Source organism: Haemaphysalis longicornis, unplaced genomic scaffold (genome assembly GCF_048455015.1).
Source record: "Haemaphysalis longicornis isolate Haplotype H1 unplaced genomic scaffold, Haemaphysalis longicornis Haplotype H1 scaffold_105, whole genome shotgun sequence".
NCBI lineage: Eukaryota > Metazoa > Arthropoda > Arachnida > Ixodida > Ixodidae > Haemaphysalis > Haemaphysalis longicornis.
In genome coordinates, this window is record NW_027526208.1 from 221,318 (window position 1) to 293,190 (window position 71,873).

Genomic DNA, 71,873 nt, shown 5'->3' on the forward strand with positions numbered 1-71,873 from the left:
GGATGTCTCTGTAAATGTATTCCAGTTAGCTCGTGCTTCATTGAACCTATTATGGGAAGATGGACTGCATGGGCCTTTACCTATGTATGTGAGTGAGGTGGGGAAGTGGTCACTACCGTATGGGTCAGTGCCCACAGCCCACTCTAGGAGAGGAAAGAGAACTGCGGAGCCAATCGCCAAGTCAAGACATGAGTATGTGTTGTGTCCTATGCTATGGTATGTAGGCTGTTTATTGTTGAAAAGGCATGCTCCTGAAGATGTAAGGAATTTCTCTATAAGGCGACCTCGGGCATCCGTGCGAGAAGAGCCCCAAAGAGTATTGTGAGCATTAAGGTCGCCTGTCAGGATGTATGGTTCGGGCAGCTGGTCAACCAGCGCCTCGAAGTCAGAACTTAAAAGTGAAACATCAGGAGGAATGTATATGGAGCATACCGTTATCAACCTATTAAATATTATCAAGCGTATTGCTACAGCCTCAAGGATTGTGTTCAAGGTGACAGGGTGGCATGCTAAGGATTTGCGGGCGATTATGGCCACACCGCCAGAAGAGTGTGTGCAGCCAACCCTGTCCTTTCTGTATACCAGGTAACTATTCAAGAAATTTGTGTTCTTGGAATTCAGGTGTGTTTCCTGAACACACATTACACTTGGCTGATTAGCATGCAGGATCTCATAGACGTCGTCAAGATTACTTAGAAGGCCTCTGCAGTTCCATTGAACGATATTTTCTCTTCCCATTATTATGTATTAGAGCTACTGGAGTGTGACTATTTATGTAGGGTCTTTCGGGGCTTGGACTCTTGGACGGGGTTTCTTTACCTCCTCTGGAGGTTTAGATGGAGGGACGCGTTCCTTCCGCTGCGAAGCAGACAGGAAGGGTCCCACATCCAAGTCATCATCTGATTTGGAAGGGGTACCCGGCGTACCGGACCCCCCGGACCTGGCACCCTTTGCGGTGCCCTTCGTTCTGGCCGCGACCGCCGAGGGCGTCAGGAGCGCCCCAGGTGGCACAGGCGGTGCGCCGGAGGTGGGAACTGCTGCGGTTTCCTCCAGCTCCATCTCCTCCGGGCCCTCGCATGTGCTTCGGGCCGGTGGAGAGGAGGAAACAGAGGGTGCAGCAGCATCCCCAACGGACGTGGATGCCACCACAGCCGCTGCTGACTTAGCAGGCGGTGCGGTGGCGGGTTGGGTCGCCAGAGGCAACCCAGGGGGGGGCGGAGGCGGGACCAAGTCCGACTCGTGGTACTGGGTCCCCGCCGAAACAAGACGCCGCTCCGCCCCCCGGCGAGCTGCGTCGGCGTACCTCCCCAAGGGGAAAGAGGCGAACCTCTTTCGCGCCTCGGGGAAGGAGATGTTCTCAGTTACTTTCACGTGGATGATCTTTTTTTCTTGGTGAAACTTTTCACAGCTGCGGGACCATGCTGCGTGCGGCCCCTGACAGTTTGCACAGGTGAAGGTAGTGGAGTTACAGTTTTCAGTAGGGTGGTCATGTGCGGCGCATTTCGCGCAGGTCGTTTTGCCGCGACAAGAAGTTGTAGCGTGCCCGAATCGCTGGCACTTGTAGCAGCGGCGCGGGTTAGGTATGTACGGTCGTACACCACACCTAATGAAGCCAGCATTGATGTGTTCAGGAAGTTTTGATTTGTTGAATGTCAAGATTATATGCTTTGTGGGGATTTCCTTATTGTCTCGTCTGATGGTGATACGCCTCACTGCAGTTACACCCTGATCTTTTAGCCCTTCCAACAGATCAGCTTCGGTCTCATTCAACAAATCGGTCTCCGAGATCACACCCTCAGAGCTGTTGAGGCTACGATGGGGAGTGACTGTGATGGGCAGATCTGCCATGCAGGTTTGCGAAAGGAGGTTAGTGGCTTGTTGCTGCGTCTTGACATTGACTAGGACTTCACCGGTACGGAGTTTCTTAGCATCGAACGATTTTCCGATGATGCCTTCCAGGAACTTAGTGATCAAGAATACGGACATGGATGAAACAGGGTTTGTTTTGTCAACTGCCTCGATAACCAAGAATCGAGGATAGTTGTCAGGCTTCGGACTGTGGATTGTTGGAAGGGATGGAAAGGAAACTTCGGTGCGGCCCCTTTTCGGGGGCCGATCACGTCTGGGGGGGGGGGTTTTGATTTATCCATATGGCATAGGAAAAAGCAGGGAGACGGGGGTACTTTCTTCTTTGACCTTACCCTGGTAGCCAAAGAGGTCCCGGAGCTCCCTGCCTGGTGAACAGACAGGGAGCCCATCCGCCGGAGCTTGACCTGGGCTCCGACGGCCACCGTTCGTGGTTTCTAACCCTCCACCTATTAACACATCGCCACGGTTGGATCCAGCTTATGTTTGGGGGCTCGGGGTCCGCGGTATCGCCAGTACCGTCACCAAGATTGCTCAAGGTGCCCCGTGCGGGGCCTTCCACGTATTTGGCAACCCATTCCAAATATGAATGCACAAAATCACATTAATTACAAGCGGTGGAAGAATGCTTACGCAGTAGAGGGAAATTCTTTGAATTTCTGAATATTTTTCGGTGTTCGAAACGTAAGGCTGCAGTACAAGAAAGGCCTTTTTTTAGTTCCTTGTTTTTTTTATAACATGGCACTAGAATATAATTTTTATATTTTGGACCCAGCGCATCCATTGAAGGTGTTTTAACAAATAAACGTGTTATCTTCGCCAATTATTCATTTACGTACGGAGGCAGGGTGGCATGAGGTTGGTATGTATGGCGGGCTTTTTTTAACTTTGGGAGGGCCGTATGTTCAATAGTCGATTTGTATTACGTTAGCGTATATTTAGTTTTGTTGCCTTTTTTAAGATTTATATTTTTAAAATTTTTCTTACAGCAATATTTGATATTTGCTGTATTATAAACATGAAACATAATAATTTCATTACAGTGAAACCCCGATAATACGACTTTCAAGGGACCGCGAGAAAGCGTCGTATGACCGGGGTGTCGTACGACGGGGGTATGGGTAAATGCCAACCTAGTTGACGGTCTCACGCGAAAGGTGGGCCAAGAACTCACTTAAATAAGTATTTAGTACGTTATCGCGTAATTCGCGAGACTGTATTTGAAATCCCAAGCTTTTAAAAAAAAGAAACGCCTATGATGTGCCCCCCTCCCCTGCACGGCGTCCGAGCTTGCCCGCCAGCCCCTCGCCTTGGACGATCGTGGTCGAGAAAATTGATAGAGAAAAAGCGAGTGTGAAACTGCCAAGCCTAAGTGAAGCGAAGTATGGTACAAGGCGGAAATGAAAAAAAAAACGGACTTCCCGTACAGCGTGGAACAACCTCTGAACGGTCCCCACAGTCGCTATTAGGTCAAAGTGCGAAATAGATGAGATGACTCAAACTTCGTGAGTAAACCGTGTTCTGGCGAAAACTATAGCGCAGTCTTGCCACAGTGACTTTCTGCGGCGTCCAGCGAGTGACCCAAAACGGCGGTGCCAACGCATGCATGTCTCCACCCTTGCGCGGACGCGCGTAAATGTAGGCACCACAGCAAAGAAAGCAGCGGAGTGACAATGCCGCCAACACTGCTTTGAAAGACACTAATAAGCAGAGAGCTGAGAGAGGGGAAGAGAGCGTGGTGAAAGGAAGAACCTTGGATCGAGAGTGCGAGGAAAGCGGGTGTTCAGTCATCGCCCTTGCGTTGCGTCGTAGTCGTAGTAGTGTTTTCGCATTCGTCGGCGGCTCGATGGGAGCTTCAAATCACGGTCCGCCAGCCACCTGAACTCTGAACTATTGGTTCTCACGGTTGGCGCCTTGGCCTACTGCTGCCGCGTAGGGCTATTTATGGTCAACTTCCGCTCACGAGTTCCCTCCTGCTTGCTTGTTCTGTTCAGCAAGTCGTCTCGCCTTCGTGTGGAACTTTGCACATAAAGCAGCATCAAACGGGGGTTAAGAATGGAGGTTGCGACGAGGTGGCGAAGTGGCGTAAAATAAAGAAAGAACGCCGGTTTATCTGCGCCAGGAACCATCGTATGAAGCGGACCGCGTACACCGGAGCGTCATATCATTGGGGGTTTTTAATGCATTGATTCTATGGGGAGTTTGCCGGGACCGCGTTGATCCGTCGTAAGAAGCGGGCCGTCACAAGTCCGGCGGACGTAAAAGCGGGGTTCCAGTGTAATATGCATCTTTGTGCAGATGGAAGGTGTCGCTCTGTTGGTTCGGTCTGTTACGGGGCACGAAATGCCTACGAAATAAAAAAAACAAAGTATATAAGGAAACCAGTTGTGAAAGATTTCGGAAAACGACACTCCCCCCGCGCAGAAGATATTGCAAGCGACTTAGGATGATGTCGGGGCCCAACATGGCACCGTCAAAGCACCACATTCATTCGGCAAGTGCCGATTGACGTTTCTATAATACCACCGGGCTCATGATACTCGCAGGTTTCTTAGTTGCTTTGAGTCGCTGTTTCGAAGGGAAATGAAATGCACATTGAAACAGACTATCACCTCTTTCGCTTATTGCAAACAAATGGCGTTCATCCTGGCATTCTGGCTGTACTGTGCGACAATTGAAATTTTGGTTAGTATACAGGGTTTGGTTCCTCATACAAAACAGAAAACTAATGGCCACAAAATCGTCCTTGTGATGTTCTGAGTTTAATTTTCTAGTGCAGGTACTTGCACGAAGAGAGAGGGGCAGCAGGACGTCAACTTCTAGGTCATCAGTTCTCTACCCTACGCCTTTGCTTCTTGAGTCGTCCCAAGCAATAACAATTTCCGGCGTACGTCATAACAAGGCGTCGGGTTGTAGTTGTCACCGAGGTTTGGCCAGGACGTCGGTTTACTTGCTCGGGCGTCCGCAATCCTGCCTACCCCACCAGAAGAGCCATTTGTGGTCGCTCTCTCCTCACCTGCCACACTTCATTCTCCCCGTTTTTAGCGAATTTTGCTTTCCTTTCCTTCGCATTCGCCCAGAAGGAGGTATATCGACGGGGCCGGGGCCGTGCGGTGCGCCCGACCAACTGATTTCGGGGAAGGCGATGCCAGCGGTCCCGGAAAGTGGAGGACCCCTGTCTGTCGGCGCAGCCGCTCGTCGGCGGGACACTGGGTTTGTTGGGGAAATGTCTTTTAAGGAAGAGCGAGGAGCGCGTGGCAGTCTCTGGGAGTCCGCTCGAGGTGCATTATCCACATGCTGAGTGCGACGGGGGAGGGGGGGGGAGCATGAGAAGCTTTTTAGCTGAAGTTCGTCTGTAGGCTGCGGCGGCTGGACCAGCACCTCATGTCCGGGATCAAGTTCGCGTCGTCGTCGTGAGCCCAAAGGCCGTCCAGACTTCAAACCTTGTTCCCCGAAAGCGTAACTGGCTGCCCGGAGAAGCCGACATTGCTTTGCGCATATTTGTTGTTGGACGCAGTTGTAAATCTATCTACGCAGAGGCTTAGCGAGTAGTCCATTTCTTGGATTAGAATGCGTGTCGTTCGAAGTGCTTTATAGTTGTTCCCAGGCTCCGCAGGGGGTATTGCCTCTATTTCCTCGTAAAGCAGTGTTTTGTCGTCCCCCATTTGTGTATGTTGAGTTTTTTGCGTGTGTTAGTCGTTAGTCGCCTCTCGCGCATGTGCTGTTTTTGTATCGCGTCTCATGTTTGGTGCCTGCATGCACTGGGTCCTATATTCGCAAAAGAGCTTTTCTGTAAGTGTTGCCTGCCATTCCTTAGGCCTTGATTGATTGATTGATTGATTGATTCATTGATTGATTGATTGATTGATTGATTGAGGCGCGCCATAGTGGAGGGCTCCGGATTACTTTTGACCACCTGGGGATCTTTAACGTGCGCCGAAATCTCGAACACACGGACGTTTTTGCTTTCCGCCTCCATCCGAAAAGCTGCTGCTGCGGCCGAGAATCGAACCCGCGACCTCGTGCTCAGCAGCGCAACGCCTTAGCCACTGAGCCACCGCGGCGGGTAAATGTTCGGGATGAACCTAAGACTCTGCTAAATACGGGAAAACAAACACTCGCTTCTGCAAAACCAGGTCATAACCAAGGATATGCTCAGAAGTGAACAAGTCGAACTTTACGTTGAGACTATGGTCGCTGTGCAATGCCACCCCGCTACAAAGGGCAAGTCGCTCAGCATCATCATCATTGTGATTGCCTGGTGTGGTGGGTCCTTAAGGGGCGGGGTCAGTGTTTCCCGTTCGGGTGGGTCCACGCACAGTTGAGAGGAAAAGACACAGATATGAACGGGTATCAACAGATAACAGTTAAGTTTCATCAATTAGGGTTTAAACGGTGCCGGCTCCTTCACTGGTCTCAATGGCGGGGTAGCATTTGCGTTCGTCCGGTTTTTGGTCAGGTAGAAGCATGTCAGGCTGGTGGGAAGAGTCGGGCCATGCAGGCGAGATCCTTCGCTCTCGCGCCGAGGTGCACGGGAGGCGCACGGTTACTGCGAGATCGGGGCTTGAGCTCTCTAGCCGGGGAACGCATACTCCGCTGGGTTGTGACGGGTGACGTCGGAGTGCAGCTGCGGCAACGCTTGTCAGTGTTGGCAGAAAGTGCAGGGAACGGCGTTCTTCCCCGTATCGTTCTCGGGCTTGAATGCAGGAGCGCGCTATTCGACTTCTCCTACGGTGGCTTCCTCTGGCGGAATCGCTTGTTGTCGGGTGGAGAAGGGGTCCCCAGGGGGCTAGTCTCGACGCCTTCTTAAACCCTCCGCGGGTTGCGATGAGAGAAGGGATGACACTCTGGAGAACAAAGGAGGTCCGGCCGGTCATTCTTCGCTCCGCGCGCGTACGTGACGCCTCCAGCAGTGTTGCGGGTGCTTCAAGGTCGGCTTGGGCTCGTCTCCGCGAGGGACGGCATTTTACGCACGCGGAGTGGCATGAACGTGGCGCCGGTGGCAACGTCGGAACTTTAGACCGGATAATCAAAATTTGGGCGCTATTTTGTCAAAATATGTCTTGTTCATATACATTCTTCCTTTGATACAACTGGCAGTTCCTCGGGAAATCACTTTTCATCGAACTATCGAGTGTTCTGATGGTTAGAGTTGTGTCAATCTGTTTGCTGTCAATACTTCTTATTTATGTTTCTTTCGTGGAAATAAGCCCTTGTTTGTCTACCCAGAAGGCCTTCTATTGTTTTCAAGGCAGTTTCTGGCTGCCAAAATACATCTGTCACATCAGGTAGATTCACACTGGCGAAAGCATATTGAACCCAAACAGTCACCCTTACGAAAGAGTTGTCATATTACGTATTTTTGTTTATGCAGCTTCCAATACTGTGTTATTTTTGTATCCAACTTTACCCAATCCCGAAATGAAAACATTGCACCCTGGTATAAATCGTTTTTATTTTATACCTCCTGGCAGCTTCTATTTTATCAGTGGGCTGTGCTAGCGGCCGTACAATTGGCGCCGTCGACAGGTAGATGAAACTGCGCATGCGCAACACAGCCGAGAACATGCTTTGATCCTAATAAAGATTAACGGCTGAACAGGTTTATAGCTTTGACTGTAAAGGAGCTACATTTATTGCAACAATGTTTGGTAAAATTGTCTGATTTTGCTGAGGAAACATGATATTCTCCTGTGTCGATTGTGTGAAGTATATTTGTCTCTCGGCAAAAAAATTATCTGAAATTTTGTGGCTGGTTCAGCAAGTGCAAGAAACGCAGGCATATTTGGCGATGATGCCAGTGGAAGCAATGCGACCGCACGGACTTGCACAGTACACGCTGTTCACGGAGAACTAAGTCAGGAAACAGCGACGTAAACAGGGGCCATTCTTCCTGTCGCAGTATTTTCCGCCGGAAGCCTAATGAACGCAAAGAAAGGGACACACGGGAACGGGGTGTAGCAGGAATTTTTTTTATAAGTATGCGGAGGAGAAGCCATAATGCTGTCACCTTTAACACGAGTAAGTAGATTCACGTATGCCAAGACTTTGTTACAGCAACGCTGTGTACGTCTACCCCCTAACGGTGTCATCTGCGGGGCAAATACATCATGGTGCCAAGGCCTAAAACGCCGAGTGCATGCGTCAGGCTAATCGGCCATACAACACAGAGCATAGGATACATTTAAGAAAGCCAAAAAACAAGCATCGAAACCGCATTATTCTGCTTAAGCAGAATACCCATGACTTAGGTATTGTTTTGCGGAAGCTGCTTATGTCGATGGCCTTCATCGCCGGTCACATTTTAGTAGCGTGGGTACTGATTAAGAAGTAATTAGATGCATATTTCAATAGTTCTGGCCATAGCTGCACTGCGAACTTCAACGTGTTTGCTATTGAAAGATTTTAAAGAACGGGGTCGCACAACGAGACAAGCGCATGCTTAAAAAGTTCTGCTCAGAATGTGAAGTTGTGAATATCCAGCATAGGATCTGCCCAGGGATACACTTGCTTGTGTGGCAGTTGTTATATCAGTTGATTGGTCTTGTGTTCGTGTGCTCCTTGCACCGCTGAGGGTCCTGCCACCCACATGAGACAAAAGCTCTCTCTATCGCCTTTAACGTGCACTTCGCCCTATGCCGCTTGTGCAGAGACTGGTACACCCTGACACGTCACATGGTCGTACGTAGCGAACCGCAAACTGCTACCAATACGCACCCCTTCATGACGAGCAGTGGGAGGGAGTGCGGTTGAGCTGCGACCTCAAAGACAGCTTGTTGCCGTCGCAGCCGGCAAACCTCAAGGAGTATTGGACTAAAGGCCCCACCCCTCTGTGCTTATTGTAATAACGTTTATCTTCTCTCGCTTTCTCTGCTCTGTCTATGGCTGTAGCCACGCCGAAAGTGTATGACCAGTGCAAACACACCTAATAAAGTTTATGTATAAGTAATTACGTTTACTTATAACGTGGCTAAACTGCCTCAAAAGTGGGGTAGTGTGGACGGAAAGTATAGTAGGGCAGGCAAAACTGTTTTGAGCTTCCAAACAGGCGTTGCTGCATCCGCAATGCTTCAATTCACGTTATAGCAATACCGTCACTGGCACAAAATACCACTGTTCAGGTCTGTGGAACTTAAACAGCGCACGTGTAGTTTGATATAGCAGAATGATTAACTTTTCCAGTGTGCCCTTAACTGTATATTACGGCATCACGTACCTAAGCATTTCTAAACAGCTGAATGGTTTAAGCGGCAATTGTGTGCCCTGGGGACCATATAAATCTAATTTAATAAAAATTCCCGATCTGTACATCAATATATAAAGGGGCCATGCAGACAAATGGAAGTTTGTTTCTTTGGAAAGAGTTTGTGTTTTATAATGCCCCGGGCACTTTTCCTGCAGCAAGTAACGCCTTCTTGACTGAGGAATTAATAAATTTAGGTCTAAACTTTGATTCTCGTGCCAACTCATGTGTTTTGATGACGTCTGCCTCGGCGTCATATGTACGGGTCTTCAACTGGAACTTAAGAATTCAGGTGCGCTGTTCAGTCAGCAACGAAATAAGAAACCTCGTTTACTCTCAGTCCTCCTAGACGGCACAACCATACTGCTCCGCCTCGCTTTTCTCATTTGCACTGTTTTTATGACGTCATTATTTCTGGTTTGTACAGGGGAATTTCCGACCTTGCGACAGAAATGGGGGAATTTATGGTGGAGGGGGAGAAGGGTCGCTGTCCACGCCTTCGAAGTGGGGTGGTCCCGACGTCAGCTCTGCAAAGAAACGGCCGGATCCTCTCTCGTCTTTAAAATATTGAAGAACACCCTGCAAGAGCCGGAGTGCGTCCGATGGTCCAGCGTGCGACGGTGGATCTATGCACTCCTTGAAGGTTCCAGGTCGGCGTACGCCGAGAGACTCAAGTGCAGTCTCCCGAACCGCGGTAAAGGCAGGGCAATGCCACAAAATATGTTCAGTCGTGCCTCTTGCGGGGCATAACGGGCACTGTGGGGTCACGTATGAGTGCGGGTTGATGAGGTGTAGCCGCGCTGGGGACAGAAGTTGGGTAGTCTGGGCTCGGCGAAGAATTACCGCCACTCTCCTTCGAAGATTGCTGGGTGGTCGCCGATATTTTTCCTCGGGGTTCGCGAAGTGCCAGAGAACGCTGCGGCGATAGCATTGAGCACGATGCCATGTCTCGGCCTTATTCATTAGAGGCGACGGTGGGTGTGCAACGTTGGCAATGGCTGAAAAAGTGGGAACGACAGCGCATCTAGGCAAAGGGGCGGAAAGAGCTGCAGCGCGCGCTGCCTGGTGTGCGTTTTCGTTTCGAGTAATTCCCTCATGCGCAGGAATCCATTTGATGACTATGTTGTAGCCTTCCTCCCGTAGGCGACGGGCTTCTTTCCGAATTGTGTTAAGAACGGAGTAGTCCGCTCCCCCTGCACGGCAGGCGGTGTACGCTGCTTGCGAGTCGGTTTAAATATAATAGGTGCGAGATGACGAATCCCGTCTTTCCACTATTCGAGTAATGGCAAGGCGTGTGGCGATGAGCTCAAGATTGGTGACCGTGTGTTCCTCAGTGAGCCGTTGAACTACAGTCGTGTCTGTTTCATAATTATGGCAAGCTATTGCGGCGCCGTTCTGGAACTGGGCGGCATTCATGTATAGTTGGACGGTCCCTTCTAGGGATTGCTTGTGTGACATCTTCATGTGTGTATAGCGGCAGCTTTGTGCCTTTGTGGATTAGCTGAACTCATGTTCTTTGGTAATGGTATACCATCCACTAAGTCGATGAGTTCCCATGGTGGGGCAGGAGACGAGAGCGATTCCAGGTTGTCGACGTCGTATCCCAATGCCCGCAAGTTGTGACGGCCAGCCACCGTTGTGGAAACACGGACGCGCTGGGCTTGCGATTGCTGCTCTGCCACATCCTGCAGGGCATTGATTTTGCTGCATGTGTGCAGGTCCACTACTGGGCAGTACTGCGGTAGCCCACTGACCAAGCTTCCCGCTTTGCGATTTATTCTCTCAAGCTGAAGCCGGTGGTTCGCGTGAAGTCTTATGTACGAATATGCGTACATGCGTTTTGACGTTATGAGGGCTAGGGTGATCTGTCGGAGCCCCGCTTCTTTGATTGCCCATCCACGGGCGGAGACGCGACGCATAAGGTGTAAGGCCTAATGGCAAGTATTCATCGTGCTATGAAGCCAGCCTTTAGATCCTCCGTCCTCGCCAATGAGCATGCCGAGTATACGAATTGTTGGTTTCCGGCTAATGACCGAGCTCTTTAAACGAAGGGAAACAAGGTTTCGTTCGGTCTCTGATCGGAGTCACGGACTGTTCATGACAGCCACATATTCCGTTTTTTCTGAAGAGGTTTTCATGCCGCACTACTGGATGTAGTCATGAACGACATTCAGGCCTGCCTGCAGGGCTAGATCTTGCTGTCCATAGGACCCCGAATGGGTCCAAAGGGTTATGTCGTGTGCGTACACGGTAAAATTAAGACCGGGTATCGACATCACCATTGGTGGTAGACCTGACATGACAATGTTAATTAGAGCCGGGGATATGACAGCGCCTCGTGGGACGCCTGTTTGATTGCTCTGCCATTCACCCTGAGTATCCCCAACCATTACTGAGAAAGTTCTGTCTGCAAGGAAGGCTTTCACGAAGTGGTATAGGTTTCCGCCTACCCCTATGGCCTGGAGCCGGTTAAGTATGGTAGAGTGGGGCACGGAGTCGACCGCCTTTTTTACGTCTACACCAACTACCACTCGGAGATGTGCGCTGATAGGGTACGGGAGAACATCGTTATGAAGCGTCCTGAGAATATCTTGCGCACAGAGCCCACGACGAAAACCTACTTGCATAGGAGACAGAACGTTGTACTTGTATAAGTACCTCTCTAGTCTTCTCAGAAACATGCGTTCCATGACCTTACAGAGGTTGGATGTTAGGGATATCGGCCTGAGGTCTTGTAATGTTTGATTCGGCCTACCAGGTTTAGGTATTGGTATCACTACACAAAATTTTCTTCCAGGCAGAGGGAAGATCACCGTTGTTCCAATACTCGTTAATCACTTTCAACAAGGCAAGTTTATTTGATTTGGGAAGGTTCAAAAGGGTTGAATATCACAAACCATCCGGCTCCGGGACACTTTTAGTGTTTGAATAATACAAGGAAGCCTCCAGTTTGTCTAATGTAAAGGAAACGTCGTATTACTTTGCATCTGATGGCAGGTCCACTGGCAAGGCGTCCACATTCTCAGGTTGAGGATAAAAGATCTCCACTGCTTGTATGGCTAGCTGTTCTGGAGAGATGTTCAATTTCATGGCCATGCTTTGAGAAGGGGAAATAGGCCTCTTGCGTCCAAGAACAGCTCGAAAAATATGCCAGGTCCTCGACAAGTTGGCGGCTTCGTTGAGGGAGTGGCACGGCAGCTGCCAATCTTGCCTCGCGAGGTTCATCGTATACTGCTCAACGTCTTGAGAAATACGCTTGAGAGCGCGCCTCCAAAGGGATGTCCGGCCAGAGCGGCGATAGGCCTTGAGAGCACGAAGCCTACAATTCCACCACCCCAAATGGTGGGAGTCCGACTTCGGAGCATCGAATTTGACTGAAAGCTTTGTTGTAGCTTTTTTCTTGGCATCGTTGATCTCAGCGATCAGCTCGTCTAATCTCGTGGGGACGTCCACCTCACTGAGCGTCGTACGGAAATCATCCCAGGAAACGTGTTCTCTAGCCGATGGTACTGGGGCGACTGCAATAACTTTCGCACTCGAGGGGCCCACGACAACACCACACGATAGTGATCACTGCCTGTGACATCATCGACCCTTGATCATTGGAACTCTCTGTGATGAGCAACAAGTGTCAAGTCTGGAAAGGTGTCCTGTTGACCTCTGTGCTGACCAAATCGAGTGGGTAGGGCCAGCGGGTTGACGATCGTGAGTTTGGCTTTGACAATTTGTTGCCACAGGTGTCTTCCCCTACCATCTGATCGTTGATATCCCCAGCAAGCGTGCATGGCGTTAAAATCTCCCCCAACAATAACGCGATCCTGGGGATATATTCTTAAGAAGTGTTCCAGAAAAGACATATGCACTCGATATGTAGTAGTACCGAATGATCTGGCATAAACTGAAAAGACCAAGGCTCGTTGGTCACCATCTAATGTAAGGCGCACTCCGGCTACCTCCTGCTTCTGTGTGCACCAAGCGGAAGTATCGAGCTCGGTGTGGGCCGCCCGAGAGAGAACAAGGACGCATGCCTGCCCATTAGCTACTGGATCCATGTAGTCCAGGGTTCGACGGAAGTCTGTCTGGTCAGGTGGTAAGTTCATAATAAAATTGCGGTCACTGACCAAGTCAAAAGAATACAATTGACGTTTCGGATCCCCTACGGAATCCTTGTTCACAATGAGGCGAGGCAAGACGTCGTCGCGGTTTTTATGCTGTCAAGATGCGTCGTAATGATCGTGCGTAGATACCGGGCATATTGCCCTCTGTCCGGTTGATGGTATCTGCCGTTGTTTGAATAAAAAGTGATTCAACGAGGAGCCTGGTTGTTGCGTTTCTTTCTTTGGCGATGATTGTGGCACTGTCCCAGTCAATTTGGTGATTATGGGCTTCCGCGTGTTCTGCGAGAGCATTCGCAGTGACGTTCTTTTTGTTTACGTCACGCTGGTGTTCTTTGAGGCGTCTCGGGAACTTTCCAGTTTCACCAACGTATACGCAGTCGCAGTCGCCACACGGGATCTTGTAAATGACACCAGGGTACTTTTCTTTCGGGAGCTTGTCCTTCACGTTCGCTAGCTTGCCACGAAGTTTGGCGCAGGGCACGTGGGCAACCCGCAAGTCATAATTGGGAAATACCCTGGAAAGGGCTTCGCTGACGCCGGCGACGTAAGGGATTGCCGCCCTGGAGTGGAATGTTCGCCTCGGTGTATCTTCGGCAGGATGCAAAATTCGCCCGACGCCGGCTAGAGCACCTGATACCTGAGGAGGTCTGTGACGTACAGCTACACGCTAACTTCAGCTCTACTTGTAGGAAGCGCGCTACACGCTAACTTCAGCTCTACTTGTAGGGAGCGCGGATGCAAGAGTTCGCAGCAGAGGAAGCTGGGAGCGTTGCGCCCAAAGGCCATGGAAGGGGGACGGCGCAACGTCGTGAACCTCTCCTCGTACGAGCCTACCTCAGCCGAGTCGTCCGTCGTACAGCGAGGCCTCAACTTCAACACGGACACTGCACCAGACCCAATGAAGGTAATCAGCGCGGTGGAAAAAGCCGTCTGTCAACTCCCGCCAAGCGTGCGGGATGAGGCCCGCACTCGGGCAATTGGAGTGCTCTCGAAATGGCGAAAACGAAGGTGGTCCCGCACAGGATTCCAAGCTGCCGAAAAGCGTGCCATAGGAAGCCTTCAGGACAACAGCGATGTGGTAGTCCTTCCAGCCGACAAAGGGAACGCCACCGTACTTCTAAACAGGAGTGACTACAATACGAAAATGATGTCTCTACTGAACGAAGGCCCGACGTACGTGGGTTTGCCCAAGGACCCGACAACAAGCGTGCAAATTAAGCTTCAAGGGCTTCTTGCTGAACTTTTCCAGCTAGTGCCTCCTGAACAAAAGAAGCTCTGTTACCGACTTCTATGCACCAACGGTTCAGCCCCCGCCATTTATGGCGTACCTAAGATACACAAGCAAGGATGTCCTCTCCGCCAAATAGTAGACTTTACAAGGTCGCCACTGTACCGCCTTTCTGGATACCTGCACCAAGTGCTGAGTCCCGTAGCGGGTAAAACATCGACGCACATCCAAAACGGATCCGACTTTGTTGAGAGAGTGCGACATGTGACCTTGAGTCCCGACGACGCTATGGTGTCCTTTGACGTGACATCCCTCTTTACCAGCGTCCCTGTCGACCTTGCTGTGACCGCTTGCCGGGATGTTTTGAACCGTGACAGCACACTCGCCGACCGCACCCCCTTTGACGTGCCTGAGCTCTGCAAGCTGCTCGACTTCTGTTTGAGCAACACGTATTTCACGTATTGCAACAAATTCTACAAGCAGGCCCGCGGCACCGCGATGGGAGCTTCAATATCGGTAACTACAGCTAACCTTGTGATGGAGGCCATAGAAGAAAAAGCTCTGAGTTCTTTCACGCCCGCCCCAAAAGTTTTCTACCGTTACGTGGACGATTGCTTTTGTTTTCTCGGCAAGGATGACGTTACAAGATTTCAGCAATGCTTGAATTCCGTGGAACCCAGTATCCAGTTCACTGTTGAACAAGAAAAAAATGGATGCCTGCCCTTTCTTGACGTTCTCGTGAGGCGCACAGATAATGGACTCGCCTTTTCTGTGCACAGGAAGGCGACCCACACAGGCCAGTACCTCAACTTTGCCTCCTGCCACCCCGTTGGCCACAAGACATCTGTTGTTTCCTCCTTGGTAACCCGCGCCAAGCGCATTTGCACCGGGGAGAAGCAACTAGATAGAGAACTAAAGAAGATTCAACAAGAACTATCTCAGAACGGGTACCCGCGGAAATTCATCAAGCAAATCGAACAGCGAATTTTGCATCCTGCCGAAGATACACCGAGGCGAACATTCCACTCCAGGGCGGCAATCCCTTACGTCGCCAGCGTCACCGAAGCCCTTTCCATGGTATTTTCCAATTATGACTTGCGGGTTGCCCACGTGCCCTGCGCCAAACTTCGTGGCAAGCTAGCGAACGTGAAGGACAAGCTCCCGAAAGAAAAGTACCCTGGTGTCATTTACAAGATCCCGTGTGGCGACTGCGACTGCGTATACGTTGGTGAAACTGGAAAGTTCCCGAGACGCCTCAAAGAACACTAGCGTGACGTAAACAAAAAGAACGTCACTGCGAATGCTCTCGCAGAACACGCGGAAGCCCATAATCACCAAATTGACTGGGACAGTGCCACAATCATCGCCAAAAAAAGAAACGCAACAACCAGGCTCCTCGTTGAATCACTTTTTATTCAAACAACGGCAGATACCATCAACCGGACAGAGGGCAATATGCCCGGTATCTACGCACGATCATTACGACGCATCTTGACAGCATAAAAACCGCGACGACGTCTTGCCTCGCCTCATTGTGAACAAGGATTCCGTAGGGGATCCGAAACGTCAATTTTATTTTTTTGACTTGGTCAGTGACCGCAATTTTATTAGGAGCTACTGGATCCGCAGTTCGCGATCTTGTCCCGGGACGTCGGTGCTGTATGGAAGGGGTGCGGTAAGGTTTATACCCTATTAGATTTGGCGTATTAGTGCCGGCTTCCTGAAGTAAGACAGCAAGAGGGAGCGTTGATGTGATAGACAGTCTTCTTTGAAAGTCAGCTTGTTTGCGACGAATTCCCCGGCAGTTCCATTGCAAGAACCAGATGGGTGAATCCGAAGCAAAGATGCCATGTGGGTTCGCGCTACTGCTTGCCATTATGGAATTGGAAGGTGCGCAAAAATGAAGATATGTATGTCAGAGTCCGGTCTCTTGGTTCGGAGATAGTTGAGGCATTCCCAAGAGAGGCATTATTTGTTTTATTACCTCTGTAGTAATCAGTTCGATAATGTGCTTGAGTTGGTCTTCTTCCAAGTGTACTATGCGTGAGCGATATGACGAAAAAGGTGCTTCTCTACCTTATCATGTAGCATGAGCAGCATCAGCATAAGCACGATGTAACCGTGCCTGCTTTGGTACCGGCGTAGGTTGCACGAAAGGTACCGGCAGTGATATCGGAGCGGCATTCCCTGTGGTACCTTCAGATTGCGTGGTATGTTTCTGCGTATCGCACCGTTTCACTTTGCCTTCCCTGTCTCCTGCCTTCGGTAATGACCACCGTTGAATTGGCGGGAAGTCCTCACGAACAACCACAAAAGGTTATGAGGCTGACTGTGTACTAGCAGGGGTGGTATACGCAGTCGCGGTCGACGTTTGGTTGCCACGACGAAGCTCGACTTGTTGTTCACGCTCCTTTCGTCGCGACACTCGGATACGGCGAGCAATTGCGTCTCTCAGGCATTTGGTGGCCTGTTACCGAGCAGGGAATTTTGACTATGTGGCTAGGTGGTGACCTGCGCAGTTTCGGCATACTGGTTCTGTAGGACGACAGGCTTCGAGGTTACCATGTGCGGGGCGACAACAGAAGGAGAACCGGCGCTGATCGACGATGGGAAACGACTTTTTCCTGTGTCCGATTTTATGACAAGTCTCGCATACGAGAGCTTTCGGGTGATAAGGCGCTACCGGTAGGAGCGTGCTGCATAAATGAATTGTGCGGAGTAGTCTGGAGCTCTCAAATGTGATTAGAGCGGCTCTGTTCGTGCCCATGGGCCTGGCGCTGATTATCTTGCATGAATAGCAGGTGAGGTCAGCCATAAGCTGTAAACTTGTTGGCCCGTTTGCACGATATATGACACCATGAATCTGGCCGGTGCGAATGGTCTCATATGGATGCACAGGTGTCGCCTTACCGGAAATGGCGAGAGACTGTAGTCCAATAAGGTGGTCAGGGGCATGCGCGTGCGAAACGTCTAATGCGAACTGGTTGCTCCGTTCGAGAGGCTTAAACTGAAATCCTGAGTAGAAGTGGATTTTTTGAAGTACTTCGGCGATAGCTCCGTGCAACGAACGTGCGGGGAGTGCGCCTAATTGTCCCGGTGATGTAAGCTTAACAATCACAGTGTGTTTAACAATGAATGGATCGATAGCTGTAGCTTTTTTCTTTCGCCTGCTAGGATGCCCATCCTCTTCGACATGTTCATTGTCAGTCAAAAGATCGTTTCTGCCCCGCGAGGTTACCATGGACTCAGAGGCACAACCCAGCTTTCGAAATTGTGCGCCGGCGTAGCGAGCGTTCGAGACGGTCTATTCTGGGTAGCTTGGCACATTTTGAAGATGGCAAAAAAGTGCAAACTCGTATCTGAGAAGGATCATTTCGAGGCGCATTTTCCATGGACAGCACCGAGAATCGGTTGAAAATGGGTATCGACGCAACCATTTCGCACGATTCATTTTCCGTCATGGCCAAGCTCGCTGGAGCTCAAGTCAAGCTCGCTGGAGCTTTATTTCCGAGCCCACTGCTCCTTGCAGTGGAAATAAACAGATTGCTTTCGTGGGCTTCAAGCCCAGTGGTAGGTTGCGGCCCGTTATCGGCGTCGCTGCAAAGCGATGTTGCCACTGCGTCTGGCTGAGGCAGCCTCAGAGCCATGTTGCAATCGGCGGCGGGCGTAGCCAAACAATCGGGTAGGTTTTCTCGGGGGGTATCCGACGTAGGAGCGCTGAAGACGTCCACAGGAGTAGAAGGTCCAGGTGATGGGGGCCAATACCTTTTTGGGTGCATAGCCCAAAAATGGCCGGGCCTAAAAGCCAAAAAAAAATTGGCCGCGTATCTGCTGCTTTCGTTGCAAATGCCGTCAAAAGACGATAGTCTTTACCGACTTTTGCCAAGTAAATGCTTCCCTTCGCTTTCCCACTTACGTCTCATGTTGTTCCTCTTGCGTCGCACTTCTCTCAAGGTAAAGACGCCAAAGGTTTGCTCAAATCATTTTAAATTTCCCGCGTTCCACTGCTCCAAACCGGGTGTCTCGATGCCAACGCTGCCGTACGGCGAAGACGCGCGTGAATCGAGGCGCCCTACTTCAACGTTTACAGAACCGCGTTTCCCTAGTCCACGTGCGTTCCAAGCAGAACGTGGAACCTATCGAGTGGAACCTTTCGTAACTGTTGCCACTTGATTTCTTCAAATGCCGCCAGAAGCTAAATGGCGCGGGCGACAGCAGGCGACGGCGGAGTGATATTTTTTTCTTCAGTTGATGAAGTATTTAATCTCGCCAAAATCAAACATGTACGGTTTTTTATAAAGGAATGCTGCAAATATCACTTCTGTATTAATTTGTTGTCTTATATATGCGTAATGTCTTGTTGTTCTTCAACAATATTGACAAGTATGAATATTACACCGGACTTAGACGGGCACATTTAGCTGTGACTAAGACTATTGTGCAGGCATAGTTTTACTTTGGCCGGGTGGCTGAATCGAGTCACAGACAGACAGACGGACAGACAGACATACAGACACAGACAAACATACACACAGACCAAAATTTCTGGGTTTAAGTAGCCCAAGAAAGACTATCGTCTGTAATATAGAGTATGTTCGACTAACAGGGTCGTATAAGATAACGTCCCTTACGCCTAATTGTAATGTAGGGTTCACTCGCTTAACGTCACCCTATTAATTTTTTGTTGTTTGAAGCGCCGACGTACCGCTGATGATTCGCGTGCGTCACTGATGCCTCATGGGTACATCAGCTCATGCAGTGTACGCGGCTGGGAATTGTTGCGTTGAAGCAGCGAGTGCGCGCCTCAGAATATGTGTTGTGCTGCGTTGTGTTTTATGGCACATAAGCAACTAAGGCTATTATTCGCCAAACAAAAGGTTTGATGTGTTTTGTGGATAATCACCAATTGCTTTATCTCGTTATAGCTTGATTGGAGGTGTAGCTTCTTTTAAAAAACTAAAGATAGAGAAAATTTTAACAGCAGCCTCCACTCCTAGGAGTAGGTTGGGGTGAAATGGAATTTGCTCGCTGTAGAACAGCCCAAAATGTTTTCCCAGGCTTCAAATTTCGCACATGAGAGTAAGATGTGGTTTACTGTAAGTTCTTGGTCACTATCTTCACATCTCGGTTTGTCTTGTTTCATCAGAAGAAAAATGTGTAAGATGTGTGTCCAATGCGAAGACGACATAAAATCACTTCTTTGAGGCGATCTTGATGTCTGTTTGATCTAACATGGGTTTAACTAGGTTGAGTTTCTTGTCGGTTTCCTTATGCCATGAGGACTGCCAGGTTTCCCTCAGTTTTCTCTGTATAAATTTCATGCAGTCGCTGTGAGGAATCTGTACTTTCTCTATTGTTCCGTTACCCGCCTGTGCGGCACACGCATAGGCTTTCATTTCCCTTGATTTTAACATGGCTAGGGACAGAACACAATTTAATTTCCTGTCCTTGTATTGTGACTGCAACTAAATTGTTTGTTAAGTCTCCATTGGAGGTTGAGCTGCATTTTTATAATGTACTGCTGTGACTGCGCTGAGAGAGTGTGTATATATTCCTGTGTTTAATTTTATTCTTCATTATTCTTTCTACTGCACAGCAATGGCATAACATTCCTCTGTGTAAACCAAAGTGCATCGGCGTAGCTTAATCACCTTTCCCCATTTCCCTTGCACTACTGCACTCCGGACATAGCATAATGTTTTGGAACCGTCTGTGTAAGATAAGGTGTATCCTTTGTATTTTTTGTGTAGTGCCAGAAATTCCTGTAAAATATGCTCTCACGGTGTCTTCTTTTTTTGAAGGCGCGTTAGTGTGAAGTCACATGTTGTAGGAAAGCTATACCAAGGGGGTAGTGGGTTCTGTCTATAGGCGATTTGAGGCAATGTGTCCAGCATACTGAGTTCTTGGCATCTCTTCAAACCGAAGAAGCAATTGTCTGATAGCTTGGGGTTTATTATTAAACAGTGTCCTAGACGGGCATTTTGTAACTATGGGATAGCCCAAATAATGAACATAAAGTTGAGGTTTTTTGGCGCAGCAACCTTTCGTTTTTAATGCGCCAAACAGAAAGTAAGAAGATATCAATGTAAGTTAAACGTTTTGCTCAAGGTATCATAAATATAAAAATGATTATTTTTAAAAAAACATTCCATGAGATGAAGTAGCTAAAACCGGTATAGAAAGCCCGCGTCTCTAAAAAATTCTAAAACTCTAGTCAAAGGAACCATCGGTTCATCACTAAGTAAAATCATTGGGTGTAAATGTATACAAAAAAAGTATAACGCTCTAAAATGTCTAATGCGAGCCTCTTCTAGCTATGGACAACTTATTAGGATATGAAGTACAGTAAGAGGCTCTCCACAGTGCTCGCAAATAGGTTCCTGTTCTTTTTCAACAGAAAGCCATGTGTCGGCACAGTGTGACCTATACGCAGCCGGCACAAAATAACCTCGAAGAAACGATCTCGGTGTCTACAACTTTTCCATTCAGATTCGTAAGGTTTTACTACATGTAATGTATTTCTGGTTTGTTTATCCCATTAAGACTGCCAGTACAACTTCATTGACTTTCTTAATCTGTTTCGAAGGTCCTGGTAGGCAAGCTTAAACTCTGTTATTTCAAGATGCTTGGTCTCATATGATAGGTGCTTTATCAGTGGTTTCATTTTCTGGGATGCCGATATGGCTTGGTGCCTATCAAAGGACAACACTGACTCCTGCTAATGTAAGGCAGCACAGCCGGTTTTTGAGCTCACCTATAGCTGCATTCCTTGAAGGGACGAGGGAGGTTAGAGCATGTATGGCACTCAAAGAATCGGTAAAAATGGCCACTTTTTGTACCCCCATTCCCAGGCGGCACAGAAAGTGTGTCCGAAGACGGGCCCGTCTATGGCCGCTTTCTGGCATGTCCGGCCAGCATCCAGGTTCTGGCAGCCGCTGATCATACGACAAGCGGCCAACATTCGGCAACCAGCGCTTCGGTATTTCTCCGGCCGCCCGTGTTCAGACGCACAACGGCAGCTGCCCGGCTGCCAGATATTCAGTTGCCTTTCGGCTGCCGATGTTGAGAAAGAAATCGGCCGGAGTACGGCTTTAGGGCATCCGTTTTTCCTTCGGGAAGCAGTGTTCAGCCGAAGCACGGCAAGCGACCGGCCACAGTATATCCGTATTCTTGTGGCAGTTGGTGTTCGAAAGGAAACCGGCCGTAGCGCGGCTGCCGCGCATCCGCTCTTTCAACGGTGAACCGCGCGTCCGGCGGCAGAATATTCGTTTTCTTCGGGCAGCCGGTGTTATAAAGGAGACCGGCCGACTTACGGCCTCAGAATGTACGTTTTTCATTTGGTTAGCGTCCTCGGCCGAATTACGGCAAGCGAACGGCCGCAGAATTTTCGGCAACCGGTGTTCAAGAGGAGACCGGCCTTCGTAAGGTATCAGGTTATACGTCATTATGCGAACAACGGCGCGCGTCTGGGCGCCGCAAATTCATGCACACACGTGCTTGGAAGAAGACCCGCCGATGTAGGACCGGTTGTTCCCTGGGTGAAGAAAGAGCCGTTAGGGAGTCGAATGGCGCAGACACGTTTTTCGTCCGCTCGGTGTTTCTACATTTTAAATGAACGAACTACGTTTGTCAAACAGTATTGAGTGTTCTAGGTGAACGGGCAAGGTGCAAGGACTCACTGAACATTACCAGGGAAACGTTTAGGCCATCAAAATGTCATTTATTACCACAAGAAGACTGTGCCACACCGACGGGTGAGCTAAGCCTCGCCAGTCATAGCCGCTACAACGCTTCGCCCGTCGGCTTCGTCGACGCATCAGCTCGAGGCTGTTCGCCCCCTCAAGAAATAGAGACCATTGGAGATATCGACCCGGCAACGATGTCCGACCCGAGATGGCGGTGGTTCACCACAATAAGTGGCCTTAAAGGGTGTCGAGCAAGCGGCCACCACGCAGGAGCTCAACCGGCGCCATGTTAAGGACTCCCCACAAAGAAAGGCAAGGGCGCGCAAAAGCGCAAGATTCCAGCTATTCTTCTCACAATAATACTGCGAAAAACAATGTGCACTATAGTGTTTTTGATAAACGTAGAAGAGGCTAAGCTCGTGCATTGGTAGGCTCAACTTCGTGCCCTGCACTATGTTACTTCATGGGTTTTTATGACTGCCTACTTAGAAACAATTGTTATTTTGAATTTGCCATAACAACAGAAACTTGTGAATGACGAAGCCTGGATGTTAATTTAGTTGCGGTGTTTGAAATTGAAATTAGCTACACTTGGGATATGACTCATTTGGTTAAACATAATCGCCAGCATCCTAGCAAACACGGATTTCGTGGTGTTTTTCTTGCTCAACGCAGCTTGTTGAGTTAACATACGATTTGGCTCTAGCAATAGATAAGCTTAAAGTAGCTGACTATTTTCTTGTGCGTCAAAAAGGCATTTGACGGTGTTTCATATCACCTGCTTGTTAGTACATTGCGGGCAATAAACTGAATGAATTGGTTATTGCATGGATAGCCGAGTATATCACTCTAAGACAGCAGCTGGTCGCTCTCAATGGTTGTTCATCCGGATATGTTCCCGCGACCTCAGGAATTCCCCAAGGCTCGGTTGCGGGCCCTCTTTTGTTTGTGTGGCCTCAAATATTTGTTAAAAATGTTTGCGAATGACTGTGTAATTTACAGGACTATTCGCCGCGAGCTCGACATGCAGGTGGCGACAGCGTCGCGCTGCTAGTGTGGATGCTCCGCTGAGCGGCCCGTAGGAATGCACACTGTGGTCGCGCTTCTCGCCGTATGTGCGCACGACAGGCGCAAACAAGAGTGGTATGCTGTAGTTCGGTTACTCAACGTTCAATTTATAGCATGGAAGCGGCAGTCAGTTTTCATTATTACGCCAAAAAACGCGACGACTCATCGGGAATCTCAAGCAGTGGGTGAACCGCCTGACGAGCCCTGACCTTGGGATCCAGCGTGAACTGGTGAAAAGGGCCTGGACCGCCAGCCGAGCTCAGGGTATCCCGGAATAGGGAAGCCCCCCACCGGGCGGGTGCCGTAACATCTGCACCAGCTTTGCAAATGAAGATTTATTCATCATCATCAGAATGGCCGTAATTGTGACAATGAACTTGTGCGCTGTGGCTCGTAGCAAGCTCGATCTTTCCAGACTATTGCTTTGAGCCTTCAATAAAAGCATAAATAGAAACAAATCAGGAAGCCTCGATCTCTGAAATTCAGTTTACAACGGCAATCTCAATCGCTTTCACTGGTAGCATGACGCATTCTTGCATTTGTGGGATGCTCTGAAATGGTAACACTACTTAACTGCCCCGAAATTCCTTCTAAGAGCTTACGATATTTTTTAGGTGTTCAAAAGGCAACATAAAATTACTGAATTTTGATCAGCGCAGAGATATAAATGTAACCGCTGTAACAGGTCTTTTAAATGAAATTTTAGTGACTCTGAAGGAAGGTTTGATGAATAACGGTTTCGGATCGCTTATTTACGGCTTTCGTCGCAAGTGAACTTGCGAATTGAATTGTCAACGCACGCAGTACAATCAACATCTTATGTTTAGCTAGGTTTTCGCAAAGTGACAAGCAGGCTTACAGTGTGCAAACCAAGCTTCTGGGACCTCACAGTGAGCACAAATTTTCTGTGACGGCTGCTCTGTTGACGATTTGCGTTCCTTTTAAAATCTAACAGGTGCCTGCAACACCGAGATGTGTTTGCATTCTTGCGTATAAGGTCGCTTACGAACCCTAGAGACGGCAATAAATGAAATTGCGCTGTTGCAGATGTAGTAAAACATTTCCTTTTTATTTCTCGTTGCAAATCAGCGTAACGGGTTCCCGGTAACTACTTTGTTTTGTAAACTGAATATCGCCTTTGTCTTGGCATTTAATTCTTGAGGATTGGTTAAAAAATGAAATGAAACGTCAACTTTACAAGAAAACCTTCATTCCAATTGAATGCGTATACAGTAAATTACACTGCTTTAAGAACGGCCGGGGAATATAAATAACGAGGAGTTTATTTAACGAGTTCTTAGAGAAATAGGCACGTTCACTTTTTTTATTTCATTTTTCCTGTTCGGTGGAACATGCAAAGAGTCGGCGTGACATTCCTGCAGTGTGTTTCGTTACCGACGTTGTTACTCTCTCGTCGGCTGACGAGCGACGATAAAAGCGTACACAACGATCGGTTGCTGGAACTCAAGTCCCTTTATTAGGCGAAGAGAAATGGTGAACCCCCCCCCCCCCGGTCTCCGATGGCGCGGCGGCGCAAGCGTGGAACACGATATCTAACGCGTCATACATCCGGCGGGTCAGGTAACGCGAACCACTCGAGCAAGCGTGAGAAAGGCACCTTCAGCGAGCCGTGAAGTGCGCGTCCACTACGCTTTTACGACTTTGCTGATGTTCGGATACCTCCCAAGTGCCTCGTAACAACGTTTGCAGCTAGTTCAGATGGGACGCGACAGAACAAATCGCACTCGACGGTATTTCAAGTATGACAGCGTCTCAAAGACATCGACATGCCAGATTGAGGACTGCCAGCACGTTGTGTCGGGCGACCATGGTGGGAACCTCGAGCGTCATTTGCAGCGACACCACAAGGAAGTGTACGACAACATTCAGGCCGACAAAGCCTACTCTACAAAGCGTGTTGCATATGACGAGGCGGAAGGCTCTCCTGCGGCAAAGCACAGGCAAGTGTATATACAGAATATGTTTAAACCCATTTCACCGAAGTGTGTTTCGCTCGAAATAACAGAGGACAGCATCATGAATAGCTGCGTTGAACTAGTCACAAGACACGGTCGGCCATTTCGGCTAATTGATGACTCAGGCTTTTGGAAAATAATCGATCCGGTCCTAAAAGCGCTCAATGCTAAGCGAGCCATCACAACAGAGACTGTAAAGGACAGGGTCCAGGAAGAAGCAAAAAGCAAGCGAGAAGAAATTTCGCAGTCACTGAAAAATGGGATGTTTTCTTTAAAAATCGACAGTGCCTCGCGACTTGACAGGGCTCTGCTTGGCATCAACGCACAGTATGCCGAAAATGGAAAACTAATTCTTCAACCTCTGGCCATGAATAAGTTTTACGATAGGCACACTGCAGAGCATTTGACATCACAGGTGAAAAACACTCTGTCTCGCTACGACCTCAGTGTCACCCAGGTGTACAGTGTCACAACTGACAACGGTGCAAACATGCTAAAGGCTGCTTGCCTTCTCAGTGAAACAGACGATGAACCCGACGCTTCCAGTTCAGACGAGGATGACGATACCGGCTACCCTGAATTTGGATATTGCGGCTCTCTGCTGGACGATTCAGAAGAGGCCGAGTGCCTTGGTCTTGATGGAGCCGATTTTAAGTTAGGCGTCAGGTGTGCTGCGCACACGCTGCAACTGGCAGTCAGCGATGCTCTTAAGGACTCCGGTTCAAACACCCTCATTGCAGAGTGTCGCGCACATGTGAAGAAACTGCGCGTACAAAGTGCAATGGGCTTGATACGAAAGCTAGGGCTAAGGAAGCCTGTTATTGTTATTTATTTATTTATTTATTTATTTAAGTATCCTAAGAGCCCGGGCGGGCATTACATAGGGGGGTATTGAGGTATAGCACACTAATAATACAATTACATAAAAAAATAACATCGTGTGAACAGAATAGCAAGAAAAACAGTAATACAAGAATTGCACTCCGAAATCGCACAGTACAACGCTAAACAAAACTATGAAACAAACAATAACAAGCGATATAATGTCGTACAGGGAAGAACGAATATGTTTACAACATAACAGACACAATGAAATTAAAGTTAGATATTGGTTTCAGTCGTTAAAAAGGAGAGAAGTGCTGTTTGAAAAGAAGAAGCGTCTGTTGGTGTGGCTAGGATTGCAGGTTGTCGTATCCGGGGTCTGGGGTCTCGGGGCTCACCGCATCGGACCAGGATTGAGGGGCCAGGGCCACAAGGAGAAGCAGGAAGGTTTATATACAAGTAGGGGGTCATGGTCAGGATACAGGGTCGAGTCCCAAACAAAGGGCCTGCACGGTCTTAAATGGAGTTTCAGGTCCTTGTACGGGGTCTCTGGCTCTAACCGCACGAACCAATCACAGCACGGGCACCGTGTTACCAGGGCCCCTGTCATTGGGCCCTCCGGGGCCTTTCACTGGGGACACATGAACCAATCACAGCGCAGGCTCCGTGTCTCCAGGCTGTCGGTCCGGGGTTCTCCGGGGTCTGCAAAAGTGGGCGCACGTTCCGGTCACGGCGAAGGACGCAGGAGAGGGGTGCCGACCTTGACTGCCAGGCTCTCCAGAAGGGCGCATTCCTCTTCGTTGTTTTACTGTTTTGCAGTATTCTCGGTGTTTTCTCCGCGTTCGACCCGTTCTTCGAGGAAAGACGCTTGCTTGGCTTCCCGGGAGCTTTCCGACCCCGTGGAAATGGTTGCTGGGCACTTTGGGGACGATTCCACGAGCCGCGCGAAATTCACTTGCGAAGCAGCACATTAAGGCTCCGAAGTTTTGTTGTCGGTCTCGGTCGCTACAAGGTAAAGAATTCCATTCGTTTATGGCCAATACAAAAGGAGAATTCTGATAATTTTTTGTGCGGGCAAAAATGGGATTAAATTTGTAAGCATGATCTACGCGTGCCGAAGTATATGGTGCCGGAACGATAAATTTGCGAGCGAAGGCCGATGGGTTATGGTACAGTGCATGGAAAAAAGATAACCTTGAAAACTGCCTGCGCAGGGTGAGAGGGGGAAGATTTAGTTGCTCTTTCAAGGCAGAAACGCTTTGGTATCGCGAGTATGAAGACATAATAAATCGAGCGGCTTTGTTTTGCACTGATTCAATTGTGTTATTAAGTCCAATTTGGTGAGGATGCCATATTTTTGGCGCGTATTCGAGAGAAGGGCGAATCAAGGTATTATACGCCTGAAGCTTCATGTCAGAATTAGCCAGATGAAGGCGACGTTTAAGCAATCCCTGCTTTTTAAACGCCTTCGAAGTAATTTTTTCTATGTGGGGACCCCAGTTTAAGTCGGGGGTCAATGTTACGCCCAGGTATTTAAAGAATGAAACCGTCTGAATTTCGGAGTCATTTATTAGATAAATATAACTATCTGATCTAGTTACGGAAGAAAATCGGACGTGTTTAGTTTGTTCTACGTTTATTTGCATTTGCCATTTTTGGCACCATTTAGTTAGTGTTGATAAGTGAAGCTGAAGTGCACTAACATTATTGATTGCCCGACACGCTGGATGTCGACATTGAACATGTTGACCAGGTTCGTTGAAGTGAAGGACTTCGCTAAAGACTTCCTTTCACGCGAACAGACCGCAAGTTGGACTGACAGCATGTGGGCCAAAGTAGAAGGGCTGATCCAATCCCTTCAGCCAGCACAAGGAGCCACGAAGGTGCTTCAGACAGAACAACTGACAATCGGAGATTTCTATGGTGCTTGGATGACGGGTTCCATGAAGACATCAGCGACACCGCCGCCACTGGCACAGGCCCTGGTTCAGTCCATGAAGAAACGAGAACGAAATCTCTGCAGTACGAATATCTTTTGTGCTGCATTGTACATGGACCACCGCTATGGCCTTCTGCTGACACCTGATCAAAAATATCAAGCGAGGATGCATCTGTGCAAAATCTGGAAGCGAATCACAGTCTTCACAGGCCTTCAGCAGAAGCAATGTTGCAGCTTCATTTCAGAGAGCACCGCTGCGCCCACTTCTGAAGGACCGGAGGACGCCCTCGAAGAGTTTCTGAAAACGCAGGAAGCTGAGGCAGGAACTGAATCGCGTTTGACAAGTAAGCCAGGATTATTGGACATGGTACTTTTGCTAGAAATGCTGGACAAAGAGCCATGCCTTCCAAGAAGCACAAATATGTTGAAATTTTGGGAAGAGCGCAAAGAGCGGCAACCGGAGCTATACATGTTAGCACAAGTGGCCCTTGGTGTGCTAGCCACACAAGTCAGTGTGGAGAGGGAATTTTCTGCACTGAAGTTTGTTTTGTCGGATCAGCGGTCTCGCTTGCCGGAGAGTACACTCGATGATCTGCTGCTTCTGAAATCGTGCACACTTCCTCAATGATAATGCGGGATTCAAATAGGAGGAAAAATATATACTAAGTTTTGTTGTTACTTTTCTTCGAAGTTTCTTGCAGAGTCCCTCTAATTTATATGGTAGTTTTGGGACGTAAACACCCAATTATGACGTTCCTAATTATTTAATTTATCAATTATTATTATATAAATTTTATTAAGTGTTCTACTACTGTTCATTTTATAAAAAAATACCTTACGAACGGTTACGGAACGTTTTTTTTTCGTTCCGGAACAGAAACGGAACGGAACTTTTTTCTGGGGAACGAAACAAAAAACGGAACGAAAAACATTTCGTTCCGACACCCTGTGTGGGCTCAATGTAGGAGTACGCATGTGTTTTCTTGGATCCCTACAGCAAAGAGCTGGTTGATACACTCGAGAACATACAGAATAGGGCAGTGCGATTCGTATTAGGTATTGGCGCTGTCAACTTAGGAGGAGGGAAAGTAAAAGTAAACTTAAATGGTAAGACGGGAAAGATCATAGACGAAACCTGAGGTTGAAATTTTTTCGTAATATCTATCATTCGGAAACTGGAATAGAAGGGGAGAAGTATATCCAAGCGCCATTCTACATATCCCAAAGTGGGATCGCTAGATTGAAGCAAATTATTACCTTTCCTTTAAGGTGACGCCTTGCGCGATTCATTTTATTTTAGATCAAGATGAGAGTCTAATTATCTTCCACGTATGATTTTATCCAATTTATAATGACGATTTTCACCGCGCTTTGTAGAATTATTTTTTTATTTGGTCTCATATTTGATGCTTAGTGCACGGCCTCCGCGATCGGCTGCCGGCGGCGCTCCGTTGCTCCGGCCGTCCAATTCAGCCGGAGAGAGCGTAATTTCGAAGGGGCCGTTTCGCCATTTTCAGCCGCACCGCAGCGCGCGGAGCCGATGGTTGAAAGCAACTGCCGTCTGTGCTGCGGCGGTCGACGAAATGGCTTTTGACAGCTTTTTTCCGTTCCGCATGACAAAAATAAACGGCCATAGCTGCTTTTAGGAATCGAAAGTAATATTAGAGCACCTGGTGATGCATTTATTTCAGCTACGGTGGCGAATAGAGGGGTTTATTTCACATGCGCTGTACCGCACTACGCTAAACGGAACCGACTGCCTTTCCGATAACACCACCGCTGCGAAATTTCCCACACTTAAATGATGTTCAGCTCGTAAACAGGTGTTGTTTTTTTCTTATGCGGCCGTACGGGCTTAATTCAGTTGTGTACAGCCAAGGCTACTAAGTTGAGACAACAGGTGGCCGCTCTCTTTTCTGGCATTCGAATCAATCTTTATTGGAGGTAATGCTCAGAGCACTAAGAGACTGAAAAACTCTGGAAGCGAATTATGTTGAGTGATTCCTGAGCGACATTGTAATCTTCGTGGCGCATCTGCGTTATGCTATTACGTTTTCGATTTCAGCGGCAACAAACAAAAAAGTTAAACTTTGATGCACTCCGCTTTTATTTCGTTCTTAGAGGTATTTCGGTGCCTACGCAATAATCACTGTGATTGGTATGAATACCTAAAATACAAGAACCTTTCGTTACATTGAGGATCGCATAGCTTAAAGTAAAATGCCTTCGTATTCCTGCAAGTAAGCAGAGTGTCTCTGTGAACGGTTTTATAGGTGAAATTTACAGGCTAGGTTCCGATCAATAGCTGCGAGCGTCGACAGGGTGCGTAGAAAAAAAGTCGCGTTGACAGCATATATCTTGCGGGAAAGCCGACTTTCTGGCGTTCGCTCTGTATATGTCGATCTCGATTTATTGTAGGGTTTAACGCGCCGACGCAACGCAGGCGATGAGGCGCGCCGTAGTGGAGGGCTCCGGATTAATTTTGACCACCTGGGGATCTTGAACGTGCGCCGAAATCTCGTATACACGGGCGTTTTTGCTTTTCGCCTCCATCAGAAAAGCGGCCGCCGCGGCCGGCAATCGAACCCGCGACTTCGTGCTATATGTCGATCTCATCTCGGCCCTAAGAAATACATAAAGGAATTGATCGCCAGGGCGGTTCCATCATTACGCTATGCTTCGTTTATCTGCCATAATTAGTTTACAGTGACGTTATAAACGTTACAGAATTCCGGTTTTTTCTAATGGCCCCACGGGGATTGTATGGATACAAAAAACGGCTGTAACTTTTGTTTTATGAAAACTATCGCGAAACAAATATGGCAATTAGCAGCGGAGACGATTCGACCATTACACCAGGTTTTATCTGTTTTTAACCATTCCGTAGTTCACAGCTGAAGTTGGCATTTCCGTCTGCTGTCCATAGACCTACGTGAAGGAAACGGACAACTCCATGGTTGTCCGCTAGAATAAACTGTAGTTCCTCGAAGTTTTATTAAGCTAATTAACTACGTTCAATCACAAGTTACAAACAACGTGTCTGTTTCATGCACTTCGATTGCAGCCTGCTGGTCCTCTGGTCAGCCCTCACCGAGGGGAACGGCAATAAACTTTTTTCTTTCAATATACCCAGTACTTTTACTCACAAATGTAGGATCTCAAAGCGTGTGCCTGTCACAAGCAGAAAACATGTCAGTGCGATGAAAAATTTTGTATATATGCTTATAATTTAAATTTGCTTTGCAGTGGCCTGGATGTTAAAGTTTCGTGCGTGATGGGGCTCGGTCGGTGACCGTTGCGACAACATGGCACAGTAACCGCAAACTTGTTCATCACCACAAATAACTCTTACCTATAAATAACCTCCGAGAGAGTAGTGCGTACCACTCCGTACGCTTGTTCCACGCTTGAAACATGGTCAACCTTTCGTTTATCGCTGGCACATCTTTGCTTCAGTTAAATAAGTTTCTCTGAGCAGCTGAGACAAGCCGACTTCATAAAACAATTGTCAGGTCTTTTAATTCATCAAAACTAACAACCGCAGGGGAGTTAAGAGGAATTACGACCGCGAAGACACCCACCCGCACAATCTCCGCCAAGCCATTCAGAGGAGTCAGTGCGAGCGGCCGAACCATCGGCTAACACCGCCACCTCGCGGCACGTTGCGGAGTGAGCCGCATTACATTTTTTTGCTGCGGGACGCGCCGAATGCGACGGCCGGAGCAACGGCGCGCCGCCGGCAGCCGATCGCGGAGGCCATGCTTAGTGTTATGTATCTTCCTGCTGTAATGCATGCAAGGGCAAGCAGATATCAAATAAATAAATAAATAAATAAATAAATAAATAAATAAATAAATAAATAAATAAATAAATAAATAAATAAATAAATAAATAAATAAACTTGCGGAGCCGCAAGTTCGCCTCCGACGGGTTGAGAACCCTACGCATTCAAACTTGACCAATGAAATATTTGTTGCTTTATTCATTGCAGTATGCAAGGTTTGCGGTATGAATACTACAATTGCTAAGTTATTTGTTTGAAAGAAAATATGAAACTCTTGTCTTACGCCTTTTCTTGCGTGAACACCGAGGGATACAACTGCAGCAATCTGAAGAAGGGCGTCATTCGCAACACGTCTAGAATTTTCTTAACGTAGTACGACTTTAGAGGAAAATTAAGTTCTTTTGGACTATTAAGGAGTGTGCACGTAACTCATGAAAATAACATAAAAAATATATTGAAACTGAAAGTACTTTTTTGATCTCTTCTAGGATCAGCCCTGTGAAAGATAATCAGAAAAGTTGATCGAGTAGAAAATTTCTTTGCAAAAAAATGGGCAAATAGTGGACATACTTTTTGTGTGAAGTAACTTACATTGAATGCTCCTGAGTGTTTTGAGGAGTACCGAACCGCTTCGTAAAGGCATTCGCACCGGTTTTATATACAAAAAAACTGGTGAAGCAGCTGTTGTAAAAATAGTTGATTTTGTCAGAGCATGAAAGTGTTGTCTTAAAAGAAACTGCCTGAAAGAGGCACTTTCATCTTTGTGAAATTCAACCCACTAAAGTATGCGCCTTCCACCCCCCTACCCCCATCCTTATTTGTTTATTACAGGTAAGCCGCCCCACAGAAGACATCAGGACCTGGACAATACATCTATTCCAGCTCTGCAAAGAAATGAATATTTGCCGTCTTTGACAGTAAAAGAGGCACAGCAATTAAAGGAACGACCATTTGTGAGCATTGTTGAATAAAAGACATCCCCGCATTTCCCCGAGGGGAAGAATGTGAAAGTGCGAATGCACGAGTTGAATTTGCGCGGTTCGGTAATGTTCGCGAAAGAGAGATCACACACACACACACAACTACAAAGAAAGAAAGATGCATTTATTCACAGACACCTATTTGTGTTGTCGTTGTACTTGATTGCTAGAGCGGATCTCAGCTTTGAAATTTCGTGTCAGTACTCCTTTAAGCGGGTGCATTAGCCCTTCTCACGCCCGATTCCTGGCCAATCCCCCACGTGGGTATGTGCCATGTCAGCGGCCAGGCAGCGCGCGCCCATCTCCCCCCGTTGCCAAGGAAGACGAGGAGATTCCTGGCCAATCCCCATCTCCCCCCGTTGCCAAGGAAGACGAGGAGATTCCTGGCCAATCCCCCACGTGGGTATGCTATGCGGACATCGCCGGTGGACGCAGGTTCAGGGTCGCTTAAGAAGTGCATCGCACTTAAAATTCATTTTGGTGTAAACTGACGCTGATAATTAAGCCAGGCTGCGCTGAAGGCTGGACGGCTGGTGGTTGCGCGCGGGCTGACTTTGAAGTGGGTGCAGTGGACCCAAAATGGTGGGTTTGTGCTGCTGTACAGCGCGATTGAGTCATCTGCTTGCGCTGCATGCAGTGGTCGTCCACCGGCCTCAGTACAGTTAACGCACTGTGGCTGAACTACAATGCCCGTAGCACGGCCGAATTTCCGGCAGCTTTAGTCCGGCTGGAGTCCGACAACCGGATCTCGGCTGTCCTCCAGTGGCCGTACTTCGGCCGCACACGGGTGGCTTTGGGATGGCCGGAGCTCTACGGCTGGAATCTGGCCGTATGAACGTAAGCCGGTCGACTGGCCGACAGACACTGGCCGTTGGACAGTGATGGGAGTACGGCCGTATACGGCCAAAAGGCCCACATTTGGACACGGGCCGAACATGGTTGCCGGAGAAAGGGCGGCAGAAAATCACCGGCCAAAGTACAGCGGCTTGAGTAAGGCCGAACAGTCCTGTGCTGCCTGGGTTGCTACTACATATTCAACAGCTCAGGTTATACCAATGATTTCCGCAGTGAAAATGCTACGTTCATCAGCAATTGTCTTTGCTACTGCCACTGGTGGATTGAAAACAGCGAAACCTGCATGACAGGAGGTTTTTGAGCAATTAGTAATGTAGTGGCAATAGCTACTGTACTTGTCGTTGTGTTCATGAAATTCTTGGCGCAAAATTTGGTGTGGGAACGTCTTTCTGTCGTGTTTTAACAAGAACAGATCACATTCGATGGCCCTGTGGTCCCAGGCGGTCAAAGCGCCCGAAAAACTCAGATGATTTGACGGGAATATTTCCAACGAATACCGAGACATGTATTCTTCCAAACGAAGGGCAAGACGGCGGACCACTCTAGGCTTGGTTGTATACAGTATCTTGTACCTATTTTCAGACACTTCCCCAGCACAGCGATGGTCCTTTATACAAGCTGTTTTGGCTACATATACTCCACTTAAGTTTGCTCGACGGTACTGCAGGGATCATTCATTGCACTCAACGTAGAGACTAACGATACCGGAGGTGCGATATGCGCCTGTGGCAAGTCTGAGGCCCAGATTGTGTACTGGGTCAAGTGAGGTGAGGACAGACTGGCCGGCTGACCCATACACAATACAGCCATAGTCAAGACGAGACCGAACCACCGAGCCATAAATTCTTTGCATACACATGCCGTCTGCACCCCATGACTTGTGCGACAAAATTTTCAGTATGTTCAATGTTTTCGTGCAAGTCATTTTCAGTTTCTTTATATGAGCTCCAAATGTCAATTTCCAGGAAAAAGGCACACCTAGGAATTTGTGCTCGTTGTGCACTGGAACAGGTAAATCCTTAATTTTTATATTAGGGTTGGGATGCATACCTTGTTTTCGCGTAAAACACAAACATGCATACTTCTCGGGAGAAAAACGAAAGCCATTTTTATCCGCCCATCGTTGTAACCGATTTACCGTAGTTTGGACCTACCTTTCACAGATCGAGAGAGCGAAAAGCGATCTGCAAGTCGTCCACATAAAGGGAGTAAATACCCTTTGCCAAAGATTTTATCTTGGTGGCAAAAAGGGCCACCCTCAGTAAACTGCCCTTAGGAACTCCATTTTCTTGACTAAATGTTCGGGATAGTGTATTGCCAATTCTTACATTGAAGGTTCGTTCCCGGAGAAAATCGTCGATACATGAAAACATTCGCCATCTGATTCCCATTGATGCTAAGTCCTTGAGAATTCCACAACGCCAGGTTGTATCATAAGCCTTGGCCATATCAAAAAATATGGCAAGGCAGAACTGATTATTAACAAAGGCATTTCGTATCGTTGTTTCAAGCCTCACCAGGTGGACAATCGTAGAACGAAACTGCCGAAACCCGCGTTGAAAAATATCTAGATAACCAAAACTTTCAAGAATAAAAACCAACCTAAAATTCAACATCTTCTCAAAGGTCTTGCACAAACACCCTGTTAAAGTTATTGGTCTCTAGCTTGATGGACACTCGGGGGGCTTGCTGCCTTTCAGTAATGGTATTACGATAGCCTTTTTCCAATCTTTAGGCAGCGTGCCTGTTTTCCAGATTTTGTTAAAGAACTCCAAAATCACTTCTAAACACCCATCACTTAAGTGCTGCAGAAAGGCATATTGAAAAAGGGCAGGGCCGGCGGAGGTAGCCTTGCACTGAGCTAATGCTCGTTTCAGATCATATAAAGTGAATTTTTTATTATATTCCTCTGTGTTATTGCTATTGTTTTTATTCTTGAACAGTTCAGCATTATTTTTCTGTGCCACGAATTCTTTCTTATAATTTTTATCACTAGAGACTTCTGCAAAGTGGGCACCTAAAACATCTGCTTGTGTTTCCAGTAAGTTGCACGCACCGTCTGTAGAGACAAGTGGTATGCTGAACCGCCTGTAGTTCCTTTATTTATCGCAAATAGTCCCAGACCTTTTTGTGGGAGTGGCAGTATTTATTGTACTTAGAAAGCTTTGCCATGAATTCCTTTTGGCTACTTTTCTGATTTTCCGGGTGGAAGCTCGGGCTGCTTTAAAGCTCAGACAGTAGTTCTCTAAGGTTGGGTACTGTCTAAATACACCCCACACCTTGTTCTGCTTTTTCCGGGATTCGTGACACGCATCGTTCCACCATGGCTTTGGTTCCTTGGGAATCCATACAGATGTCTGGGGGATCGCAACTTTTGCAGCTGTAAGAAGTTCCTCCCAGATGTAGGTATTTGCCTCATCAATGGACATGCTGCTATCAAAATGATCAAAGCAAACTCTTTAAATCTTTCCCAATGTGCCCTCTCAAGCTTACATCGGGGTGCACAGCTCTTGAGCTTTTGAAGGAAGGAAGGAAGGAAGGGTTTGCATTTCACGCAGTAAGGCAGGAAAGTGATCACTTTCATACGGGTTATTCACAGCACTCCACTCATAATCCATCTGGAGGTCTGGCGACCCAACACAAAGGTCTAGAACAAAAAAGCTTCCAGTGCCTACAGAAAAATGCGCCTTATCTCCGCTATTTAAAACAACTAAGCTGTAGGTTTTAACCCACTGTTCAATGGGTTTTCCCCGGCTGTCTATTCGTTCACCTCCCCACAGGAAGTGGTGAGCATTGAAGTCTCCTATAATAATTATTGGAACAGGAAGTTGTTCAACGAGGCCATTCAGTTCCTGTAAGGACACATTATCTGATGGTGGCAAGTACAGTGAAACAACAGTGATAAGCTTATAAATATAGACTTGTGCTGCTACAGCCTCCAGCGTAGTGATAAGTTGTATCGACTTGAGAATTGTGCCTGGTGCCACAGCCAAAGCCACACCACCTGAGGCATGGCTGCAGTGTTCTCTGTCGTTTCGAAGGAAGGGAAAGTTGCGAAAGGTGTTGTCATGTCTTTTCGTTAGATTTTTCTGCTGCAAGGCTATTATTTTGGGTTCATATTTGTGTATAATTGCATGAATATCATCTATATTTTGCAATACGCCACGGCAGTTTCATTGGCATATTTGCACCATACGGGTGTCTTTTAGAGTTTTCGCTTTCGGGGCCGAGTAGGTGTGGACGAAGACATCCGCGCAGAGGCACTGGGGCAACCATCTCCTCGTCTACCTCTCTTGCACTGCCTTCAGTACCGTGAACACCATTAGGGGAGCAGGTGGTTTTCCCCGGCTTTTTGGCTTCTGCCGAGGGTCGGGGGGTCCCCAGATCGTTGCCGCCCAGGAGCAGTACCTGCAGCAGTGCCATTTCCTGAGGGCGCCCTCCTCTGCGGTGCGTCGACCGTCACCCGAGGAGAGGAGGTTGATGGTGTGGCAGGGGCTAAGCCTGCACAGTCTTTTAGTGGATTTGAAGCCACACCACTTTTTTTATGGGCCGGGAGCTTGGCTGCCGGCTTGACACGTTTAGGGGGCTGTGGCTCTGCGTAGTTCCCCTGAGTGGACTGCGGCAGTGCCGGAAATTGAGGCAGCCCCACCCCCTGATGGGCTACCTCAGCAAAGGAACATTTCTGAGCGAAGGCCAGGCGTCGTTTGGCCTCCAGGAAGGATACATTATCTTTTGCCTTGATGGCTAGCGCTCTTTCTTCTGTCTGAATCGTGGGCACTTCCTGGAGTACGCAGGGTAATCACCACAGCAATTCATACATTTGTCATCTTCTTCATCACAGGTGTCATTTCCATGTTCGGTGCTAGTACACAGTGCACAAGTCGGTTTTCAATGGCATGGCTGCAGTGTGTGCCCATACCTCTGGCAGCGGAAGCAGCGCCTGGGGTTTGGTACATACGGTCTGACGCGTAGATTCAGGTAGCCTAGGTGTACGTTGTCGGGTAAGGTGGGGGAGTTGAAGGTTAGAACCAAATGTTTCGTGGAAATTTTCTCATCTTTCCTGCGGATCTTTATTCTTCGCTCTGCAATAACATTTGTCTGTTCTTTAAACCCCTCCAGAATGTCATCTTGAGACACATCAATCAAGTCTTCGTCCGACACTACCCCCAACCTAGTATTTAGTGTGTGGTGGGCAGTTAGGTGAACCTTGTGTGTTACTAGTTCTTTCATTGGCAGCAGGGCATCTGACTGAAATTTTGCACCAGGAGATCTCCGGTCGGCAGCGTTTTAACAGTGTATCTCGGTCCAAGTAGATTGCTGAGCTCTCTGGCTACGGCAAACGGCGACACTTTCCTGAAGGGCTTCTCAGGGTCGTCGGATTGCATCACCAGAAATTTTGGGAAGGTCGTCTCAGTGGGTGAACGATTGCTGTTCGAGCTTTGCGGGGCATTAACTTCGGTGCGCCCTCGTTTAGGAGGGCGATCAGGGTCAAGATTTTTCTTCTTATTCATGAGAAGTGAAAAGCTCGGCAGCGGTGCCGGTTGCCCACCACGGAGACCAACAAGGGAACGTGATTTTGCGACGCTAACCGTACAGCGCTACTATAACCCCATGATGTCTAATCAAGGCTGAATATAACCACAGGGCTGACCCTTGCCGACCGAGGGGGAAAGGAAGAAGCTCAGGAAAAGAATAGGTAACAGAACAGGGATGGAAAGATGAGAGAAAAGAGAATAGAGAGAGAGGAAGGAAACGAAAAGGCGACTAGCTGATTTCCCCAGGGCAGGTCAGTCCTGGGGGGCCGTCTGCAAGAAGCAGGGGCCGAAGTTGCGTGTTGTTTCAGCTGAGGGGCGTAAAAATCCAAAAACAACGTCAGCGTCAACTCAGCAACCAGGATTCCATTTTCCTTAGAAACGGCTAAGCCACGCACAGCCGAGGCGTGGGTGGGTCCAACCCACATGGGCTCGGGGTCCGCGATGTCGCAACTACCGTCACCTTGAACACACAAGGTGCCCCTGAGGGGAATAGCACAGATGTTTCGGCAGTGAACGGATCTTTAGTATGTATGAGTATGTCAGCATTGTTCTTCTATCTGTGTGTGGTGGTTAATTTGTTTCGACGTAGAGGCTGTTTTTGGGTGAGGTCCTATACGCCCCAGACGAGAGACGTAAACCTAAACTGTGAACTGGGTCCAATCCTTTCAGGTAGGACTGTCTCGCGGAGCCATCCACAATGCTACCATATTCTAAACAGGAGCATACAACAGAACGGTAAATTTGTAAAGACAGGCCCTGTCGGAACCCCAGTGTTTGCGCGACAGGAGCTTAAGTATATTTAGAGCTCGCGAAGCTTCCTTTTTAAGCATATTGATGTGGGGCAGGAAAGTGCGTTTTTGTCGAACAATATGCCTAGAAATATTTGTTCGTTTTGCAAGGGTAAGTCGATTTACTTGTGGTGTACGGTCTGATTGGTTTGTAAGCCTCGTTTGAGAGAGAAGACAATAGCCACTGTTTTCTGTGGTGAAAACTGGAAACTGGAATCAAAGTGAACTCCGATAAACGCAGGCTGTTCGAACAAAAAGTAACCTACTTGGGGCACAAAATCCTAGAGAATGGGTTACACCATACCTAAAAAAAGTGTTGGCCATCAAGAACGCGCGAAATCCAGTATATAGGACACAAATGAAAGCTTTTTACGCGATAACGTTATTAGACTCATTTTTTTACTTCTCCGTGGATCCTAGCCGTCCGCTATCAGCTGTTCTCATCAGACGTCCACGGAAATACGTCACCGGTGCAACCCGAAACCTACGACTTAGGATGCAATAACTCGAGGGCTTCGCTGAATCTAACGTCACCCAGCGGCACGTGATGTGTGGAAAGGAGGAAAATGATACTACCACGGGACGGCCTCTGTAGCATTCACCGTGGTCCCTCGTAATTCGGAACAACAGCGCCAAATCCTCCCCTAGTGGTACGTGGCGTCTGAAAAACGTTGCACTTATCGTCATGGCAACGAGTGGCGAGGGGAGAAAGGAGGTTGGTGACGTCGCGGACACTGCTGACGTCATTTTTCCCGTGGCAGCCAGGCCGGGCTGCCGCTCCCCAGCCCCTGAAACCGACGCTCGCCCAACTTTCGCGACTGCCGCCGGTCGCTGCCTCATCGGCCGCTCGACAATGGCACCAGGCGCGAAAGTTGGACGAGCGGCGGCGATGACTCGAAATGGCCGCCGCCCGTCGTTTCTTACGTGTGCAGTGACATGTTTAATAATTGAACAAAGTAAAACATGTAGGTAATAGTATCTTTTCTGATGTCGAATTGTTGTCTTTGTAGCGATATTAATTGGAGTGTTACACAAACATTCTTTTCGCTTTGCGTTTGTTCAAAATTCATATGAGTACGTTTTTGATTCGAAGTCATGAAAACACATGTAGCACACTCATATATTGCACATACATTTTATGTACACCGTATTGGACTAAGCAAAAAATGTGACATGCAAATTTAGGCATACCATATTGTACAATAGGAAAAAAAACGTGCTACATACACATTTACAATAACACGGTTAGGCGGGCTAGTTGGTATTCTGAATTCATGGCTGTAACTTTCGCGCAACTTTCGACGAAGGCAGATACAGATCTTCGTGTCCCTTTTTGTATCTGTCTCTGTCTAAAGTTGCGCTAAAGTTACAGCCATGAATACACATTTAGCTACACAATACCTGATTACAAAACAACTTCGAAAGTTCTAGTCCGTACACAGATTTTTTTTTTCGCGCACACCTCGGCGGGAGAAGAAAACTACTTGAAAGTTCCACTCAATGTATACTTATTTCTTGGGCTCACCTCGAGACAGGAATGTTCTTTACACATAAAAAATTCGTTTCAGTTCAGAGACGCAATAATTGGGAACCTGTATGTTAAATGAAAGCACGCACACTTATGCTTCAAGCCCTGCCTTTCGGGCGAGTTAACGCAAACTCGGAAAGAAAGCATTGACCCGCCCATTCACCTGCATACACGTCCAAGAAATCATGTTCACACCAAAAAATGCAGCTATAAAAAACTGTAGCGACACAATGACCGCCCTGTAGACACTCATTGCTGGATTATGTCTACGTACAAAAACAATCCGCAACCATGTACCCGCCGCGGTGGCTCAGTGGCTAAGGCGTTGCGCTGCTGAGCACGAGGTCGCGTGTTCGATTCCCTGCCGTGCCGGCCGCTTTTCTGATGGAGGCGAAAAGCAAAAACGCCCGTGTGTACGAGATTTCGGCGCACGTTAAAGATCCCCAGGTGGTCAAAATTAATCCGGAGCCCTCCACTACGGCGCGCCTCATCGCCCGCGTTGCGTCAGCGCGTTAAACCCTACAATCATCAATGCGCAACCATGTGCACGTCGTAGAACACAGAACACAAATCGAACGCACCCGTCTTTTCTTCTAATGACGCGTGAATTAAGTCTGTAAGCCGCAGATATCGGCCAGGTTGTTACAAGCTACCATCTAGCTCGTGTCTGGGCAGCGCCTCTTATCTCATCCTGTCGGATACAGCATGACCATTCCAACTTCAGAACTATGGAACACCAAACCCACTCGCGATAAGATGACAAGACGCGGGCGCGCAGTTTAAATTGAACAACAAAGCCGGCAATGCTGCTTGGTTTTATTATTTTCTTTTAATGAGCGAAACGCTTGCAATGGCGGCTGCAGACAACGCATGTATTCCGGTATGGCCTTCCACTGCTTCTTGTGAAAATCGACTTGCATTGAACACCGTGGTCTTACGTCAGATTTTTCGGAGTACTGAAGCAATACTCGGCAGTAGTTTCGCCGCAAATATACGTTTTGGAGCAAGACGGCGGAGGAAAAAATGCTTAGGGCGCAGCACCTCCACGCCACCAATCGCTGTGGTAGTAGGTACGCCGTGAAAGGCAAGAAGCGCGTACAGTTGAGCTTGCCTTTGTGAGCAGGTGCGTCGTAATGACATTGGATGGATTGAGGAGAGTCACCGGAGGAAACGTCCAATGAAGTCGCAAACCGTCCTCGACTTGGGGCCGAAACATGGACTCATACTTGCTGCATGAAACAACAAAAAATACCTTGATAAGTATACTGAATCGACGTTCCAGTAGTTACTAAGGCAATAAAACAACGGCAATGCCACCACAAATTGATCTTGCGCGCAAGAGTGTGCGTGCCAAAGACGCGTTTACTTCCACTAAAACTTTGCGTACCTGCGCAGCTGGGATATATTTGCACATTAGTTTCCACTCCAAGACGAGTGACATGTGACGCGAAATATTTTGCAAACAGAAAAGTGCAATCGGTCGGCTTTTAAGGAATTCACTATAACTTGTACAAAGTTAATTTGCTTACCTGTCGTCTTTGAAGAAGGCGAGAAACTTGGCCAAACTGTACCGCCCTGTGTTGCTGCACCACATAGCTACGCAGGAGTGGTAGCGCTCCTTCCTACGCTGCCCCATATTTAGAATACATTCGAATGTATTTTATAATGCAGCTAAACTTCCAGCCCGTGGAGGCGTTTAGGCAACCCGCGCAACCCTTCGCATGCCGGCTCGCTCACGCACGTACCGAACTGGCCCGCCGTGCGCGCCGAGAGAAAGAAAAAAAAATATTGGCGCCGGTGAGCTCTTGGGCATGCGTGAGGAGGCGCGGAGGCGTTCACGGTGTGGAAAGAATGAAACGCTGAGGGAAAGGGAGGGGCCACGCCGCAGCACCGTGCCGCTAGGATCACCACAATTTCGGAAACGGAAACTAGCCAAAGTCGCTGACCAGTGATACTATGGCGGAGACGAAAGAAAGGACACTCGTTTTCAGCAGGTGCCACGCCTGCGGGGTGAAGTTGGTGGCAGTATGCTCGGCAGACATCGTCGCCAGCCATGCCCGCACCTTGCGCGAGCACACGAAAGCGGGTTTCCACCAGAAGATTAAAAAATATAAATTTTCGGCATTCATGCGCCGAAGCTACCCGTGGGCTACGAGTGGCGCCGAAGTGGAAGTCTATTAAATAATTAGACCGTCTTGAGATCTTAAAAATGCGCTGAAAAGTCGACAGAGGCGTTCTTGTTTTCTGCTGCCATCAGGAAAACGGCTACCGTGGCCGAGAATCGAACCCGCGACCTCGGGTACGGCAGCGCAACACCTTACCCACTGATCCACCGTGGAGTGTTTTCTAGCGAAACAAATGGCGGCACCAATATTGGGTTACTTAAATAAAACAGGGGGCCAATGATTACGCCACTCACCCAGAACCCAATGCAGGCATAGATTATAAGCAGTAAATAACTACAATAAAGCCCACTATATAGGGACTAATCTCATAAGCTTTCAAAATAATTTTCACTATTCCCACCGTTCTGTATTTGTTGCAATCTTGGTTTGGCAAAGGACAGTTGGCGTCACGAGGCCAAGTTAAAAATCGCTCTAGAAATGGGTACGGATGTTCTGCCAGAGAACAGCCACGGAAGAATGTTCGGCGTGGCTTTAGAGATATGCGGTAGTGCCAAACTCAGAATCGCCAAGAAAGAGACAATCTTTAGCCAATTGCCCACTATATAAGACCCCCAACAAAAAGAAAAAGAGCAAGAAAGAAAAGAAGAAACGATAAGACTCATGCAGCCAAAGATCACGTGCCGAATACTGAAAAGCCTAAAGTACCACAAGTTTACCCGTACAGAAGAAAGTGAAAAAAAACACCATCATCAGGACAGCTTAAGGCACTCCTCCACCACGCAATGTTGTGCATCAGACTAACTAACAACGGGTGGAGCACCACGGTAACAGAATGCACATGCATACACGGGTCTAGAACAAACTTAAGGCCATTACTCGATGGAGGGAACAACTAACAATATTCGGAGCAAAGAATGGATTCGTGAAGTGCAGGACAGGAGCGGGTGAAGGACAATGGGAGAGGCCTACCCCCTGCAGTCACCCTACATAGCGTTTGTGATAATGACGATGAATATGTCTTCAGCTTGTGTCTTCCTAACGCATTTCAAGAAAAAGGAGAAACCACTCCGCTCGCGCGAAGAGACCGGCTAAAAAACAGAATCAAGAGGGGCCATCATATAGAAGAGGCACCCCCACCATCCTTTGAAAAGAAACTACTGCGCGCCGTGACAGCCATAGCCCCGATGCACCAACCCCGTATAAAAGCTATTTTACAAAAATATGCATCGAGTCTTATAAAACAAGAGGTGAGTATTGAGTTCATTCGAGGAAAGCTCAAGAATCATGAGATATAGGCCGACTCTGGGATGTTCGAAAGCACGAGGCCGAAAAAAGGTACTAATTGGCTACTCTTGCAATCTTTGTCAGTGCATGTCCCTCCTACATACAAAAACAAAGAAACAAAAGTTGGAGACATCCTCTCGGCAATCCGAATAGCAAAACTATCGAGAAAACGAAACATCATTGTACACTCTGAATGGTCATTATGCTGTTTTCTGCAGGCAGAATACCTAAGCGCTTCGATAAAGTATTCCCATCCACAATGCAAAAGGTAATGTCACCTGGGCACCCGGAGACGGTTGTCTGAATAAGAACGACGCATTGACCAAGAGGCATATGAACTCGCATACCGCGCTCCTTTCGACCACGACTACCACACTGCCCCCCTAGAGAAACGTTAGGAACGAATCTTAATCCTATGCCTAGCAACCCGGTCTTTCCCCTTGCCACAACGAGGCATTAACGCAGAAGGATCACACACTCTTAGGACGAAAAACCAACACAAGCATCTGGTAACCTATGTAGGTTGAGGTGTTAAGTGGGAACATCAGACATTAACTTAGCACTCTGCTGAACGCGAGGAAACATCCACCCTCTTGCACACAGCATAGCCATGTCCAAGGGTATGGTCAGTAAAGAACAACTTGATCGCTACACATTCTACTTCTTCCGAACATGAAAGGCAGCTTTGACTGGCTCGTTTCCTCAAGTTCCGCGCGAGGTGATTGGGAGAACAAGGGAAGATGCCGCTCCATCAGGTGGCCTAGGCTTCAGGTTCCACCACTGGGGTTCCTACCACCTATTTACCACGTTTTTCTAAACCCCAACTATTTTTTTAAATAAAAATATTCTCTCTCTCTCCTCGCAAAGAGCACAATTGTTCAGGTCGGCTTAGACATTACAGAATTAACATTTTAAAACCCTGACGCCTCCCCACTCGAATTAATCAACACGTGTCCTCCGCAACCTTTCACGCTCACATTTTAAGCCCCAGATGCGCCGAAAGCTTTTGTATTTCCTGGGCCACGGCGATATAAAAACCCTCCTTGTTGCTAGTCTCTCTGCGATCATGAAGCACAGGTCGGGAATGCAGCCAGTGCGTACGGAAACTCTCCGTCAATGTAGAAGCATCGCTATCACGCCTTACGGCTTAAGATACAAACGTAGATGTCTGCCACATTTTTGGGGCTTAGTTAACTTCTACGCGAAATATTTGCCCAGTCTAGCCGCAGTGTTAGAACCCTTGCATCAGGTGCTTCGCAAAGAGACTGCATGACACTGGTCACGTCGCTGTGACGAGGCGCTCAAAAAATGCAAAATGTTGCTGACGTATAAGAATGTTCTGCAGCTGTACGATGTGAAAAAAGAAATACAACTTACTTGTGATGCGTCAAAATATGAACTGGGAACGGTGTTACCGCACACAGTATATGAAGGAAAACCGATTCCGTTCGCATCCAGATCTTTTTCAAGGGCGGAGCGAAACTACAGGCAGATTGACAAAGAAGCATAAGTACTGTGTTCGCAGTAAAAAAACCTCACAAGTACTTGTACGGCAGAACATTTCAAGTATTAACAAACCACTAGCCACTAACTAGTCTCCCCGATCCTAAACGACAGGAAGCGGTGTTGCTTCAGGGAGAATACACAGCTGGTGGGCATTCCTGTCGAATTACTGGTACAATATAAGCCCCAAGCCTGGAACAGCAATTAGCCATGCTGACGCTGTGTCGCGGATGCCTCTGGCGGACTCTGAAGAGCAGGAGGAAGATATGTTTTTATTTTTCTCCAGTTTCTGTTCTGCCGTTGACAGTTAAACACATGTATCCTGAAACGGGCACAGACAAACCGTTAAGAGGGGTTGAAGGCGCGATATGGCATGTTTGGACCAAGATTGTTTCGGACGAACTGAAACCATTTTGGGTTCCACGGTTACCACTTTCCCTCGGTGATAGATGTGCTGCATGGAAAAAAAAGGTGGTCAATCCTAAGTGTTTGTGTGATGTGGTGCTAGACCTGTTGCACGAAAACCACCTGGGAATAACCAGGATAAAACCCTAGCCCTTTCAATGGTATGGTGGCCAGATATGGATGAAGCGCTCGAGCAAACATTGCGCAAGTGCAAAATATGCAAGTGTGTGCTTCCTGCAGCACAACCAGCACGACGTTCGCCTTGTCAGTTGTGTGAGTACCCTTGGAAGATGGTGTATTTGTGCATTTGGGTTTTGCAGAGAGGGAAGGACAGATGTATTTCATTGTAATTGACTCCTATTTGGACTGGTTAGATGAAATCCATGACCTTCACAAGAGCCACAAAAACTGCCGAAGCTGTACGTTCTTTGTTTGCAGCCCATGGTTTGACAGTCGTTGCAGTAACTGATAGCAGGTCTCAGTTACGCGAGGTAGAATTTTAGCCTTTCCTGAAGGCAAATAGCGTCAGAAATCTGCGTACGCCTTCTTTTCACGGACACTCGAACGGGGCTGGCGAGCGCGGTGTACAAACAACAAAAAAGGCGCTGCTCAAACAGTTACTTGAATACCAAGCAAAAGCCACGAGGTCTTTGCCACACAGGATAGGATAGGACAGGATGTTTTATCGAAAAACGCCCGATATGTTCACAGGCAAAACGCCCGCAGAACTGTTCCTGGACCGGTTATTATTACAACACCCAAATGTTACGAGTGCTATGTCACAAAAGGGGGAAAGAGTGAAAGTGTCTGTCGATAAGCGCAGAGTGCTGTCACGGGGAGGCCTCTAAAATTCACGCGGTAACATTCGCGCCTTAGCATTAACAGTTCCAAATCCTACCCTAGTGGCACGTGGCGCCTGAAAAACGTTGCATTAATCGTCATGGAAATGAGTGGTGAGGGGAGAAAGTAGGTTCGTGACGTCACGGTTGCTGTGGACGTCATCGACGTCAGTACCGACACTAGCTGCCTCATGGGCCGCTGGGAATGGCGCCAGGCGCGGAAGTTGGGTGAGCGGCGGCCGATGCCTCGGTATGGCCGCCGCCCATTATTTGATATGTGTGTGCTGTAACGTGCTCAATAACTGTAGGAGAAAAACATGCAGGTAATAGTGCTGTTTCTGGTGTCGAATTATTGTCTTTTTCGCGGCATTAATTGGGGCGTTACACAAACATTGATTTTTGCTTTTTATATTGTTCAAAACTCATACGAGGACGTCTTTGATTCGAAGGCGTCAAAACCCATGTAGTACACTGACATATTGCATATACATTTTATGTATATACTATTGCGCCCTAAGCAAAAATAGGACATATGCAAATTTAGCCGTACAATATTGCACAATAGGTAAAAACATGGTGCCTTCAAATTTATACAAAATAATTGATTACGAAAGAAGAACTTCAAAAGTTTTAGTCGCTACACGGATTTTTTTTACACACGCCTCGGAGGGAGCAAACAACTTGAAACTTCCGCTCAATGTATACTTATTTCTTGGGCACGCCTTGATACAGGAATGTTCCGTAGACGTTTAAAATATTCGTTTTAGTGGCGAGATACAATAAGCGGTAACGCATTAATTATACAAAACCATGCATAGGTATGCTTCAAGGCGTGCCTTTGGCCAGTTTTCGCAAACTCTGAAAGAAAGCGTTGATTCGACCATAAACCTTCATACCCTTCCGAAAAATCATGTTCACACCAACAAAATTCAGCGAGAAAAAAGGGTTGCAACACGACCACTCATTGCTGGATTTTATTTACGTACAAAATTAATGCGTAACCACGTCGCATTTTTCAGAACACAAATCAAACGCACCCTTCTTTTTTAATGGTGCGGGGAAAGGGGGGGGGGGCAGGGCAAAAGACGCGCAGAAAAAAAAAAATTGTCTCCAATCCGCGCTGTGAAGTGGGTTGGCAAGCAAAGCTTTAAACGTCACCCACAGCAATTGCCCGTGCGACGTCACTTGAATTCTCACATGTTGCTCTACAAAGTCTGAAACCAGTGATTCTCCCAGGCGTTAACTGGAATTCGTGGATGCGTTGTGCCGAACCCAGCAGCAGCGTAGGCCATGGCAGGGCCAGAGCGGTGGACGCCGCCGCTGTAGCCGGCCATGAGACGGGAGAAAGGAAACGCAGAGGAGCGTCTTTCGAAGGGCGAGACAGCGGAACCTAGCCATCCTGATGTACTAGCTTGGGGCTACAGCACCGCGCGAAACAAGCGGATACACCGAAACAATTCGGCATGTCACCTTAGTGATTCCAATTGTTATTCCGAATTGTTATTCGGAACCGAATTGTTATTCATTAATTTAGAAAACAGAGTCCCATTCGTGGCAAGCAGTGGCCAAAAGGTAGCGTTTTTCTGGCGGCCAGATGTATGCGGTTTGTACAGGTCCGCGCAGAAGTAAACGGAGCACGGGAGCGGTGGCCGAACTGCATCGCTGCGCCGCGTATGGGCGCCGGCGGGAACCATGGAGCGCCGGTCAAAGAGTGTGTTCGCACTGGCCCCGCCGCCCTATCTGATATGTTTATTCGCCGCTCTGCTGGCGTGTCACGCTCGGCTAGACGGTCTTCGAAAGATCACGCTGGCTTATAGAGGGGCGCTGGTTGCATTGGCGCTCGCAGGCAACAGCGGCGACCGAATCCCCTGCTCATGAGCTGGACGAAGTTGCGCGCGCCCGGAAATGTGCCTTGTTGCGCGCTGTAAAGGGCGGCATAAAATTGTACGCCGCTGCGGTTTCGCATAGCATGTCATTGCGATATAATTAATTCTAAGCCGGCAACAAAATTGCCACGTACAATATAGAAAGCACAATCACAGACATTTCCGCTGTTCGAAAAAAAAGTCTATAATTTTAGGTTTGTCCTAAGTTATTGCTGCCGGTCAGCCGAGGTCTGTTCTGAAGAAAGGGATATAAAAAATGCCCGTGCGGTGGAAATTCTGTATTAGAGAAAACCATAAATAGGTACAATCGTTACTTGCAGTTACAGCATGCCTCATAGGGTGCTAATTTTGTTGTCGCATTAAAACCGACGTCGTTATTTTTAACGAGCACCTTATATCAGTTAAGAAAGTGTTGCAGATTTAAACTGAACTCCGCATTGAATGGAAGGAGGGCTTCACCGCATGACCTTAACGTTTTGCGAAAAAGCGCCGTGAGGGCTCCAAAATGACCGATGACGAGTATAGCCGTCATGACCGATGGCGACCATACACTTAATCAGTTAATTTTGTACAAAATGTTATGACGGCTACCCTCGTCAAGGGGAGCGAAAGGGTTATTGCGACAACAAAATATGCGTCCTATGAGGCATGCTGTAATAGCAGGCAACGATTGTACCCATTCTTTACGGTGTTCTCTAATACAGAATTTCCACCACATGGACATTTTTTCCCCTTTCTTCAGAACAGACCTGGACTGACCGCAAGCAATAACTTGGGAGAAACCCAAAATTAAAGAAGAAATCTCGTAAGCGAGATTTTTTTCTTTTTTGAACAGCGGAAATGTCTGTGAATGTGCTTTCTATATTATACGTGGCAATTTTGTTGCCGGCTTACAATTAATTATATCGCAATGACAAGCTATGCCAAACGGGAGTGGCCTACAATTTTATGCCGCCCTTTACAGCGCGCAACAAGGCACATTTCCGGGCGCGCGCAGCTTCGTCCAGCTCATGAGCAGCGGATATTGTCGCCGCTGTTGCCTGCGAGCGCCAATGCAACCAGCGCCCCTCTATAGCCCAGCGCTGCCTTTTGAAGACCATCTCGCCGAGCATGAGACGCCAGCAGAGCGGCGATTAAACATATCAGATAGGGCGGCGGGGGCAGTGCGAACACACTCTTTGACCGGTGCTTCGTGGTTCCCGTCGGTGCCCATACGCGGCGCAGCGATGCAGTTCGGCCACCGCTCCCGTGCTCCGTTTACTTCTGCGCGGACCTGTACATTTTGTTTTCCCGCCCTGCAAACCCATCTTTAACGTACGTTTACCATATGACTACTTAATTCCGTCGGGTGCGGGTTACCCTGGAGATGCTGTAAAACAAGTTAATCAAGCCGTGCGAAGGAAGCGCGCAATTGACGCGAGGCTGCGCCAAAACAGGCCCAAAACAACCGCAGCTAAAGCAGACGATAAAGCCTTACCGCCGACGCGGCCGCCGGCGAGCAGGCACCTCCGCGCGGGAAACGCTGTGTAAATTCGCCGTGCCATCTAGTGTGTGCTTCGTCAGTGAAAACCTTTGCCCTCCTCCGCTGCCGCCGCCTCCGCCGCGTTGGGAGTTTCTTGTCCCGGACACCACAAAAGTACCGTTGGCTGGTAGAGCTAGAAAGCTTTGGTCTAAAAAAAGCGTTCTTGTATTGTAAGCCGCATCTACTGAGCTCATTACTTGCAGATATCGGCTTGGTAGTCACAAGCTACCCTCTAGCTTGTGTCTGGGCAGCGCCTCTTATCTCATCCTGTCCGATATGGCACGACGGTTCTAACATTTAAATCTATGAAATCGCAAACTCACTCACAATATGATGACAAGGCGCGACGCGCAGGTTAGATTGAACAGCAAAGCCGGAAATTATACTTTGTTTTTTGAATGAGCAAAACGATTGCAATTGGGGCTGCAGACAATGCATGTATTTCACGTTGGCCTAGCACTGCTTCGTGTGCAAATCAGCTCGCATTGAACACAGCGGTACGTCGTCAGATTTTTTGGAGCACTGAAGCAACGCTTGGCAGCAGTTTCGCCTCAAATATACGTTTTGGAGCAAGGTGGAGCAGAAAAAATTAGTTAGGGCGCAGCACCTTCACACCCCCAATCACCGTGGTAGTAGGTACGCAGTGAACGGAAAGAAGCGTGTACAACTGAACTTGCCTTTTTTGTGAGCAGGTGCGCCGTGATAACTTTCACAGGGTTGAGGAGAGTCACTGGAGGAAACGCCCAATGAAGTCTCAAACCGCCGTCGACTTGGTGCCCGAACCGAGACTCAAACATGCTGCACGAAACAAAGAAAAAAATACATTGATAAGAAACGTGAATAAACGTTTAAACGGTTAATAAGACAAGCAAAACGACATGCCGCCAGAAATTCCACTAACGAGCAAGAGTGTGCGTGCCGAAGGCGCGTTCACTTTTATCAAAACTTCGCGCACCTGCAATAGCTGGGATATATTTGAACATAACTTTCCACTGGAATATCACTGACATGTCTCATTAACTTCACGTTACATGCACGAAATATTTTGAAAACAGAAGAGTGCCGTCAGTTGGTTCTTTTTGAATTCACTATAGGTTGTAGAAAGCTAATTTGCTTACCTCTCATCTTTTGGGAAAGACGGAAAACTTAGACGAACTCTTTCGCCGTGTGTTGCTGCCCAACAGAGCTGCACAGTACTGTGTATGCTCCTTCCTCTGCAGCCTCACGTTTAGAATTCATTGGAATATATTTTATAATGCAGCAGCGAAACGTTCTGCCCGCGGAGAGGTTTAGGCAACCTGCGCAAACCTTCACACGCCGGCGCACTCGCGCAGGCACCGAACTGGCTCGCCGTGAGAACGAAAAAAAAATCGGGGCTGGTGAGCTGTTGCGCATGCGTCAGGAGGCGCAGAAACATGGACGGTGTGGATAGGAACAAACGCTGAGGGAACGAGTAAGAAGTGCCATGCCGCAGCACCCTGCGGCTAGGATCGCCCCAATTTTCGAAACCGAAACTTTCCAAATGTCACCAACAAGTGGCAGGGCCACGGTTGTTTGCAGTTGGTGATCTTGTACTTGTTCGTTCTGGGAGGGGAGAAGTTGCGAAATGGCTCCCTGGTAAAGTCACGCAAGTGCAGTCTTCATGCACGTATTTTGTGGTTTTTGGGAACAGAGTACGATATGTGCACGCAGACCATTTGCGACGTTCTTGCCTAGATCAGCCACGGGAGCCGCAAGTAATTCCTGAAATTGACCTGCCACATGCATCGGAGGTTCTTTTCCGGTCAACCCGCTTTCCCAGCAGGACGCTTAACCATAAGGGGGCAGATATACAACAGAAGTTCAGGGCTGAGACCAGGCACAAGATGTACGACGAAATGCCTGTGATAGGCGACCTCCAGAGCGTTGGGGCTATGATTGTTTTTAAATAAGTGGGAGGTACTGTCATGTCGCGTCAACGCGCTCACGCCACGTTATCATTATTTAAATTTTTGTTGGAACCGCCGACGTACTGGTGCTGATGCGCATGCGTCCCTGATGACTCATGTATGGATAAGCTCATGGATAGTACGCGGCTGGGGATTTTTTTTGAGGCTGCCAGTGTGTGCCTTGGAATGAAGGCTCTTCCTGAAGTGAACTGGCTCGGCTCCTGCTAAAACACTAAGCCAGTGTCGCCTAAAACAATCCCAAAGTGCCGCACTGCTGTGCAGCTACAACAAACATAGTGGGCGCAGCACTTACAGCAGTACACACTGGCACTTTTATATTAACGTGTACTTTCGTAACTTCTACCCGACCATTCTAATCGCTAAAAATGAATATGCATTACATGTAACTTAAAACATCTCGTTCTGCAAGTTTATAAGCCCTGCCTAACTTGTGTCTGCTCTTGTCGATCTCAGTCAATCGCACGACAGGGCATATGACGACTTTGTTCTAGTGCTTGAAATGAGCGTGTGGGTCTTATAGCCATTCACTTTTTCCTCTATATGTAGTTTATGTGTGCGAAGCTTACATTAAAAGTGGTATCAGTATAATTTTAATGAGATAGTCTTGCGAATGAATCAAACTTGTGTATTGTCTGCGTGGCCCGTTTAGGCCACCAGCACAGACGCGCCATCTCTGGACTAAATTCTTGTTGCGCAGAATCAGGGGCATACCTTTCTCAGGAAATTACGAGTCATCCCCGATAAAGTCTCGACAATCATTCAGATTACCAACGCTTTGTACCGCGGAGCAGCTTGTTGCTAAGACGTTGTAATAAATGGAGGAAGCCTCAAATGCAAGGGCTTCTTAGCTGACTGTTTCCAACAATTCGAGGTGCATCCTCTCTTTTTCGCTGAAGTTGTTCTTAAATCCTCCCTTTTCTAAGTAAAATGAAACTACTTTTTCACTACCACACAAGTTTGAGTGTTTTCAAACAAGGAACCGTTTTTGCGTGTGTCAGTGACACGACATGCTTTTAATTTATCAGCTGAAAAAGTGCGTGAGTTCAAGGAAAGAACCCGTCATACGACTGAGAGCGCCATTTTCAAGAAAGCATGGAGCCTGCATGTTCCGAAATAAATGATGCTGAATGGTAAAAGAGACGTAAAAAAACACTTGCGCCTGGTATTTAGTTATTTCGGTGCCCTGAAATTAACATACTCATTGATTTTTAAGTTTAAGCTTAAGTTTTTGCTGTACAAGCTTGTGTACTTCCAGCTTCTTTAGGCGTTACCAGTGCCACTTCAAAGTTATTTCCTGTGCTTGCATTCCCACTCGTTCGGCCTCCCTGTGCCCTCTCGATGCTTGCCTTGTTTGTGTTATAGCTTACTTTATTTCCTTGTTGCACCAGCTTCAAGGGTTTCTTTTTCCTTTTCTGTAGTTGCATCCATTTGCGTTCCTTATTTTTCATAGAATAAACCCAATCAGTTCGCTGCATTCCGCATCTCTCGTAGGCTGTGTCTCGATGTCCTTCTCTAGGCTTTTGGCAATGCTGCCATTTGCAAGTCGTTTAATTTCAAGTCGCAAACCCCCGTTTTCGGTTGATGACCTTCCGTTATGGTCACTCCATAAGCTGTGGGCTCCTTTTTCATCTCTTTGCATTACAGTCAACCTGTCATACAATCCTTCCGATAGGAGGCCGTAGTCTATACTGGACAGTTTTTTTCCCTCGTTTCCGAGTAATTTGTCCCTCACATTTATTCTCTCTGTTTACTACAATGAGAGTATGTTCTTCACACATATCTAGTAAAAGTTTGCCATTGCGGTCCGTGCATCCACCCAGGTGCTCAATGTCGGCATTCATGTCTCTCATTAGAAACACCTCTCCCGATTGTCTTAACTGCTTGAGATCCCGCTTGATGCAGCTTACCAGTTTTTCATTCTTTTCTCTAACCTCACTATTATTCCTGAGCCGCAGATAGGCGACTGCGAACAGCGTTTCTCTTCCTGCCATCATGCCCTCAACCAACTTGTTATTCGTAGTTTTTGTTTACTCTGTGCCAATTGGTTCCTTGTTGACTAAGCATGCCGACCCCTCCCTCTTTCCTAATACCTAAGGTTTTGTTACAGCCTTGCAAAATGTATTCATGCATTACTGGTGGCTCTTCTAAACCCACATGAAAAGTCTCTGTACAGGCATATACTTCAGCTTCTTTCTTTTTCTGACTGACTGTGAACCTCTAACCATTTCTCCGGTGATCTGGCCCGTGCATCTTTATGTCGTTAATCTTAGAAAATTCTCGCGTTTTCTTTCGGTTAACTATTTTCTGATGTTTAGGATAAGCATCGGTCACCGGGGGGACGTCGTTTACCTCTTCGCTCGCCTTAATTGCTATCCCATGCCCCTTTCTAAATCTTTGTGCTCGATGTGTGCTAATTTCAGTTCTTTTATTTTGGGCCATACTTTTGACCTCAATTGCAATCGGTTACTCCTAGCGCATTTTCTTGATTGATTGATTGTAGGTTTTAACGCGACGAGGCAAAGCAGGCGATGAGGCGCGCCGTAGTGGAGGGCTCCAGATTAACTTTGACTCCTGGATATCTTTAATGTCCGCCCAAATCTCGAACAAACACGCGTTTTTGCTTTTCGTATCCATCAGAAAAGCGGCCGCCACGGCCGGAAATCGAACCCGCGACTTCTTGCTCAGCAGCACAACGCCTTAGCCACTGAGCCACCGCGGCGGGTCCTACCGTATTTTCACTGTGCCTGTTATTTTGACCGGCTTCCGGGATGCTCGTGGTCCCATTAAAAAATCTACCGCCCGCGCAGCTACCGCCTCCACACCTGCTTCGCTAGACGCTCAGTGAAACGCACTCAGTCTGGCCCCGACCCGCAGGGTGCACATCTCTATTGTGGTCCTCCACCTCAAAATTTATTGCTTTACCGAGCATCCAAATTTCCCGGTTCGCTTCTACCACTGCCAATTCTATAGGCCTTCTTTACCCTCAACCCCCAGCACCGTGCAGACCGAACAGCGACTGGACTGGGAGAAGCTGTAGCACTCATTTCGTGACGTCACATGATAGGGCGGCTTCGCGAAACTTCGGAGCGCTGGTAAAGAGCGACCGTGGCGTAGACGCACTGCTCGGAAATCGTTTATTTTTTCTATGAAGAACGAGCATGCGTGTACTTTGAAAGAAATTGACGCGAAGAAAATTTTAGTAGCAAAGCCTCTGTTTATACAACCCAGATTCTTTTTGTGTCTGTGCTAGATTGGGTGCAATACATCTATTTTTTCTGGACTGTCGCGGCTTTCCTTTTGTTTGCTTATCGGCAGCGCCGACAAGTTTCTCGTTCAGTTTTCCACCGAAAGTTTTCCAGCAAAAAGTTCGTGCTGCACTGCACAATGTGTTTTAGCACTGCTTCGCTCGTGTGACCATTCTCAAAGGTGTCGAAGTCAGATTGTTCTTCGTTGGCCAGAAGTTGCAGTGTCAGCATCATGATGACCTGGCGCTGCTCGGGCATTCCAAGGAGTTCAGTGTGCATAGCGAGCTGTTCTGCGACAACGTAGCTCTACGCAACAGTGTTTAGTGCTAACATCGATGGGTACACTAGACCCTCTCGGTCCAACAGTTTCTCATGGTGGTAGAGTTCATGAGCGGCGGCAGACTCTGGGATAGTCTTATCAACAGTCAACCCGCCCCTACATTTTTTGCAGTAAAACGTCTTTAGAGCCACATAGACTGCCTCAAACGTTTATTTCAAACGTTTATTAAGATGCTTGTTACGAGCAATTCATTATATTTACAGAATGATTGGAAGGTGTATAACAAAATAGTGTTCATTTGGAGCACGTACACCCGCCCAATTTTTTACCAATATAACGGGAGCGTCGACTGTACCGTCGATCAGCACCACGTGATGGAACGAAACGGCAAACTCGGCGAGAGTAGCCGCATGCGCACTAAGCAAAGGCCGCTGCTTGCGTCTTCTGCTAGGCTGTTTCAAGAGCAGACGGCCGCCCCAGATTTTCGTTTCGTTATTCGCTTACCACACTGCCTGCCATACGCGATTTTTTTCTTCAAGACCTTGCACGTGGCACCAACTGAAAAGCGTAATCAGTGTTGCCGAACGAACCTTGCGCTGAACGAACCTTGCGTTCGGCAACGCTGATTACTCTGTTTTCAATTGGCGCCACGTGCAAGGTCTTGAAGAAAAATTTCGAGCATGGCAGGGAGTGTGATAAGCGAATAACGAAAATCGGGGGTGGCAGTCTTCTCTTGGCACAGCCTAGCAGACGTCGGAAGCAGTGGACTTTGATTAGTGCGGATGCGGCTACTCTCGCCGAGTTTGCAGTATCCCTCCATCACGCGGCGCTGAGCGAACGAACGGTCGATGCTCCCGTGATATTGGTAAAAAATTGGGCGGGTGACAGCTGCACTTTTTGTTGTCATTGGGTTGAACCGCTCTAAAAATACCTCGAATGAAGTCTTCGAATATTGGTGTGAAGTTCTTACAAAACTTGCCGTTTCGCACTCAACAGCCTTGACTACGTTGCAAGAGTCGGAATCCAGTGTTCTGATCATTGCGGCTACGAAGCAGTCCATCGCAGTTCTTGGAAGCTTGGCGACCAAGGTCATATTGCTTTTATGTTTTCCTGTGGCGCAGTGCATCTTCGTGCCTTCATAATGGGGACGCATATCTTTCTTACAAGCACGGCCAAAGGCCATGTCACCAGAAGCAGAAAAGGACAACCAGTATAAAAATACAACAGAAAAAATATTCACAAAACTTTTCCGGTGTTACTCGCGTGCACAACAAGTTAACTGCTTTACGTGTCCCAATACAGGCCCAAGTAAAATAAAAATTATCACGTACCTTTGAAGTCGGCGTCTTTTTCCCATTCTGTCTTGCAGGCGCGTGGTACTTCGCCCTCTTAATCATCACGATGTCGCAGGAGGTAAAGCCCCTGCTAAAAGCACGCTAAACGGTGTGGTCACATTTGTCTGAAGACGTCAGCTCAAAAAATTCGCGTCCAGCTCCGGCGGGACCGTATTTCTTTCAGCCCTGGAATGTAAAACGGCACTATTTTGAGGTATACCACCCGCCGCAATTGTGGCAGAAATACAGCAAGGGCATTGCAAGGGGCTTTGGGATGCTTAAAATGACCGACACTTTTTTTCTGTTACAATCGAATACAGTTGTATTTATATAGGAGGAAAAGTGATTGCCAAATCAACAAACCCGGTGTCGTGTAATGGGCTTCACGCGTACAGACACCACCAAGTTGCGGTTTTGGAAAGCTTAGAATTCCCAGTTGCAATGATTCAAGACATGAACGCGGAATCGATGCGCCAAATGTGAGTAGATACGCCTCAAATGCAGAAAGATATGTCGGTTGTGCTAAAGTATTGCCTGAATTTCATGCCCATGCACGAACATAACCCTCGCCCCCCAAAAAAAGAGAATATATATATATATATATATATATATATATATATATATATATATATATATATATATATATATATATATATATATATATATATATATATATATATATATATATATATATATATATATATATATATATATATATATATATCGAGAGAGAGAGATCAAAAATTTTGAAAGCAAGAAAGTGGAGAAAAAATGCCCGCCAGGTTGGATCCGAACCCACGACCTCCATAATACCGGACTGGTGCGATAACCACTGCACTACCGGCGGGGCTATTTTCCCCTCCACTTTCTGGGGTATTTATGGTAATGTAATTTTTTTCTGTGCTTGGGGGTGGTAGCCAGCGCCACCCCGACTTCTCGGGGTGAAGGGAACCTTCTTTTTAATCCCCGGGCCGTGACTCGAGTGTCTACGACACGTCGAGAGTGGTCGACCAGCGTTGAACGCTCTTACGCTCCCTATGGCACCAAGACTGCCAGAACAGAGGCCCTGGCAATGCATGTAGCGAATCAGAATAGGAAATGAGGGGCTCGTTGCAATAAGATAGAAATAAGGGTTGGCAGTCAAGAAAACCTCGGAAAGCAAAGGGGAGGATATGGTTGGTCATAGAAACAGATAAAGAATAAACAGATAACGAAAAACTTCTTTGTTTTGCGTGACTAATATTTTTGCCCTTGTCAAACACGTGCATGGGCATATCTTGTTTTGACCCCTCTTTCATCCCCGTTGCCCCGGGGGAGGCGAAAATTACCTTGTTGATTTTTCTTCCGCTCTTTGTATACCAATGTACACTCATTTCCTGTCGAAACTGCCTGTGCTACTGCTTTTGGGCGCGACCCTTGCCTCCCACCAACAGAAGCCACGTGTCTCAGGTTTCAATGACCTTACCCGGGTTCTTAGAACGGGTGTGAATGGGCAGATGTTCGCCCTTGGTGTGCTTTTGCATATCTTCTTTGGAACTTCTTCGTTCTGCGTGACTAATCTTTTTGCCCATGTCAAACACGTGCATGGGCATATCTTGTTTTGACCCCTCTTTCACCCCCGTTGTCACGGGGGAGGGGAAAATTACCTGGTTATTTATTTTTATTTTAATTAATGATTTTTTCCTCTGTGTTTGGTTCTTCTCTCTCTCTTTTTTTCCCATGTTCGTATCGCGTGACTTTGTGTTCTTATTATCCTTTTTACAATTTATTTTCCCGCTCTCTCTTCATTCTTTTGCTACCCACCAACCATGATCCAATTTTACAAACTCTCCCTCCTCTTACCATGCTACATTTTCTGTATATATATATAACTCTGAAACGACCTTATTTTGAACTCTGAAGAAAGAGAGTCCCCTCCCTAAAACGTCAGTAAACTTTTATTTTTATTTTTAATGTCCTTCTCGTGTGTGTCTGTCTCTACTAACCTTATTTTGTCGCGCTCTGTGTGAGTTTTTGTTTCCAGACTATATATATATATATATTTAATATATATATATATAATCACTAAAACAAGCGAGAAACGGTGAATATACACATGAGCAGGGCATGCAGTGCTCTTCCTCTTTTTGGGAAAAGAGGTGCTCTACAATGCGCCTTGCTTAGAAAGAATTATGGACACGTTGTACAACAAAAAGAGAAAAAGGAACTGAAAAGGGACACCTAAGAAGAAGGTACATTGGCACCTCTCTTTATAAGAATCAGCAAAAGAAGGGGGGGGGGGGAGAGAAATAACTAAAGACGACCGAAAGAAATAAAGAACTGGGGAATTCAGGTCAGCACACCCACGATTTTCGACTTAGGAATGTACCCCACAGTGACAGGCAAAAAGGGTCGCTCCTTCACCAGCCGCAAGAGACTGTCAAAGAGGGGTCGTGCGTCGCGCCCGCGTCCGACATCGCCAGCCTAGCATTCCCCGAAACCCTGACAGCCGAACAAGGCAAGCGTGGAGGAGTGTGATTTGCGACTGGGCACGTAAATGGTTATATTTTTTAAGCAGTAACTGGAAAGTGTCTGCGTGTGCCCCAATATCATTCCCCAGCCTAGAGGACGCAGTTTTGGAATTAGATGCGAAGTACAATTTACAAACTACGCTGTGATGATTTCTGGCAAGACTGGATTCAATTATTGTTACCTAGAACGGAGCGGTTGCAGTTGCGTCGACATCCGCGGCGGCAGCCGTCACCTACAGCGTCGGACTTAAGCGTGCCGTTTGCAGCCGCGGTTTCATCCACCGGTGATGCGAACTGCTCGAGGCCAGGTAGAGCACCCCCACATAACATGAGTGCGATTAAAAATATATCTGTTGACGCCATTACCGATGATCGCGTTCAAACGCAGCAGACGATGGACGCTGTTGTTTTTTCTTCCGCGAGATGCGGGCGCAAAACGCATGCGCTGGAACGGTGGCCACGGACATGACGGTTTTCAGTGTTGCCCAGATAAGAAGTCGCCCGCTGAACTTTTCAATGAACGCCACCTATGCGCTCGAGCAGTAGCACGTGGTTGTTGAATTTCCTCCGAAGTCATTGTGTTCCGGCGTTTCTATGGGCTTTACACGTCAGAGCTACACATGGGCAACAAAGCGATTTGCAGTGGAGGACTCTGGAACGACGTTGCCCCACGGGGATCTTTAACGTGCGCCTAAAATCTCGACGCACATGCATCTGCTTTTTTCGCATCGATAAGTTTCTCGATTAGCTTTTTTTTGTTTGTTTTTTGTGTCTCATACGAAATGTGAGACCTCGCGACGTATATCCTTCACACAGCATGTTAGTTATTCTCTGGGCCTGGTTACCTCTGGAACCTTTTCAGTCAGAATATTTCAACATGGCTTTTCACTGGTGTTGGCACTGGGAAGAATTCAACAGAAAATGCCTTGTGTTCGTGAAATGGTGACAAGAAAAATAATATTAGGGTCAAGGTCACCTTCTCCCTCCCACAAACTTCCCCTAAACCACCACAATCTGCACAGATGGTTTAGAAAAAGGTCAGGTGACTCATATCTCGGTAGGAAGTCAGATCGGCCCCCTCTTTCTCAAAATGCACAGGTGGAAAGGAGGACTGCAGGAAGTGGGACGCCCCTAGTGCAGGGAAATAATCAGTCTGGTGCCGGCTGAGCTTCGCTTCGGGCATCCTTTTTTGGTTCCCAGGTATCCCGGTGAGCGTGTATCTGTGTCGTTCCCTACCATGGAAGCAAACGCTGATGCTATTTTTTCCGCAGCATTGGAGAAGATCGCGGCCCTGCAGAGCAGCCCCCGAGACCTGAGCATCCAGCGGCGCGTGCTCCTGGACAACCTGCTGCGGGAGTTGCCTCATCCCCACGACGATGAGGATTCCTCGGAGAGCAGCAGCAGCAGTGACGATGACTCCGGGGAGGAGTCGGACGGACCTGCAGCCTCAAGCAGTGGGCACGCCTCGGGCGATTCTGAGCAGGCACGGGGTCCTATTGGAAGTCAGTCGAGCGACGACAGAGCGCCGCCCGGAGGAGTCATGGAGAGCTTCAGCGGTGACGGCTTTGCTGCAGCGGGACCCAGTACTTCTAGTGGGAAACGCACCGGAGAACAAGTTGAAGGTAAGTGCGAAAATGTATTCCGGTTGTCTTTAGTGCTGGAATTGCTTGGCGTTTTTTTTAAATAATTTTGTTGTGTTGGTAGGGTGACCGATGTAATAGCTATTTTCTAATCATTTACCTTTACTTTCAATTTCATTTTATGCTGATTGTTTTTCGTGAAGTTGCTGAAATGAATTCGGACAGTGTGCTGTGATAACAAACCGCAGAATGAACAGCTCCCAGACAGTGGTTTTCGGCGGTTGTTTCAATGGTCCTAAATTTTCTAGGCCTTTCCCTGTAGCATACAATCGCTTCCTGGTGAGCCCAGCCAAGTGAAAAGTCACGCAATCTGCGTGCACGTTTGAACATATATCTCTGCGTTTCTCGTACTTCAGTTAAGAGAGCTTGACTTTCTGATAACGTAGAGTAGGGGTTGTTAGTTTTTAGGGTTTAGTTAGTGTGATGTGTTAGTCCTCTTCGAGGCGGATATTTTCAATCACGAATGAAACTTATTCATCGCCCCTTTTTGCATTATAAATTACATTTCGGGCAGTCTTGGTTTGTTTAGGTCACTTTCATATACTTTTTTGTATATTTTGAGGTTTTGGCGCTTTTATGTCGATTTCCGCTACATCTGTTTGAAATCTGCTACAGCTATTTAACTAGAGTGGTTGTTTCCTTCTTGGTGGCTTTGGTTCACTACTTGTTTTCAATTTAGGTTGTATTATCAAATTCGGGTTGGTTTGGACTTCTAATGTTACTGATTAAAAGGCTAAATGAAATTGCAGCGGTTGGCATATGTGTGGGTGCATTTTTAAACGTGGGTTTTTGTCCATTTCGGTTTCGAGTTTGCAGTGATTTATTGAAACTCGGGTGATTGTGTGTCGTTTAGGCAGCTAGCTAACTCCCCCATAGCTAGCTCACATGGCCATGAGCTGTGCCCATTAGAAAATGCTTATAATCTTTGAGCGTGTACACTAAGCAGCCTGTAGGAAGGCCGTATTCAAATCTTTTACAGGAAGATATTTCCTTAGGCTAATATTATTTGCTCATTTCTATCTCACTTGCAGATGGTCCTGGGCCTTCCAAGACGTTTCGTCCCTTCAGTACCGCGGACCAGGTGCCCATCGGTGGTGACGCTCCCTCAAATGAACAAGTCGACGAAGATGCCTCAGCCACCCCGGAAGACCACGGTGTAAACCCTGTTGGTGGAATGCCCTACCCTGCATTCGATCTCCCGGATCTTCTTGAAGAGCCAGTCCTGCCTGCATTCCTATCATTGCTGGACGATTGAAAGGCACCTAGAAACAGTGCTTACAAACCACTAACCGGCATTACGTTGGCGCGACTGCCTTCACTAATTTCATTGGCACCTTAATTATTTTACGAATCGCAAATAAAATGGAGTTGCTACCAGTAGTTGTCGCCTTATGTTTCACATTATTTACACAACAGCAAATAGTTGAAGAAATAGAACTACCCAATATTTGCATTAGTGAATGTTGCAGTCGTATGTTGAACATTACAAATCCCAACTCCAATGAACCATCTTAGTCACAATTGCTTTAAGTGTGGGGAAATTGAAATGCGGTATTCGAGACTCTTGTGAAACAATTTTCCCTAAGTGAAAAATTTTGATTATCACAAAGCAATCCTTGGTATAAAGAGCCGGCTCTGGGGCCATAAACCCATAGCCTTTCATAAAGCAACTATTGTATATCGCATGTTTGTAGTGGGAGCGCCAGTGCAACGCGAGAAGGGTAACGCAATATTGAATTTTTACCTTAAGCCGGTGTATTCGGTCGATATTCATGAATTGTGGGTTCTGGAGAGGGTGGGCGTGGGTTGTGAGAAAAACTGAGCAGGGGCAAACAATTTAGGAACCGTAAAAAGCTGCGGGAGTCAGAGTTGCGAATACACTAGCGGGGACAATAATAGATAAACAGTCGGACGTAAATGTTTTAAAATAATCACAAGATGCCTGCAATTAAGCTCGGGTGTACTTACGAAAGAGTATAGAAATATGCGAGGTTGGGGTTCGCTTTGCGTTTCATAAACGTCTGTAGACCGAGGCTTGAGGATAGATACAGATGCAGGGTTTAGTATTTGCTTCAGCTGCTGAATCACCCTAACGTATGGAGCATTAACAGGCTCTTGAAAAACAACAATGGCTGCGGTTTAGCCTGGCTAGGCGCGGTTGTGATTCCGAACACAGTTTGCAAACGAACAATATGGCTAACAAAGTGTTTCGTACAGGGAGCACTCACTAGTATGGTGAAATAATTTACGAAGCCGTTGTCGAAGGGGAGGTATCTTTTGCCTCTGTAACGCTGGTGGCTGACGTTTCCCTGCGTCGTTGTCCCGAGAATTAGCTAGCCGAATTTCCCGTTTGCACTCATTTCATTCTGCCGCTTTGCGTGCTCGTAGTCCCATTTCCGCTTTAACTCAGTGCGTCTTTACACCTTAAAGGCCAACTGCTCTCAATTTTTTTTTCAAACAAGTAGTCTATGCTTTTAAAATCACCATGGCGAAATCCTTAGCTTCGTAATCACAGAGAGCGCTAGGTACCGCCGTTCAAAATACCTCCCAGCAGACGACGTTTGCAACTGGCGGAGAGTCCTCGAAACAAGTTACGAGCGGCACGGCCTCCCCGATCGGCTGCCGGCAGCGCGCCGCCGGCAGCCGATCGCGGAGGCCATGCAAGCGGCCCGTGACGGAGCTCGGGGAACCTGTCCCGTGAAGCTCGCGCTTCTCCGGCGACTTGCAGGGTGCTCCGTCGGGCGCAGGGATGCGTTCGCCCGGGGTTTCTCTGCTACACCAGCGCGCTGTACTGCCGTCGCAATCACATGTTTAAACTAAACGCACAGGCAGTAATATCCGCGATTTTTTTTTCAATGCAAAAAAATTAGGAGCCTACAAACTATTCACGCGCTTGGGAGTGTCTTGGAGTTAACTCTTTTTACTTATTATTAATATTTTTACTCAAAGGAAAAATAGCCCGAAACGAGCACTTGCCTTACATTTGTCATTCCTATTTCATTCACCACAAAAAAGATATTTTATAAATGCTTGATCGCTTGCACTTCCGCGTTCAATATTGGCCATGTGTGGGCTGGCCCAACGCCGCCTCCATTCTGTAGATCTTTCCAAAAGTTTGATGACCTAAATAGAGTTGTTTTACACGCGGATATAAACAGTTGTGCTATCTTTGCCTCACTCGCTAAGTGAACCGAAATCAGCCTTTCTCGTAGTAACAAATACATCCCCACAAATATCGGACACCGTTTTCGCAAGTGCGAAAACTGACGAAACTACTCCTCTCCTAAATAATAGACTAGATTTTCTTTCAATTCCCGAGTGAAGTATTTACTTTGAGCTTTAGATTTCGTTTATTTGAAAACAAAATGTTTTCAACAGCACCTATCTTCGGTAAAAGTAGAAAAAAAGCGGTAGATATATGAAATGTTTTTGTGCTTTAGTGCATCGATCATTTAGCTCTGGAAGCTGGCCTATAGTTTCAGGTCACTTCAATAATTTGATTCTCGGTGTGCAGCAAGGCGAAAACTACTGGGCCGATAATCGCGAAGCTGTTTGTACGAATGTATAGTAGGAATAGTGATTGATCGCCGCCCGCGCGCGATTTGTTCTCTTCAAAAAAAGCGATGTGATAGCCGAGGCGTCGGCTATAACGATCTAAAGCTGCTTTCGATATCATACGGGCAAGTAGCTTTATAAATCTGGGTCCGCTTTTTTACTTGCAATGCCTAAAATTGCTACTCGGGCAGTTATTATGATGAAAAACCAATTACTGTTGGGTGGTCTACTTCATCTCGACTGATAGCAATGGGATGCCGGAATTGCGCCTAACTCCACTATCATGGACAAACGTTAGTGGAAGTTCTTCTGTGGAAATAACAGAGCGAAACGCGGCGCTACCACGCGAATTTGAAGGCGGCTCTGAGCGGCCGCCGGTCTTGGCGCGGCCGCTTCGTTCCATCACGTACAGTACGTAACGTCCGGCCGCCACTATGGCCGTCTTTTCTATTCAGTTTCGGTTCCGGAAACGCCAATGTCGCGAGCCGGTTGTGTCGCGCGCGTTGATGCTTGAAGCGCAGTATTTGGCATTTCGCATCCTTTTCGTGTGTACTATTAGCTGACAATATTTTTACGTTGTCGAAAGTTTGAGTGCAGTTGGCCTTTAAACACCTGTCGTTACGCGACCTGCTTCACCTCGCCTCGCTCGCCAGCCAGCCCACAGCCTCCGCGATCGGCTGCCGGCGGCGGCAGCCGATCGCGGAGGCCGTGGCTAGCCGCTCCTCGTACCTCTACTTGATGACATCGGCGCTAGTCACCAGCGCTGCGGCTCGTGGGAGTCACGCGGTGCGCTTCAGGGTCAAATTCCGACATAAGGTGAAACTCGCACGACTAGGCCTATTTTCCGCTGTCAATAAAAGAACAGAGCTCTGTATTTATGGTGGGGTGTGCCAGTAGTAGGGAAGACGGAAGAATGTGACAAACCAATACAGTAAAATAGATATCGTTTGTACAAGTGCTTTTGATTTCTCCCGGATCTCCCTTGAGTGTAGTAAACTAACTGGGAAAAACTTTATTGGTAACGTTCAATCAAGTGGATTATAAGGCAGGACGATGTCTGTGATAACTCAAGAGCTAGTGGTTTTCTTTTAAGCAAATCATGTATATTTGAGGAGGAATATGTTTTGCGAGGAAGTTTATTCAAACTAATGGGCCCCGCGGATTTACAAGCCAAGCAGGAATGCTTGGAAGTTTTTTGTTGGAATCTGTCAGCGCCCTTAGGAATCCGTGTGTGAACAGTAATCGTCGGCCTGAAGGAATGCGTCCGAATGTAATTCGTAAAGAAATAAGTGTAAAAATAAAAGCTGGAAAACTTGGCAGTTTGTGCTTTACTGTGTAGCTAACACCTATAGTGAACAAAATGTAATTTCAGTGAGCCTGCCAGTTATGCACGCCTACGGTGACGGTGAAAGAGTGGTACTAATTGCGTAATTGTTATAACGTGCTGAGAGGAATCTGCGATTACTAGAGAAGACCCAATAAATCAATTTCTGAAACGGAATGCTGCATCCGAAAGTTGAGTCGAGCAGTCGAAAAGTTCGGACAGGTGACACTCAGTTCATAGTTCAAAGCTGGTGCCCTCACTCTCCCAGACTTGATGGTTTCGTTAAAGGGAGAATAAATATCTGAAGGGAATAAATAAATCTCAAATGAGTTCTTTGGGACAATATAACCAAACCAACAACGGAAAAAACGCTACAAAAAATTTTAAGCTTGTCTTTCAGTCATAGTTTGACAAATACAAAGAGAAATTCGTGTGCTCATCGTGGACGAACACATCAATGACTCCGCGGGAAAATGATTTGATTGGGAGATTTTAAGCTTTTACCTTGGAATGATGAAACCAACTGCAGCTTGGCTATGTGCATTTTGCGCTAATCGGAGCATTCAAGTACATTTGAATACTCTTTATTTGTACAAGTATGCTGCTGGCTGCAAGGTTACGAGTTGCAAGGTTACGGCTTTAAATAACCTCCTTGGAATGAATGTTGTCATGCGGCGGATCTACACAAGGCAAAAGGATGTGATTTAGAGTAAGCAATACAATTGCTCTACATTCATTTACGCAGTTCTCCTGAGAAACGTAACTTGAAAACCATAAAACATGTGCATATATGCAACTCTCTCTTTCGTTTGCTGATACTGATCAATCTAGCTAAGTCACCGGAGTTATATTGTTCTAGCGGAATATCACGACTCCCCATTCGTTCTTTTTTTTTTCTTTCCATTACCTCCTCTATCCCTTTAACATATGTTTAAGGGCGAATGAACAAATTGTTTGGAGCAAATCCAATCTGTTTAATAGGGCAAATTTGTCAACTTTATCGCAGTCCACAAATTTGTCAAAATATTGAAAAGAAGCACGTGCTTCCAGAAATTTAACACGGGCGCCTTGGTGCAAATTGGTACATCAATACGCACGTGTTTGAAGACATTTAACAGTGGCGCCGTTGAAGGCACAGATATAGAAATCTTCGAAAGTAGAATAATCGAAAAACCAAAAAACGTATAATGAAGACGTTTAAAATCTTTTGTCTAGCTTCCTATGCACAGTGATGTTTTTTTATCGTAAGAACAACTTAGGTAGTCGTCTAACTTCCACGATTCGGAGGATACACAGCTATTCCTATAATTAGCTCATCTTAGCCTCTCAAACGCAAGAAAGGCGAAGGGTTGATAATTATAAATCTGGTTATCAGAAGCGCAAGCCAGGACTACGCAGACTGTGTTTGTCAAAGTTAGGCTTTGCAGCCTGCAGGCTATGTATGTTTATTGCATGATGGAATTCAGCCTTTCTCTTCCGCTGTCACACACACGAAGACAGATTCGGCGTAGTGCCATTGACTGCGAGACTGATGGAGGAAGGGCGGACAAAGCGCCAGCTGAAGAATCGCCCAGTCACGCCCTTCTTCTGAGCTCAAGAGCGCACATGTGGTCCAACCGGTGCGGAGCGATAAGAGCCGGCGATGCAGCCGTTTCAGCCTCGCCCAGTCACGTGTTACTGCCGCAGCGAAGCACCCAAGGAGCCAACTGATAAGAGAGAAAGGCGAGCCTTGCGTGACGGTGTCTCAAATTGACTTGAGACGTGGGGTACGACGTTGAAAGATGTACCCTATAACCACTTTCGCCTTCAAGTTGCGTACAAAAAGCAAAGCATTACAAGCGTTTATTTCCCTGTATAGGAACTATTCTAATAGCCACAGACCGATTCCTCCATGATTTCCGCCTACACGGCGTTTTTATACGGTCCCCAAAATATTGTGCACTGTAGTCGGTCACATTTAGAAAAGCAGTTGGGACGTTGGGGGCATCGCTGCACGTTGAGGCAACCGTACACCAATTGTAAAAATTAAAATTAAAGATTGCTAAGGCAAGTGGGGTAATTTGAAGAAAGGGATGAGAAGGCTGCTCAAAACAAATGGGGAAGGGGTTACGGGGGAGAATCGGGAAAAGATGCTCTAAGTTCCATTCTTGCGAAATGGTTGTGGTTTGAGATTTTCTTCGGTCTCCTGCAGGTACAACGTCGCGTAAGGGCATTAGCCTGACCCGCCGCTGGCCTCGCTGCGAACCGCCTCGCCGGCGGTTGCGTCACCAACTCATAGAGGACGGAGTTGTCTCGAATGGGTGGTGTGTAGTACACCGGTGCGGACGTGTTTTTTGTGTGCTCCAACAACCGTCTGTTTCTGCAGTGAACGACAGCGGACGAACAGAGACAGGGGAGGACCGCCGAAGCATAGTGTTTGCCTGCACGGTTCTTTCTCGTTGTGTCGTGTTTACAGCTGAGATGACGAAAAGGCGTAGAAAGCTGGTAAAGTGCAGTAGCTGTCCACGGCAAGTAGAGGCAGAGGAGTAATTCAGCAGGATGCCGGTGAGTCAGACGAAAAGGCAGGTACAGTGCTCAGCGATTGAAACGCGATACTCATAGCTCGTGGCTGCCAACGCTTGTTGCGCCACAGGTGAACGCTTGCGAAAGCGAGTCGACGCATTGTGGTATAATGTGAGGGTGATAGAGTTCGTGACGCTTCGTGACTGCATCCGGTAGACAGTCCTTGAGTGTGTGGGTCTTGGCGGCGTCAGAGAGGCGCTGCATGCCATGGCTTCAAAACTATGATCTTGCGTGCCGAGCTGAATGATAACTCATCGGGATAAATGCGCATTCACCTTCTCAATTACGCGTGCGTTGCCAGCTCCCACAGATTGGCGCGGCACGGCATGGCACGCTGGCGCATAATTTGGAAGCCATGGCTTGCAGCGCCCCTCTGAAGCCGCCAAGAACCACACACCGAATGACTTTCTACCGGATACAGTCACGAAGCGTCACGAACGCTATCACCCTCACAATATAGGCCTCCTGCGCTGGAGTGATGGTGATGATGATGATTAGTGAATTTGCCTTTGAATCAGGGCGTCGATTGTCAGCAACCGACTTGCCTGTTTTATTACGTTTACTTTCCCTACTCCCAGCCGACCTATAGATTTGCTTCCTCCCTCCCATCTCTCCCTCTTTTCTGTTTTAAACTCATCGCCCCACCCCCCTTTTTTCTCCCTTCGCTGTTCTAAATTCTCATCCGTATGATTACTCCGCCTGCGTACCCATCCCTTCCCTACTTTTCTTCCACCACCACTCCAGTCGCCTCTTCGTCACCTCTATGGCCTTGAAGTCGAGGTGCCCCCTTGCCCCAAATCCCAAAGCCTCTGCCAGCGTCGTTTCCCCCTCACCCCGCGGTGGCCGTATCTGTGTGCAGCTCTTGAAAATAAGGTCTGTAGTTTCCCGATCACTACCGCAGCATGCACACGTTTCATCCTGCTGCCTGTAGCTACCCGTGTATGCCCGGGTTCTCTGGCACCCTGCCCGTGCCTCGAAAAGCAACGCACTGCCTCTCCTATTGCCATAGAATCCCTCCTGCTTAATTTCCTGTTTCTCTGCCCTATAAATCTCCAGGGTTTTTTTCGCTTCCATTCTTTGTGCCCACTTCGTCGTCTCTGCTGCCTTTACCTGCTTTTTAACTGTTGTGTACACCCCACTTTCCCCTACCGACTTTCCGTACCGCTTGGTCAGCTCTCTGGTCCTCCGTCTCCACCGCGTGTCCACGCTCCCCATATACGGGTACTTAAACACCCTCGCGGCCCATTTTTTATCCTCCATGTCATGAAGTCGCTCCTCAAACTTTATCTTTCTCAGCGCCCGCCTTGCCTCGAAAGACGACCAGCCCATATCCCCTTTTACCGCTTCATTTGTAGTTTTGCTGTGTGCCCCTAGGGCCAATCGGCCTACCGCCCTCTGATTTACTTCATGGCCCACTTGGGTCTCTGGCTTCATGCAGAGAACCGAATTAGCGAAAGTTAATCCTGGTACCATGACCACTTTCCAGACTCCCCTTACCACCTCGTATTTGCTGTAGCCCCAGAGGGCTCTATGCTTCATTATAGCCGCGTTCCGTCTTTTTTTTCGTTTTAAGGTGAGCCTCATGCACCCGCGTGTAATCTTCACTGTTGTTCAGGCATACTTCTAAATATTTACACTCTTTCACCAATGGTATTTCTACTTGCAGCACTGATGCTCCTCGTCGTCATTAAAGACCATGATCACAGATTTTTCTCTGCTAAAGATTAGCCCTAGGTGCGTCGCTTCTTCACCGCATATATCCATCAAGCCCTGCATACTTATCTGGTTGTCCGCCATCAACAATATGTCGTCTGCATACATTAGTCCCGGAACCCGTTGTTCCACCACCTGACCGTTTTTCATGTAGGATAAGTCGAACCCCAGCGTGCTGACTTCTAGCTTCCTTTCTAACCCCGCCATGTAGATCATGAACAGCAGCAGAGAGAGAGGACATCCTTGTTTCAAATGCTTGTAGGTGTATACAGGCCTATTGTATGCTACCCCCTCCCACACTATTTGCACTTGGTTCTCCCAGTGTAGCTCCCTGAGTAAGCTAATGAATTCTGCCCCAACTCCCTCGTCCTCCAGGATACTCCAAAACCGCTCCCTGGCTACATTATCATACGCCGCTTTAATGTCCAGAAAGGCTAATCACAAAGGTCGGTTTTGCATCTGCGCCACGGTTTTCCGCATCTGCGCCACGGTCGGTTTTGCATTGGCTTACCACGAATAAGTGGTCGTCTAGTCTTCTGTCCTTTCGAAGGCCATTTTGAAGCTCCCCTGATATCCTATTTTCGTCCACCCACTGCTCCAGTTCGAACTTCATTGCCTGCATTGCTAACCTGTACAGCACTGACGTGACGGTTACTGGCCTATACGAGCTCGGGTTTGTCCTGACTCCTTTGCCCTTGTACACTAAGTTCATCCTGCCCATTTGCCACGCGGCCGGTATTCCATTTTCTTCTATCCTTGTTCTGTTGGCCTGCAGTAGCTTTCCCTTGCTCTTTGGTCCTAACTGGTTAATCAACTCCATCGGTATCCCATCCGTGCCTGCCACGGTATTTTTGGGGACTTTTTCCTCTGCTCTTTTCCATATCAGCTTGTCCCCAATTATTATCCAGACATTCCGGCCTACCCGCAGCGACATCTCTGTGTCGCTGCGGGGCCTCTTCATCCACCTTACCGAACTTCTCCGTGATGATTTTGTGTAGGTATGTCAATGCTTCCTCTCCGTTGAGCACCTGCCCCTGCTCATTTTCTATAGTACCTCCTTCTGTGGGACTCGTACGCTTCCCTAATGCCTGCACATGGTTCCAAAACCTTTTCGGCGTGTCTCTACCCCTTCCTCGTATTTGCGCTACCCATCGCTCGCTGTCCTCTTTTATTTTCGCCTGCACTAATTGCTGCACTTCCTGTTTCATTTGCTTATGCTGCTCCCGTTTTAGGTCCACCTCCTCCTGATGTCTCCCCATTATTTGGTCTGCCTGTGCTCTCTAGACGCCTGTTTACGCCTCTCTATCGCCGCCTTGATTTCTTTGTTCCACCAGCTTTTGGGTGTTTTGTTCCTCTCCATCGATTGGCCCCCTCTCCCTTGACTATTTTTTCCTGCATAGTCTTGATGAGCCTGTCATATTCCCACTCTTCTCCAGGATTTCTTTCTATGTCAGCCGGTATGCTTTTGGCTATAACCGCAATTTGTTTGCTGTTTAACTTTGTGCGCTGTCCTGGTCGACCCGTTTTTTCGCCCCCCAGTTTCCCAAAACTCAGGTTTATGCGCTTGTGGTCACTGCCCAGACTGTGGCCCCCTTCCTCATCTATGGTCATTTCATCCAACCATTAATAAAGTCCCTCTGAAATAAGGCAGTAGTCAATACTCGACTGTCTTCTACCACACTCCCACGTTATTTGACCCTCGCATTTTTGTTCCTTTTTACTATGATCAGCTTCTGGTACTCACACATATCTAGCATTAGATTTCCGTTGAAGTCTGTGTA

At 47.6% G+C, this 71,873-nt stretch overlaps 2 protein-coding genes across 2 annotated transcripts; both read left to right on the forward strand.

The window, feature by feature from the left end:
• Positions 1-24,905: 24,905 nt before the first annotated feature.
• On the forward strand, positions 24,906-28,573 carry LOC144160542 (E3 SUMO-protein ligase ZBED1-like). Its single transcript, XM_077691808.1, has 2 exons — positions 24,906-26,001; positions 27,701-28,573. The coding sequence occupies exons 1-2, from the start codon at positions 24,928-24,930 to the stop codon at positions 28,571-28,573; spliced, it is 1,947 nt and encodes a 648-aa protein (XP_077547934.1). The 5' UTR covers positions 24,906-24,927.
• Positions 28,574-60,501: 31,928 nt separating this feature from the next.
• Positions 60,502-62,261, forward strand: LOC144160538 (uncharacterized). The gene is made up of 2 exons (XM_077691804.1): positions 60,502-60,920; positions 61,970-62,261. Exons 1-2 carry the CDS (start codon positions 60,536-60,538, stop codon positions 62,191-62,193), a joined length of 609 nt encoding a protein of 202 aa, XP_077547930.1. The 5' UTR covers positions 60,502-60,535; the 3' UTR covers positions 62,194-62,261.
• The last annotated feature ends 9,612 nt before the right edge of the window (positions 62,262-71,873 follow it).

Bases quoted from the DNA above. Each gene is read 5' to 3' on its own strand.
- LOC144160542 (XM_077691808.1), top strand. From the start codon at position 24,928: ATGGGACGCGACAGAACAAATCGCACTCGACGGTATTTCAAGTATGAC. The intron at 26,002-27,700 runs GTTATTGTTATT...GTGAAGCTGAAG, and splicing joins AGCTAGGGCTAAGGAAGCCT to TGCACTAACATTATTGATTG.
- LOC144160538 (XM_077691804.1), top strand. From the start codon at position 60,536: ATGGAAGCAAACGCTGATGCTATTTTTTCCGCAGCATTGGAGAAGATC. The intron at 60,921-61,969 runs GTAAGTGCGAAA...TCTCACTTGCAG, and splicing joins CACCGGAGAACAAGTTGAAG to ATGGTCCTGGGCCTTCCAAG.